The 72,089-nt window shown below is 49.5% G+C and overlaps 1 protein-coding gene across 2 annotated transcripts; it reads left to right on the top strand.

Moving 5' to 3' along the window:
• The first annotated feature begins 22,152 nt into the window (after positions 1-22,152).
• Positions 22,153-64,926, top strand: OTUD7B (OTU deubiquitinase 7B). Of its 2 annotated transcripts, none has more exons than XM_075331044.1 (11): positions 22,153-22,419; positions 45,659-45,823; positions 46,676-46,891; positions 54,096-54,197; positions 54,269-54,396; positions 54,484-54,599; positions 55,318-55,445; positions 60,434-60,583; positions 60,849-60,966; positions 61,407-61,491; positions 61,778-64,926. In XM_075331044.1, the coding sequence occupies exons 1-11, from the start codon at positions 22,407-22,409 to the stop codon at positions 63,065-63,067; spliced, it is 2,511 nt and encodes an 836-aa protein (XP_075187159.1). In that variant the 5' UTR covers positions 22,153-22,406; the 3' UTR covers positions 63,068-64,926. The 2 variants fall into 2 exon arrangements, with proteins under 2 accessions (XP_075187159.1, XP_075187158.1); XM_075331043.1 differs by lacking the exon at positions 22,153-22,419 and adding an exon at positions 33,968-34,191.
• The last annotated feature ends 7,163 nt before the right edge of the window (positions 64,927-72,089 follow it).

Below are 72,089 nucleotides of genomic sequence, written 5' to 3'. Positions count from 1 at the left end.
GAGTGGGCCAAGATAACTCCAGAGACCTGTGCCGGCCTGATCAGGTCTTATAAAAGACGATTATTAGCTGTAATTGCAAACAAGGGTTATTCCACAAAATATTAAACCTAGGGGTTGAATAATAATTGACCCACACTTTTATGTTGAAAATTTATTAAAATTTAACTGAGCAACATAACTTGTTGGTTTGTAAGATTTATGCATCTGTTAATAAATCCTGCTCTTGTTTGAAGTTTGCAGGCTCTAACTTATTTGCATCTTATCAAACCTGCTAAATCTGCAGGGGGTTGAATACTACTTGTAGGCACTGTAAATTGAATACATTCGGAGGTTTGGAACATTTTTGTTCCCATTTTCTCACAGTGTGCAGATCAGTGCCATGTCCTTCCTGTGATTTCCGTTTTTCCAACACTTTTCCTTCCAGTAATTTCCATGTTGAGGGGTGTATAAAGTATATTTGGAGTTTGTGCGAAAAGAAATATCACAAAATGTTATTTTTTTTAATTAACTGACGGGAAGCTCAGGAAGTCCCTCAGTCCCACCCTGGATCATGACTTTCATCACATACCTCTAAGAACCTTTACAGACATTTATACTTTAGATGTGAAGCTCCTGTGAATTACTGTTGATCAGCGCTCATCTCTGCCTCGAGACTGAAACTGCCTACGATCCTCCACGGATTCACAGCTCTTCTGTGTAAAGCACCTTGTGAACTTCAACCCTAGACTACTAGGGAGTTTATAATTAACACCTTCACTGTCCCACTTCATTATTGATTTAACAGCCTTCAGCTCAATTTCGAGCCATAGTGACTTGATGGATGAATGCTCTGTAGGAAGATGGATCTTGTGCAGCCTAGATAGGTCCATCAGGGTCTTCTCTGCCGTTTTCTTGATTGTATCAAGCCATCAGGTTGCTGGTTTTCCTCTTCGCCTTCTTCCTTCTATTCTTTCGGCCATAGTCTGGTCCAGTGAGACCAGACTATGTATGAGTCGTGTCTTCGTCACCAGTGGAATGTTCCTCCATTCGAGGACCTTGTTCAGAGACTTCATTGTTGATTTGCCCACAGCTATGCTCCTATTAACGTCTGCTGCAGAGAAGGAATGAAGGACTCATCACATAATGACAAGATGGAAAGCTCCAACATGGGACTGCTATTCAACACAGAGAAGACAAATATATTGACTACTGCCAGGTACGACCAGGACACATTAGAGATGGACGGCGATGAACTGGAAGCTATTAATGACTTCAACCTACTCGGATCAATGGTCACTCAAGATGCAGGTACCACACCAGAAGTCAAGAGAAGAGCTACGGGGAGATCACTGTCCTAAACCACAACAACACTTACAATATGCTCAGTCTTTCTTGCCCTAACCATTATCATGTTATTCCCCTTACCCACCAGGGATGCTGACACTCACCACTTTAATGCATTAGATTAGACCATTATGGATTGGACTATTAATTCCACCAACCATGTTACCTGACTAGCCCACCAGGGGTAATACTTGAAGCTCTCTGTACAGTAATGTTATGTGGATGCTCTATGGCAGTATTATGTTGGGTCTATACGATAATGGTATGTGGGTACTATTTAGTGGTACTATGTAGGGTCTATATGATAATGTTATGTGGTTACTATATGGTGGCATTATGTTGGTCTATATGGTAATGTTATGTGGATACTATATGGCTGTATTATGTGGGTACTATATGGCGGTATTATGTTGGTTTATATGGTAATGTTATGTGGATACTATATGGCATTATTATGTGGATACTATATAGCGGTATTATGTTTGGTCTATACAATAATGTTATATAGGTACAATATGGCGATATTATGTTGGCTCTATATGGTAATGTATTATGTGGGTCTATATGGCAGTATTATGTAGGTACTATATGGCAGTATTATGTAGGTACTATATGGCAGTATTATGTAGGTACTATATGGCAGTATTATGTAGGTACTATTTGGCAGTATTATGTAGGTACTATATGGCAGTATTATGTGGGTACTATATAGTGGTATAATGTAGGGTCTATTCGATAACATCATGTGGGTACTATATAGCAGTATTACATAGGTACTATATGGCAGTAATATGTAGGTACTATATGGCAGTAATATGAGGCCTCTGAATATGATTTATAGTGAGCTATTTCTGTAGTAATTGTGGCTTCTGTAGAATATTTGTGCTTGTACAGATGACTGAGCCTCCGGCTCCTCTGTGGACTCAGTGTGGACAGCGGCAGCCGAGGGCCCCATAATACTGAGATGCCGCTGACTGGGAGCCTGTGTTTCCTCTCACAGCGGGCCGCCATACTGGGTGTCCTCAGCTCCGCCTCCGAGGAGCCGCCTCCTGCTGCCATCCTCAGGGCTCCTACAGGGGCTCAACAACTCCTGCATAGCATAGGGCTGCCATGTGCTGGGAGTTGTTGGCTATATTATTATAGATTCTGTGTGTCTTTGTTTCCTCTGGCTTCTTGGCAGAGGCGTAACTATCGCGACCGGGCCCGGGAGGTTAGGGGCCTGGCGGCCGCCAGGCAAATCAGCAGCCAGCTCCTGTCAGTGTGAGATCTGTCACAGACCACGCAGCCGCTATTTGACCCGCTGCCGCCGCCGACACCGGGCCCCCCTGCCTGGTGTCAGCAGCGGCACCGGGGCCCCCTACCTGGTGTCAGCGGCTGCGGCTTCTCCCCCGTCGCCGCGCACAGTGATGATGAAGCATAGCGCGGCCGGTGCCGCGCTATGCATCACCATTCTCCCCCTGTGCGGTGACGTCACTTCCGAGCGACTGCTGTGCTGAGTGCACAGAGTGCAGGACGGGAGGACGCCGACCGCAGCACCGGGAGAACGAGCAGCGGGGAGGACAGCAGCGGTGGAAGGAAGAGAGAAGGTGAGTACTTGTTGTTGTTTTTTGTTGTTTTTTTTTTAATATAATTGAGTAAACGGTGGCCAGAGGCTTGGGAAGGCAGTTCTGGGGAAGCTGCATTATTATACATGGAAGCCTGGAGAGGCTGCTTTATACATGGAGGTCTGAGGAGGCTGCATTATATATGGAGGTCTGGGGAAGCTGCATTATTATACATGGAGGCCTGGAGAGGCTGCTTTATACATGGAGGTCTGAGGAGGCTGCATTATATATGGAGGTCTGGGGAAGCTGCATTATTATACATGGAGGCCTGGAGAGGCTGCATTATACATGGAGGTCTGGGGAAGCTGCATTATTATACATGGAGGCCTGGAGAGGCTGCTTTATACATGGAGGTCTGAGGAGGCTGCATTATATATGGAGGTCTGGGGAAGCTGCATTATTATACATGTAAGCCTGGAGAGGCTGCTTTATACATGGAGGTCTGAGGAGGCTGCATTATATATAGAGGTCTGGGGAAGCTGCATTATTATACATGGAAGCCTGGAGAGGCTGCTTTATACATGGAGGTCTGGGGAAGCTGCATTATATATGAAGGTTTGGAGAGGCTGCTTTATACATGGAGGTCTGGGGAAGCTGCATTATATATGAAGGTTTGGAGAGGCTGCTTTATACATGGAGGTCTGGAAAGGCTGCCTTATACATGGAGGCCTGGAGAGGCTTCTTTATACATATAGGCCTGGAGAGGCTGCTTTATACATGGAGGTCTGGGGAGGCTGCATTATATATGGAGGTCTGGGGAGGCTGCATTATTATACATGGAGGCTTGGAGAGGCTGCTTTATACATTGAGGTCTGGGGAAGCTGCATTATTATACATGGAGGCCTGGAGAGGCTGCATTATACATGGAGGTCTGGGGAGGCTGCATTATTATATATGGAGGTCTGGGGAGGCTGCATTATTATACATGGAGGTCTGGGGAGGCTGCATTATTATACATGGAGGTCTGGGGAGGCTGCATTATTATACATGGGGGCCTGGAGAGGCTGCATTATACATGGAGGCCTAGAGAGGCTGCATTATACATGGAGGCCTGGAGATATTGCATTATATATGGAGGCCTGGAGATACTGCATTATACATGGAGGCCTGGAGAGGCTGTATTATACATGGAGGCCTGGAGATACTGAATTATACAGGGAGGCCTGGAGATACTGCATTATACATGGAGGCCTGAGGAGGCTGGGTGCATTGTTATACATGGAGGCCTGGAGAGGCTGGCTGCTACATTATACATGGAGGCCTGAGGAGGCTGGCTGTATTATTATACATGGAGGCGTGGAGAGGCTGGCTGCATTATTATATATGGAGGTCTGGGGGGCTGCATAATACAAAATGAAGGACACCTTATACATGGAATATAGGGGTACATTATGCATGGAGGAAAAAAGGAGGGGAGCCAGCACTGCTTATGAATGGCATGCAACAATGAAGAAATAAAAAGTGTAATTTTCACAAATTCATTCCTACTGTAACAATTCAATGAGATTTTTTGCAAATGATTGATCAATGATTTGAGCCCCCCTGCCCCGTCACGGCAAATCTCCATAGGGGGGTCCCTAACGCTATATTATAAATTATTATTGTACCATAAGGTCTCATATAATGAGCAGGACCATATGAAAATACCACTTACCCGAGACATGTCTGAACCGCTCCCCTGCTGCCAGGACTGACAACCGCGAATAAAAGCAGCGATTTTGATTTTAGCCCCCCTGCCCCGTCACGGCATATCTCTATAGGGGGGTCCCTAACGCTATATTATAAATTATTATTGTTATTTTCATATAGTCCTGCTCATTATATGAGACCTTATGATACATAATAATTTATAATATAGTGTTAGGGACCCCCTGTGAGGCAAATCCCGGGATATGAAGATGAATTATGACTCCAGTCATAATCCCTCATCACTCCCTGGCAGTGCCCCCTCCCTTCTTGTTCTCAGTGTTCCACTTACACCTCCATGGCCATGTCCTGTGATATGGAAATTAGGTGGCTTGGGGACAATGGACACAGGATGACTCCCTGCCGTGACCCTGTAGTGGGGGCTGCTAGCTAGTTAGCAAGGCTATGGAAATAGCCAGACAGAACGACTCCAGTAAAAAATGGTTCATATCTCGCAAGCCATATTTCCGATAAATATGGCAACCATAAAAATGGTGTCTCCGCATGCGGACGATGCCGGCACACCCTTTTTATGGGAGCAGGACATTGGGAAATGCCCCAGGCGTGATATCAGCCAATGGGGAACTGGCAGACAGGTCATGAGTCCCCTCGTTCTGTAGCTAAATTCATAACTGTCACAATGAGAGCATTGGCGTCCGCCTACGACGCTCCCAGGCAAAGATATGGCCCATATTCCATGTTGTGGATTGTCCATAACTCAAGCCAGGGGTGGAGCAGTGCTCCCTCTGAGGTCACTAAGGTAGGAGGGGACCTGGATTTGCCCAGGTTGATAACCCTACTTCGGCCATTTTCCAGCGTTCTTTTCGCTGGGGGCACGTGTAGGAAACATCTGTGGGAAGGATCCTAGAAACCTGGGTACAGCGCCCCCCTGTGGCCAGACGCAACAAGGTAACTGCTGGAACTGTGTATGCCTGTTTGTAACCCATGCTTTGATTGTAACTGTACTCTGACATATGTATATTCTGTAGATTCCCTATTGTATATATTGTAGTTTCTAGTGTGCTTTAGGCTGATTAAATTATATAATTAATCTTGGGCTGTTCTGTTATCTCGATCTTGAATCCCACGTCTGTGTGTTCGGCTAATAGTTACCGTGAAGCGGTTGGTAGCAGCGAGTTTGTGCCAAGGATTATTGTGGGGAGGCCAGTGAGATTCGGGGAGATTTTATATATTCCGCCCGCGGAGGTCGGGGGAATATATACCCTACTCTCACCGGGGACCCTTCAATAATCGGCATAAGTAGTATAGCGGCCTCCTTGCTTATTGTCGGGCAATTCCATAATTGGCCTGACTATAAGAGGGGCGCTAGAGAGCGCGTCACGTGCTCTGTCTGTCGGTCGGGAGGTATAAAGGAGGGTTGACTCCTGCTTGTTACCCCCCCGATCGTGACGTACTGGTAGCCAGCGCGGGGGATTTCTGAGTGACCCCCCCGGTGGTTTGTGACATATTGGTGGCATAGCGGTGGGATCGAGATAATAGTGTGTGTGAGTGTGAGACCCATACTCCCAGACACTAAAGACTGCCTGCAGCAGCTGTGGCTGCTGGGGTCTTCAGACTAGCTCAACACTAGAGTGTCAGAGTGCAGATACTGTAAGGTGTGTGGAGGCATCAGGTGTCAGTTCTGTGTCAGTGACCAAAAGTCTGCAAGAATGGCTGATGGCACCAGGAGCAGAGCTATGCAACTGGCCAATGCTAAGGCAGGAGCCGAAGAGAGGGAGGACGGTGCTGTGGACAGCAATGAGGAGGTTGCCCACGAGTCCTCCAGGAGCTCGACGCCAGAAAATCGTTCTGCCGAGGACATTGCGCAACCTGGCACTGCTGGACAAGATGAGGAGGAGCTCACCCAAGGTTCCTCAACGAGCCAGATGCCAGCCCTCCGCTCTGAAAGGGACAGTGAATCGCCTAGCTCTGCAGCGTGCCGCAGATCACCACGTGCCATTCCACCGAGCCTGGGAGGCTCGGATAGCCTTCTTCAAATGGCTATGGCCCTTCTCCAGGCTGGAGACCAGAAGGGCTACAAGGAACTCCTGGCAGAGCGCAGGGCAGAGCGGCAGGCAGCGCGTGACGCTGAGGCTGCGGAGCGGCACGCAGAGCGTGAGGCTGCGGAGCGAGAGCGGCAGGCAGCGCGTGAAGAGCGAGAGCGACAGGCAGACCGTGACTACCAGCTGCAGCTAGCTCAGCTCCGGCCCTCATCAGCCACATGTGACCTTCGAGACACCAAACTTCCAAAGGTCCGTGTTGAGGACTTCCCAGTGCTGGAGAAGGATGGAGACTTGGACTCTTTCTTGACTGCTTTTGAACGGACTTGCTTGCAGCACCATCTGGACAAGGAGCAGTGGGCCAAATACCTGACCCCCCGTTTAAGGGGTAAGGCCCTGGAAATCCTTGGGGACTTGCCTGCTGAGGCAGATCAGGGCTACGACACCATCAAGCGGGCCCTGATCCAACAGTTCAACCTCACTCCGGAGTCCTACCGCAAGAAGTTCCGGACCCTGCAGAAGGGACCAAAGGACTCCTGGGCTGACCACCGGCGGGCGCTTGCCCGAGCTGCCGACCACTGGACCCAAGGCCTGCAGCTTTCCACCGGACCAGAGATCCTGGACTTGGTCATCACGGAGCAACTCTTGTGGAACTGCCCTGAGGATCTCCGCCAGTTCATCCGAGACCAGAAGCCAAAGGGGTCCACGGCTACAGCTGCCCTGGCCGATGACTACACCAACAATCGGGCTCCTGAAGCCAGGAGAGCAGCCACCAGCAGCACCTGGAGAGGGGGTAAGATGAATTCTGCGACTGCCCCACCTGCCCCTAGACTGCAGGGGGTGTCCCCCTCAACTCCCCTCTCCAGGCCCGTGGCAGAACCAAGACGGTGCCACCAGTGCAACCTACCTGGACACTTCAAGGCCATGTGCCCTCAGCGTCCCAAGGCCCCGGCTCCGTCCCCGTCCCAAGGGCCGCCCAAGGTGTATTGTGTGGGTGGGGGTGGTGGTAGGTCCCTGGACAGCTTCCAACCTGTCACCGTCGGCCGGTCTGTGACCATAGGGCTGCGAGACAGCGCCTCGGAGGTGACTCTGGTGCGGCCTGAGATGGTGTCCCCCCAAGACTTGATCCCTGGAAAAACCCTCGCTGTCTCCGGGATTGGAGGCACTGACCCGGCGCTGCCTGTTGCTGACATTTATGTGGACTGGGGCGCAGGGCGGGGGGTGAGGGAGGTGGGGGTAACTGATCGGATCCCTGCAAACGTGCTACTTGGGACAGATTTGGGGCAGATAACCTCCCAGTTTGGGCCCCAACCAAGGGCTGAACCTTCAGCCAGTACTGACATGCCTCCGGACAATGTTAATGTGTTATCTATGAATGATGTAAGGGAGGAGGGAGTGAACTCTGATATTTCTGCTTGCATAGACACCATAGACACACACGCAGCTGCAGCTGTGACAGGAGGGGAGGGGGTCAGAGAAAGGTGTGACAATGCCTCTACAAGTAACCAGCCTGTGAGCTGGGATCTGTTGCCCTCTGCAGGGATAAGCAGAGAGCAGGGTGCTGCAGGGGGAGGACCAGTGTGTGGGGTGGGGGCTACCACAGCAAATGTGGGGTCCCCAGAGATTTCACAGCGGGGTTCTGTTGCTGCAGGAGGGGAACAGGCAGGTGAGATTGGGGCCGGTCCAGGAGCGGAAGTGCTCCCAGGTAAGATCTCGGTGCATGGTTCCCCCACAACCGGGGTGTCAGGAAGCCAGGTAGGTCTGCCTGAACCGGCGACTTGGTCAGGAACGGAGGAGGAGCAGGCACGACCCACGGTCGCAGCGGCTGTGGCCGCTGTCACCCGCAGTGGGAGTGCTGGAAGCCAAGGGGCCTCCCGGAGGTCCGATAGCTCTTCCCCTTCTGACCAAGTGGCAGCCGAGTCAGGTGGAGGCCAGGACACAGGTCCCGGGGTACTGACTGAAGATGTGACAGTCTCGTCGATTCTGGCCACATCTAGTCAGGGGTTTCAGGCAGCGTTAGAAGCTGACGACAGCCTGAAAGCTCTTAAGGAGCAGGCGGCACAGCCTCCCTCGGACTCGGACCCGGAGCGAGTGGTCTGGGACCAAGGACGGCTGTACCGGGCCACGGTCCAGCAGGGTTCACCGGAGGCGTGGCCCAGGGACCGACAGTTGGTGGTACCCTATCCGTTCCGGACGGAGTTGTTGCGGATCGCACATGAGATTCCGATGGCCGGACACCTAGGGATCGCTAAGACCAAGGCCAGGTTAAACCAGCATTTCTACTGGCCAAAAATGGGGGCCGATGTGGCTGCCTACTGCCGTTCGTGTGAAACCTGTCAGAGAGTGGGGAAGGCGGGGCCACGCCCCAAAGCCCCACTGGTATCTCTGCCAATCATCGATGAGCCTTTCAGGAGGGTGGCTGTGGATCTGGTCGGCCCGCTGGCCATCCCCAGCAGCTCCGGGAAACGCTTCATACTGACGGTAGTGGACTATGCCACCCGGTACCCAGAAGCAGTGGCCTTGTCGTCCATTCGGGCTGACAAGGTGGCCACCGCATTGCTGGAGACTTTCTCCCGAGTGGGTTTTCCCCAGGAAATGCTCACTGACCGGGGGACCCAATTCATGTCCCAGCTGATGGAGGCCCTCTGTAAGCAAGTCCAGGTGCGACATCTGGTGGCCAGCCCGTACCATCCACAGACTAATGGCCTGTGCGAGCGGTTCAATGGCACCTTAAAGCAGATGCTTAAGATGTTGGTCGACTCCCATGGGCGTGACTGGGAGCGGTATCTCCCACACCTGTTATTTGCTTACCGGGAGGTTCCACAGGCCTCAACAGGATTCTCACCGTTTGAGCTCCTGTACGGGCGACGTGTGCGGGGCCCCCTGGCTCTGGTGAAAGAGGCTTGGGAAGGGGATTTGGCCACCCCTGGAGTGTCGGTTATCGAGTATGTCATGCGCTTCCGGGACAAAATGCAGGCCTTGACGCAACTGGTACACGACAATATGGCTCAAGCCCAGGCCGATCAGAAGCGTTGGTACGACCAGAACGCTTGTGAGAGGACCTACCAAGTGGGTCAAAAGGTGTGGGTATTGGTCCCCGTACCACAGGACAAGCTTCAGGCAGCCTGGGAAGGCCCATACCTCGTGTACCAGCAGCTCAACCCTGTAACGTACCTGGTCACCCTGGACCCTGCCCGTGGAAGGCGGAAGCCCTTCCATGTGAACATGATGAAGGCACATCATGAGCGGGAGGCATGTGCGCTCCCCGTGTGCAACCTGCCCGAGGAGGGAGAAGCGGAAACCCTCTTGGATATGCTAGCCCAGGTTAGGGCAGGCGGATCCATTGAGGATGTGGAGGTTGGCCACCAGCTCTTGGAAGACCAACGGTCCCAGCTGTGGGCCACCCTCCTCCCCTTCCGGGGGTTGTTTACCAACCAGCCCGGAAGGACTGACTTGGCTGTCCATCACGTGGACACTGGGGATCATCCCCCGATCCGGCGTTCAGCATATCGGGTCTCCCTGGAGGTGCAGCTACACATGCGCCAGGAGATTGACGAGATGCTGAAGCTGGGGGTGATCCAGGCATCCAACAGCGCTTGGGCCTCGCCTGTAGTCCTCGTCCCTAAGAAGGACCGAACCACTCGGTTCTGCGTGGACTACAGGGGGCTCAATGCGGTCACGGTCGCCGATGCGTACCCAATGCCACGCATCGATGACCTGCTCGATCAGTTGGCCGGGGCTCAGTACCTGACCATCATGGATCTGAGCCGGGGATATTGGCAGATCCCCCTGACTCGCAAGGCCAGGGAACGCTCTGCCTTTATTACCCCATTTGGACTGTACGAGTCCACGGTGATGCCATTCGGGATGAGGAATGCCCCTGCCACTTTCCAGCGGATGGTCAACACCCTGCTCAAGGGACTTGAAGGGTACGCGGCCGCGTACCTGGATGACATTGCCGTCTTCAGTCCCACCTGGGAGGACCACCTAGAGCATCTAGCACAGGTGCTCAGGCGGATCCACCGGGCAGGTTTGACCATCAAGCCGGGAAAGTGTCAGCTGGCCATGAGCGAGGTCCAGTACCTCGGTCACCGGGTAGGTGGGAGAACACTGAAGCCCGAGCCTGAGAAAGTGGAAGCCATCGCATCCTGGCCCACCCCCAGGACCAAGAAGCAGGTGATGTCCTTCTTGGGGACCGCTGGGTACTATAGGAGGTTTGTTCCATGCTATAGTAGCCTGGCAAAGCCCTTGACGGACCTCACCAAGAAGAAGCTGCCCTCTGCAGTCGATTGGACAATGGACTGCGAGACAGCCTTCCGGGCCCTAAAGGACGCCCTGTCCAGCCCGCCCGTGCTACAGGCAGCCGACTTCACGCGGCCGTTTGTAGTACAGACCGACGCCAGTGACTTCGGCCTCGGTGCGGTGCTCAGCCAGGTGGACTCTGCGAGCCAAGAGCACCCAGTCTTGTACCTGAGCAGGAAGCTGTTACCAAGGGAAGTTGCCTATTCCACGATGGAGAAGGAGTGCCTGGCCATAGTGTGGGCCCTGCAGCGTCTGCAACCCTATCTATACGGGCGCCACTTCATCGTGGAGACGGACCACAATCCCCTCAGCTGGTTGCACACCGTCTCTGGGACGAATGGGCGATTGTTGCGATGGAGCCTTGCGCTCCAGCAATACAACTTCACCATTCGCCACAAAAGGGGCCGTGACCACGGTAACGCAGACGGGCTGTCCCGACAAGGAGAGGTCGCGGACGGGCGCACGGGGGAACACCGGAGTGTGCTGCCCCCTAGCGCCCTCAAAAGGGGGAGGTGTGAGGCAAATCCCGGGATATGAAGATGAATTATGACTCCAGTCATAATCCCTCATCACTCCCTGGCAGTGCCCCCTCCCTTCTTGTTCTCAGTGTTCCACTTACACCTCCATGCCCATGTCCTGTGATATGGAGATGAGGTGGTGTGGGAACAATGGACACAGGATGACTCCCTGCCGTCACCCTGTAGTAGGAGCTGCTAGCTAGTTAGCAAGGCTATGGAAATAGCCAGACAGAACGACTCCAGTAAAAAAAATGGTTCATATCTCGCAAGCCATATTTCCGATAAATATGGCAACCATAAAAATGGTGTCTCCGCATGCGGACGATGCCGGCACACCCTTTTTATGGGAGCAGGACATTGGGAAATGCCCCAGGCGTGATATCAGCCAATGGGGAACTGGCAGACAGGTCATGAGTCCCCTCGTTCTGTAGCTAAATTCATAACTGTCACAATGAGAGCATTGGCGTCCGCCTACGACGCTCCCAGGCAAAGTTATGGCCCATATTCCATGTTGGGATATTGTCCATAACCCAAGCCAGGGGTGGAGCAGTGCTCCCTCTGAGGTCACTAAGGTAGGAGGGGACCTGGATTTGCCAGGTTGATAACCCTACTTCGGCCATTTTCCAGGGTTCTTTTCGCTGGGGGCACGTGTAGGAAACATCTGTGGGAAGGATCCTAGAAACCTGGGTACAGCGCCCCCCTGTGGCCAGACGCAACAAGGTAACTGCTGGAACTGTGTATGCCTGTTTGTAACCCATGCTTTGACTGTAACTGTACTCTGACATATGTATATTCTGTAGATTCCCTATTGTATATATTGTAGTTTCTAGTGTGCTTTAGGCTGATTAAATTATATAATTAATCTTGGGCTGTTCTGTTATCTCGATCTTGAATCCCACGTCTGTGTGTTCGGCTAATAGTTACCGTGAAGCGGTTGGTGGCAGCGAGTTTGTGCCAAGGATTATTGTGGGGAGGCCAGTGAGATTCGGGGAGATTTTATATATTCCGCCCGCGGAGGTCGGGGGAATATATACCCTACTCTCACTGGGGACCCTTCAATAATCGGCATAAGTAGTATAGCGGCCTCCTTGCTTATTGTCGGGCAATTCCATAATTGGCCTGACTATAAGAGGGGCGCTAGAGAGCGCGTCACGTGCTCTGTCTGTCGGTCGGGAGGTATAAAGGAGGGGTGACCCCCACTTGTTACCCCCCGATTGTGACGTACTGGTAGCCAGCGCGGGGGATTTCTGAGTGACCCCCCCGGTGGTTTGTGACATATGGCAACCATAAAAATGGTGTCTCCGCATGCGGACGATGCCGGCACACCCTTTTTATGGGAGCAGGACATTGGGAAATGCCCCAGGCGTGATATCAGCCAATGGGGAACTGGCAGACAGGTCATGAGTCCCCTCGTTCTGTAGCTAAATTCATAACTGTCACAATGAGAGCATTGGCGTCCGCCTACGACGCTCCCAGGCAAAGTTATGGCCCATATTCCATGTTGTGGATTGTCCATAACTCAAGCCAGGGGTGGAGCAGTGCTCCCTCTGAGGTCACTAAGGTAGGAGGGGACCTGGATTTGCCCAGGTTGATAACCCTACTTCGGCCATTTTCCAGCGTTCTTTTCGCTGGGGGCACGTGTAGGAAACATCTGTGGGAAGGATCCTAGAAACCTGGGTACAGCGCCCCCCTGTGGCCAGACGCAACAAGGTAACTGCTGGAACTGTGTATGCCTGTTTGTAACCCATGCTTTGATTGTAACTGTACTCTGACATATGTATATTCTGTAGATTCCCTATTGTATATATTGTAGTTTCTAGTGTGCTTTAGGCTGATTAAATTATATAATTAATCTTGGGCTGTTCTGTTATCTCGATCTTGAATCCCACGTCTGTGTGTTCGGCTAATAGTTACCGTGAAGCGGTTGGTGGCAGCGAGTTTGTGCCAAGGATTATTGTGGGGAGGCCAGTGAGATTCGGGGAGATTTTATATATTCCGCCCGCGGAGGTCGGGGGAATATATACCCTACTCTCACCGGGGACCCTTCAATAATCGGCATAAGTAGTATAGCGGCCTCCTTGCTTATTGTCGGGCAATTCCATAATTGGCCTGACTATAAGAGGGGCGCTAGAGAGCGCGTCACGTGCTCTGTCTGTCGGTCGGGAGGTATAAAGGAGGGTTGACTCCTGCTTGTTACCCCCCCGATCGTGACGTACTGGTAGCCAGCGCGGGGGATTTCTGAGTGACCCCCCCGGTGGTTTGTGACACCCCCCTATAGAGATTTGCCGTTACGGGGCAGGGGGGCTCAAATCATTGATCAATCATTTGCAAAAAATCTCATTGAATTGTTACAGTAGGAATGAATTTGTGAATATTACACTTTTTATTTCTTCATTGTGCATGCCATTCATAAGCAGTGCTGGCTCCCCTCCTTTTTTCATTAAGCATGGAGGAGTATGGGGCTGCATAATGCAATATGAAGTTTTATGGGGTTGCGTTATAATACATATAGGACTATGGGGGCTACATTATAATATATGGAGGACGATGGAGCCTACCTTATACATGGACTATGGGGGTGCATTATGTCACGCTCCCCGGGTCCTCACCCCCGTTCCCCGGCTCACCTGCCACGCTCTCCGCTCCCCAGTCACCGGATTCCGTCCGTCCCAGGGCTCCGGGCCCCCGATCCCGGCGCCCGACAGCTTCCCTGGACCTGGCCGGCTCCCCTGCGTCCTCCTCGCAGCCTCCTTCCCTGGCTTCTGGCACCCGGGCGGCGCGCATGCGCATTAGGGCGCGCGCGCGGTCACTGACCCTTTCTTAAAGGGCCAGCGTCCATTAACAGGAAATGAGGTTGCACAGGTACAGGGTATATAGGGGGTCATTGTCCAAGGGGGCGGGGCCTGATCTTCGTGTTCCCTGAGCTAGGAGTCAGGTCTCTTGGTGTTTATGTGCCTGTACTCACCTATCTGTCTTTGTAGAGCCGTACCTGCCTCGCCATCCAGTCTGCCGTGTCCTGATCCCCGCACGCTGTCCGTCTGCCATCTGACAGTCCGTACCATCCCGGATCCCTGCGGTGACCCGTCATCTTGCTCCAGAGGTTCCGGACCCCGCCTGATATCACCTCGGCCTCCGAACCTGAGCTACGTCACCAAGACCACCTTCTGTGACTCCGTGGTCCCTGGGACTCCTCCGCTGCCTTCTCTTGCACGGACTGTTCTACTGCCCATCAGTGCTTCAGCTGCCGGACTCCCTACCACCATCTCAGAGAGTTCGGTCCAGTGGATCCACCTCCTGGGTCTGCCCGACCGCCCGGCCGTGACAGTAAGATCAGGCCATGGATCCCGCTGCAGCACTAATGGCTCTGCAAGAGGAACTCCAACGCCAGCGTGAAGTCCAGACCCGCATGCTGCAATTCATGACCTCCGTGGACACCCGCCTGTACACATTACAAGCATCAATGACGCCTGCGGCACCCAGGTCCCCCGCCAGGCAAGCCATGGCCCCCGCACCAGTGGCAACCTCGTCAGATGCTTCCCGACTCCGTTTGGCGTCACCTCCTCGTTATGCTGGAGATCCCAAGACCTGCAGGGGCTTCATAAATCAATGTTCCCTTCATTTCACGCAGCTGCCACATCTGTTCGCCTCCGACCAAGCCAAGGTCGCCTTTATAATGTCCCACCTAGAGGGCGAGGCGCTGGCGTGGATGAACCCCTTGTGGGAGAAGGAGGACCCCATGACCAAGGATCTTCAACAGTTCCTGCAGGCATTCCGCAGCACCTTTGACGAGCCGGGACGCGCTTCTGCCTCTGCTTCATCACTCCTCCGCCTACGTCAAGGAACACTGACGGTGGGCCAATACGCCATCCGTTTTCGCACTTTGGCTTCAGAACTCGGGTGGAATAATGAGGCCCTAACAGCCGCCTTCTGGGAGGGACTCTCGAGTCGCATCAAGGATGAGTTGGCGGGTCGGGACGTGCCCTCCACCCTAGATGCCCTGATTGCCCTAGCAACTCGTGTGGACATACGTTTTCAGGAGCGCTCCAAAGAGCTATCTCGTGAGAGACGCCCGTTACGGCATTCATCTCCTCCTCAGAAGCCCTCCGTACCTCAGTCATCAACAGCTGGGAGTCCCGTCCACGAGCCCATGCAGATTGACCGAGTGCGTCAGTCTGCACAACGTAGAGCAGAGCGGCTTGCCCAGGGTCTCTGCTTTTACTGCGGTGAGGGCACACACCTCCTCCGTTCCTGTCCGGAAAGGCCGGGAAACTCCAAAGCCTAGGGTTGGTAGGAGAGGCCACCCTAGGTGCTGGGACTCTCTCTGATCCGGTCACATGGACCGTGCAAGTGACAACGGGAGAGACGCGGTTCACGGCTGAGGCCTATCTTGATTCCGGGGCAGCAGGCAATTTCATCCAGCAAGCCACCGTGGACAAATACCAGGTGCCTGTTATCCCACTCAACAAGCCCCTGGTGATTGCCTCTGTGGATGGGAGACCCCTTTCTGACACCATCTCCTGGACCACCAGGCCGGTTGAACTGCGCATCGGTGCTCTTCACACCGAGAACATCGCCTTCTACGTCCTTCCGCACATGTCCCATCAGATCCTGCTGGGCCTTCCATGGTTACGGACTCACGAACCATCAGTCAGCTGGGGCACTGGCGAAATCACCCGCTGGGGTGCTTCGTGTCATGAGAGATGCCTAAAATCCACACAACCCATCCGACGACCTCCGGTTCCTGAGAACCTACCGGGGCTGCCCTCGGCTTATTGGTCCTTTGCTGATGTCTTTGATAAAAAAGAATCCGAGGTACTGCCGCCACATCGCCCCTACGATTGTGCCATCGACCTGCTCCCTGGAACAACGCCACCACGAGGACGGATATATCCTTTATCTCCAGCCGAAACAAGGGCTATGTCGACTTACATCTCAGAGAGCCTGGCTAGGGGATTCATTCGGAGATCCTCCTCTCCTGCTGGAGCAGGTTTCTTCTTTGTCAAGAAAAAAGAGGGCGATTTACGTCCCTGCATCGACTACCGGGGTCTGAATCAGATCACTGTTAAGAACAAGTACCCTCTGCCGCTCATCCCCGAATTGTTTGACCGGCTTAGAGGAGCTCGTCTGTTCACCAAGCTGGATCTTCGGGGTGCTTACAATCTGGTGCGCATCCGCTCTGGTGACGAATGGAAGACCGCGTTTAATACGCGCGATGGACATTATGAGTACTGCGTGATGCCCTTCGGCCTGTGTAACGCCCCTGCCGTCTTCCAAGAACTGGTGAACGACGTGTTCCGAGACCTCCTCTACACCTGTGTGGTAGTATATCTAGATGACATCCTTGTCTTCTCTCCGGACCTCCCAACCCACAGAGAGCACGTACAGCTGGTTCTACGACGACTAAGAGAGAACCGTCTGTACGCAAAGTATGAGAAGTGTGTCTTTGAGCAGTCTTCTCTCCCCTTTCTGGGGTACATCATCTCTGAGACTGGACTGCAGATGGATCCCAAGAAGGTCTCCGCCATTCTCAACTGGCCTCCCCCTTCTGGACTGAAGGCAATCCAACGCTTCCTGGGATTCGCCAACTACTACCGCCAATTCGTCCCTCACTTCTCTGCTCTGACTGCTCCACTTTCCGCTTTGACTAAGAAAGAGGCAAATCCAAAGGACTGGTCGCCTGCGGCCGACGCCGCGTTTGGCTCTTTGAAGCGGGCTTTTGCTTCCTCGCCTGTACTTCACCGTCCGGAGTTGAACCGCCAGTTCACCTTGGAGGTGGATGCCTCCTCCTCAGGAGCCGGAGCAGTGCTCATGCAGAAGTCCTCCTCCGGGAAGATGGTGACTTGCGGATTCTTCTCCAAGGGCTTCTCAGCGCCTGAACGCAACTATACCATCGGGGACCGAGAGCTCTTGGCAGTCAAACTGGCACTGGAGGAATGGCGCTACCTCCTGGAAGGTGCAGTGTATCCCGTGATCATCTACACGGACCACAAGAACCTAGAATACCTGCGGTCCGCTCAGCGACTGAACCCACGGCAAGCCAGGTGGTCCTTATTCTTTGCCAGGTTCGACTTTCAGCTTCACTTCCGACCCGCGGACAAGAATGTACGCGCTGATGCCTTGTCCAGGTCTTTCATGCCCATGGAGCAGGAGGAAGAGACTACCCAACCCATCATCTGTCCTAGCAACATCATTCCGGTGGCCCCTGTTACCCTAGCCCAGATACCGCCCGGGAAGACCTATGTCTCCGATACCGACAGGCAAAAAGTGTTACACTGGGGTCATGCCTCAAAAACAGCCGGGCATGCTGGTCAGAAGAGAACATGGGGTGCGATTGTACGCCATTACTGGTGGCCATCCCTTCGCACGGACGTCGCTGCTTTTGTCTCTGCCTGCTCCTCCTGTGCCAGGAACAAGACGCCCAAACACTTGCCCCATGGCCGTCTTCTGCCTTTACCGATACCCTCAGTCCCGTGGCAACACATAGCAATGGACTTTATTACGGACTTGCCATTATCCTCCGGGCACACAGTCATATGGGTCGTGGTTGATCGATTCTCCAAAATGGCCCACTTCGTTCCTATGGCCGGACTGCCCTCTGCTCAGGAACTCGCGGAAGCCTATATACATCACATCTTCCGCTTGCATGGCTTTCCATCCCACATAGTGTCCGACAGAGGAACTCAGTTCACCTCCCGCTTCTGGAGGGCTCTATGCAAACATCTGGGAGTGACTCTGGACTTTTCTTCTTCTTACCATCCTCAGTCTAACGGCCAAGTGGAGAGGGTCAATCAAATCGTGACCTCATACCTACGTCACTATGTCAACGCCCATCACGACGACTGGTCCTCGCTTCTGCCTTGGGCTGAATTCTCCCATAACCACCACGTCAGTGAGTCATCCTCCGAATCTCCCTTCCATGTTGTTTATGGACTCCAGCCCGCCGTCCCATTGCCTATATCCCCTTCATCGGATGTCCCGGCTGCTGATACTGCAGTTCGTGACTTTGCTACCATTTGGGACTCTGTCAAAGCGTCCCTTGGGCGCGCTTCCCAGCGGATGAAGAAACACGCTGACAAGAGACGTCTGGATCCTCCGTGTTTCTCTCCTGGTGACCTGGTCTGGCTTGCTTCCCAGTACATCCGATTGAAGATACCTTCCTACAAGCTGGGTCCTCGCTACATCGGGCCGTTTAAGGTCCTCAGCAAGATCAATGAGGTATCCTACAAGCTACAGCTCCCGGCCACGATGAGGATACCCAACTCCTTCCACGTCTCTCTGCTCAAGCCGGTTGTCCTTGGTCCCTTCTCCGCTGCTGCCAGTCCGGCCCCTCCTCCTATTGCCGATGATGACATCTATGCGGTAAGGGATATCGTGGCCATGAAGACCGTACGAGGTCGACAGTTCTTCCTGGTGGACTGGGAAGGGTATGGTCCTGAGGATAGGTCTTGGGAGCCCAGGGAGAACGTGGGCACTCCTCTTATCCGTGCCTTCATGTCCCGGTTGCGGGGAGGGGGGCGTGGGGGGGGGGGGTACTGTCACGCTCCCCGGGTCCTCACCCCCGTTCCCCGGCTCACCTGCCACGCTCTCCGCTCCCCAGTCACCGGATTCCGTCCGTCCCAGGGCTCCGGGCCCCCGATCCCGGCGCCCGACAGCTTCCCTGGACCTGGCCGGCTCCCCTGCGTCCTCCTCGCAGCCTCCTTCCCTGGCTTCTGGCACCCGGGCGGCGCGCATGCGCATTAGGGCGCGCGCGCGGTCACTGACCCTTTCTTAAAGGGCCAGCGTCCATTAACAGGAAATGAGGTTGCACAGGTACAGGGTATATAGGGGGTCATTGTCCAAGGGGGCGGGGCCTGATCTTCGTGTTCCCTGAGCTAGGAGTCAGGTCTCTTGGTGTTTATGTGCCTGTACTCACCTATCTGTCTTTGTAGAGCCGTACCTGCCTCGCCATCCAGTCTGCCGTGTCCTGATCCCCGCACGCTGTCCGTCTGCCATCTGACAGTCCGTACCATCCCGGATCCCTGCGGTGACCCGTCATCTTGCTCCAGAGGTTCCGGACCCCGCCTGATATCACCTCGGCCTCCGAACCTGAGCTACGTCACCAAGACCACCTTCTGTGACTCCGTGGTCCCTGGGACTCCTCCGCTGCCTTCTCTTGCACGGACTGTTCTACTGCCCATCAGTGCTTCAGCTGCCGGACTCCCTACCACCATCTCAGAGAGTTCGGTCCAGTGGATCCACCTCCTGGGTCTGCCCGACCGCCCGGCCGTGACACATTATAAAACATCGGGGACTATGTGGTGCAGTATAATACATGGAGAACTATGGGGTGAATTATAATATATGGAGAATTATGAGAAATTCATGATAATAATTGAAGGGCTACTTTATACATGGAGGATTATGGGGGTGCATTATAATATATGGAGGACTATGTGGTGCAGTATTATATATTGAGTACTATCGGGTGATTTATAATACATGGAGGACTATGGAAGTGTATTCTAATATATGAAGGATTATGTGGGACCCTTTATACTATTTGCAAGGCTATGTGGGGGCTATTATTGTATTTGGAGAACTATTTACAAGGGGAGACAAAGATACAAGCATGGGATGGGAACGTCTTGTGCTGAGGGAAAAAGGCTCTTTCCCTCAGCACCCAGCTTTCCCATGCTCTGCTATACATCTCTCAGCACCCAGCTTTCCCATGCTCTGCTATACATCTCTCAGCACCCAGCTTTCCCATGCTCTGCTATACATCATTTCTCAGCACCCAGCTTTCCCATGCTCTGCTGTACATCTCTCAGCACCCAGCTTCCCCATGCTCTGCTGTACATCTCTCAGCACCCAGCTTTCCCATGCTCTGCTGTACATCTCTCAGCACCCAGCTTCCCCATGCTCTGCTGTACATCTCTCAGCACCCAGCTTTCCCATGCTCTGCTATACATCATTCCCTCAGCATCCAGCTTCCCCATGCTCTGCTGTACATCTCTCAGCACCCAGCTTTCCCATGCTCTGCTGTACATCTCTCAGCACCCAGCTTTCCCATGCTCTGCTGTACATCTCTCAGCACCCAGCTTTCCCATGCTCTGCTATACATCATTCCCTCAGCATCCAGCTTCCCCATGCTCTGCTGTACATCTCTCAGCACCCAGCTTTCCCATGCTCTGCTGTACATCTCTCAGCACCCAGCTTTCCCATGCTCTGCTGTACATCTCTCAGCACCCAGCTTTCCCATGCTCTGCTATACATCATTTCTCAGCACCCAGCTTTCCCATGCTCTGCTGTACATCTCTCAGCACCCAGCTTTCCCATGCTCTGCTATACATCATTTCTCAGTACCCAGCTTTCCCATGCTCTGCTGTACATCTCTCAGCACCCAGCTTTCCCATGCTCTGCTGTACATCTCTCAGCACCCAGCTTTCCCATGCTCTGCTGTACATCTCTCAGCACCCAGCTTTCCCATGCTCTGCTGTACATCTCTCAGCACCCAGCTTTCCCATGCTCTGCTGTACATCTCTCAGCACCCAGCTTTCCCATGCTCTGCTATACATCATTTCTCAGCACCCAGGTTTCTCATGCTCTGATATGGGAGAGCTGGGTGCTGAGGGAAAGATGTATAGCAGAGCATGGGAAAGCTGTTTGCCAAGGACAAGATGGATATCAGAAAATAGGAAAGCAGGGTGCTGATAGAGGGATTTCAGATCATGGGAAATCTGGGTGCTGTGGGTAAGAGCCAAGTGTCAGCATTATTATCCTGTACCCCGAGTGTCAGCATCATTATCCTGTACCCCGAGTGTCAGTGTCATTATCCTGTACCCCGAGTGTCAGCATCATTATCCTGTACCCCGAGTGTCAGTGTCATTATCCTGTACCCAGAGTGTCAGCATCATTATCCTGTACCCCGAGTGTCAGCATCATTATCCTGTACCCCGAGTGTCAGCATCATTATCCTGTACCCCGAGTGTCAGTGTCATTATCCTGTACCCAGAGTGTCATTATCCTGTACCCCCAGTGTCAGTGTCATTATCCTGTACCCCGAGTGTCAGTGTCATTATCCTGTACCCCCAGTGTCAGTGTCATTATCCTGTACCCCCAGTGTCAGTGTCATTATCCTGTACCCCCAGTGTCAGTGTCATTATCCTGTACCCCCAGTGTCAGTGTCATTATCCTGTACCCCCAGTGTCAGTGTCATTATCCTGTACCCCCAGTGTCAGTGTCATTATCCTGTACCTCCAGTGTCAGTGTCATTATCCTGTACCCCGAGTGTCAGTGTCATTATCCCGTACCCTAAGTGTCGGTGTAGGTAGAGGGGGGCCCAGGTCTGAACTTTGCACCGGGGCCCATCAAACTCTAGTCCCGCCACTGCTTCTTGACTATGCGTTTTCTGGCTGGCAGTAGTTGCTGTGTGGGGGATGACGCTGCTTTTCTTTTTTTTGCAGCGTTCTTTTCTTCTTTGCAGTGTTTTTTTTCTTTTTGCGCCTTTTTATTTTTTTTTCCTTGGACAGCGGGTGACGCAGGTTTTGTTATGACTTTGCTGAAGAAACCATATTTAAAAAAAATAAATAATATAAATGATAAAATAATAAAAAAAATCAGCCCTCCATGCTGGGACTTGTGGTGCTCGCAGCTTCAGGCTGCAGGGACTGAGCGGAGCTCGTGTGGGGGCGTGGCTCCGGTCACGTGACGGCGCACAGACTACAGCTCCCGGCATGCGGTGCGGCAGCCGCTGAGTACTTGGCCAGAGCGGAGCGGGGCAGCTCCGGAGTCAGGAGGGTCCGTGCTGAAGTCACAAGGAGACCCCGGGGGAGGAGCGGCGGGAGGACCCGGGGGATGAGCGCGGAGCCCCGGCCGCAGGAGGCCGCTCCAGGACATGCTGCTGCGGGAACACTGCCCTACTCCAGCAGCCGGCTCCGGCCTGGACTGAGCGTGGCGCGGCGGCCGGCAGCACAGTGACCGACAGCGAGCGCAACATGACTTCCAGGGGTGAGTGCGGAGCGCGGCCAGGGAGGGCGCTGTGCGGGCCCTGAGAGGGACTGTGTGTGGCCCCCAGGACTAAGGAGGGCACCACCTGCTACATACGGGGTCTGAGGACAAATATGGGGGGGCCTGAGCTGCAAAGATAGGGGTCTGAGGCCAAATATGGGGGGGCCTGAGCTGCAAAGATAGGGGGCTGAGGCCAAATATGGGGGGGCCTGAGCTGCAAAGATAGGGGCTTGAGGCCAAATATGGGGTCGTGTCTGAGCTGCAAAGATAGGGGGTCGGAGACCAAATATGTGGGGGCCTGAGGTGCAAAGACAGGAGGGCTGAGGCTAAATATGGGGTGTTTGAGGCGCAAAGACGGCGGGGGGGTGTCTGAGGCGCAAAGACGGCGGGGGGGGTGTCTGAGGCGCAAAGACGGCGGGGGGGGGTCTGAGGCGCAAAGACGGCGGGGGGGGGGGTCTGAGGCGCAAAGACGGCGGGGGGGGGGGTCGCAAGGTGCCTGGAACATAGTCGGGCAATCATCATGGCACACTCCTTGTTGGCGGCTCCAGGGTGCGGTCACTTTTGTGTGGCCAGCCTACGTGTAGCTGTGTGCTCCCGCTTACACTCTGGGGCTCAGCCGCCCCTTTGTGTCTGGCTCTGCACTGTCCAATCTAGTAGGCTGTAACTCCCAGCATGTCCTGACAGCCCGCTCCAGAGCAGCCCTGTACCATTTCCTCGGTCATCTACTGCTTTGTGTATGCAGCGCCTCTGCCGATGTATGCGTCTCCATGGTTGCAGACTAGATGCTAGAGGGTGGTGTCTATTGCCCCTTTGATTTTCTGTGTGACCTGACTAGGCTCGGTCGGGGGGGCACACACTGCCTTCCTGACATGTGAGTGATGGAGGGCCGGGACCAGGAGGCCCCATCTGAGGAGCGGCATTAGCCGAGGCAACCAATGAAATTTGTGGGAATTTCCTTTTGAGCAGTTGTCTGTCGTGTGAGCCGAGGATCAGTGCATCAGATGGAGCCTGTGTGTGACTATGGGTACAACGTTAGGATCTACAGGCGGAGCAGGTGACCCCGGCCATGACACCCGTCTTCCTACCTCTTGTTTCCTCCGCGGCCGCACCTTTTCCTGGTCCTGGACTCTGCTCAGGGTTGTGTAACGCCGTCTAATCTCGGCCGCTCATCTTTACCGTTCCTGGAAGTCGGCACCGCTTATCACGTATTGCGAGAGAGGTTTTGTTGTCTGCTCTCCAGACTCTGATCCTTATGGGGTTAATGAGCCGGCAGGGTCCCATTCCGTGATACAGACATCGAGGTGTCGCTGAGCGTTGGCGGATAATTCAATCAACACATTCAGAAAATTATTTATAATCTGCTATTTGCGTCCCCGGGATCATCGCCGGGCCGAGAGATGAACCTGCCATACAGTGCAGTGTTCATCCTGAGCTGTCTGCTTCATTTGTTTTGTGCAGTGCAGAATGGGATGTCGCATCTCGTCATTGGCATGAAGTTTACTACACCCTGACCTCTTATTACTGTGACTTTCCACATTACATCAGTCCTATTTCCAGAGACCCAACGTGTAGGGTGGAAACCATCAGCATGGCAATTTACAAGTTGGGACATCATGCACTCAAATCTATCATTCAGGAGCTTTGGAAAGCTGTGTGACCACCCGGTGAGGAGCACTTCCAGCAGCCCTATTGGTTTTCACACCTTCAGTGTCAGTGCAGGGTTCTCTGAATACATCTGGATCTGGTTGTGAACAGGACTGATACTGACAACAAGCCGAGAGCATAACGAGGAGGTAACCCAAGTGTCAGGGAGGGGCAGAGCTGCTTTTGATACGATGACTAATGTCAGCGGTGCTGGGGGGCTGTAGACTTTGGGACCCTCAACTGTTCAGTGTGAAAGGAGGCCGTCAATGGCCTGAATGTGTATTTATACGTCCTCTCATTATTTCCATCAGTGTGGGTCTGAACTCACAGACCCCCCCCCCCCCCCTCTCCCCTACATCCGTGTATCCAGGAGATGATATCCAGATTAAATAAACCTCAGGGGTCCTCAGAGAATCTGCCAGACAAAGTAACAAGTATAAAGCGCAGATTTTGGCAAGATGAGGTGTGCGGATTGGGTGCTGCGCGTTCAGGATCGGGTGCTCTTGTGTGTTGCGCATTTAAGATCGGGTGTGCAGTATGCTGCCCTTTTAGGATCAGGTGCGCTGTGTGCTGCTGATGCTGCGCGCCCAGGGTTAGATACGCGCGCTGTGCTGCTGCACGCCCAGGGTTAGATACGCGCGCTGTGCCGCTGCACACCCAGGGTCAGGTACGTGTCCTGTGCTGCTGCCGCTGCACGCCCAGGGTCAGGTGCGCACGCTGTGCCGCTACACGCCCAGGATCAGGTGCGCGCGCTGTGCTGCTGCACGCCCAGGGTCAGGTACGTGCACGCTGTGCTGCTGCATGCCCAGGGTCAGGTGCGCTGCTGCAGGTACAGGTGTGCACTGTGCTGCAGGTACCTGTAGTTGACACCCATCATTCAGCCTCTGCTGCGGGGTTGGGTACATCTGTGCAACAGAAAACACGGTGTACGGCGCGGGTTGCTGTGTTACGTTTCCGGTGGTTGAATAGCCGCCATCTGCTGCAGGCAGGGCCAGTTATGGTCACTTGCAGGCTAAGCTGATTTCCTGCCACCCCCCTCATGGCCAAAGCTGCAGCCCGAGCCCTGCTCATTCAGCGGCGTGAATAGGGATGAGTCTTACCTATTCATGTGCCAGAGATGGGGAGGGGGGATGGCCTGCGGGGGAAGGCTGATTCTGGACAATGGTGGACACGGCCATCTGCTGCCTGGACTGACCCCTCTTGGCATGGACATCTGCAGGATGTAATCCTGGGAGCATCATGGGTCGCAGGCATGACGCTCATCACCTTGAATGAGCCCTTTTTGGTGATTATCAGCACCCCTTTCCCTCCTGTTCCTTTTGAAACTGTCTCTGGCATTTGTGTTTCCCTCTGATAACACTTCTGGTCTTCCTAGCTCCGGGACATTTCTGCCTCATGTCAACCATAAGATCTGGGCTTTTAATTTCTTATGTGTTGTATAAATGACTACTGCATGGCGGGGGGGGGGTTGTCAGAAGTGTAATGGGGATGTCATCAGTCACTGATAGCGGAGGGCTGGCCTGTGGGACTGTCACTGATAGCGGAGGGCTGGTCTGTGGGACTGTCACTGATGGCGAAGGGCTGGCCTGTGGGGGTGACACTGGATGTCATCAGCAGGGCTGTGGAGTCGGTAAGCCAAACCTGCGACTCCGACTCCTAAATCTCCCTTGCACCGATTCCGACTCCCACATATATTGCTTATATTTAAGTGGAAATGTATTGTAGTACAATGTGAACATCAGACATTTAATCATTTTTATGATACAATAATCAAGATAATTAGAACATAAAATATATTTATTGGAATACAACTGTAGAACCCGTCCTCTTGCGCCTGGCAGTCCTGTAGCCACTCATCCTAACTGCTACCTCACTCAGAGCTTCTTTTCCTTTAGTAAGCTGTTGATCATCAAGCAGTATACTATGACTTGGGTCCATATAAACAGCTGCCAGAAGAATTTTATTTTCCAATAGCTGTGTCTGTCTCATTGAAGCAGAAATGCCATCTGCGATTAAACCTCCTCTTTGGGACAGGCAAAATAGCAAGTTCTTCCACTCCTTTATGAAAATGCCAGGAGTTTAAATCCTCAGCTTGTAATTTTTTAGTCACGGTAAATGGGTGATTAAGCAATTCCTTCAATTCAGCCACCTGTGTCCATTCACCTTTATTTAGGGTTACCTGAGGGTTCACCATATCTATAAGAAACGGTTTTAGTTCAATCCATTAAATAAGTGCTGCCCCACAGAGTAGCTTGATCGACAATTGCCCCTTTCCCACTTTCCCAGCACGTCTCTTAAAGATGGAATCAATTTTATGGGTTCTGGCGGCAATAACCAATTTCCTCACTTTTCCAATCAGATTTCCAGCATGTCCCTCTTGCAGACTACCGTATTTTTCGGACCATAAGACGCACTTTTTTTCCCCCAAATGTTGGGGGAAAGTTGGGGGTGCGTCTTATGGTCTGACTATAGGGCTGCGGCCGGGAATGAGGGTGCTGCAGGTCATCGGGGGCACGAGCAGGCAGCAGCAGCGCCTGCTGTGACCACGTGGGCCCGCTCATTACATATGCACGCCCATCATCCCGCCCATTTCTCAGCGCTGAAGCCGGCACTGACAGGTGGGCGGGAGGACGAGCGGGGATGCGCGCATAGCAAAGAGCCGGCCGCATGATCACCCCTGGCAATTACAGCCTGGAGTGATCATGTGCGGCTGCATTCACTGCCCCCCGCGCGTCATTATCAGCGCGGGGTGCAGTGAATCAGTATACTCACCCGTCCCCGTGTGTGGAGCCGTCCCCCTGCTGCACGCGATGTCTTCCGATCTGTGCCGTCAGCTGATCTGTGCCGAGCTGGTCAGCTGATCTGTGCCGAGCTGGTCAGCTGATCTGTGCCGAGCTGGTCAGCTGATCTGTGCCGAGCTGGTCAGCTGATCTGTGCCGAGCTGGTCAGCTGATCTGTGCCGAGCTGGTCAGCTGATCTGTGCCGAGCTGGTCAGCTGATCTGTGCCGAGCTGGTCAGCTGATCTGTGCCGAGCTGGTCAGCTGATCTGTGCCGAGCTGGTCAGCTGATCTGTGCCGAGCTGGTCAGCTGATCTGTGCCGAGCTGGTCAGCTGATCTGTGCCGAGCTGGTCAGCTGATCTGTGCCGAGCTGGTCAGCTGATCTGTGCCGAGCTGGTCAGCTGATCTGTGCCGAGCTGGTCAGCTGATCGGCACAGACAGGAAGACATCGCGTGCTGCAGGGGAACGGCTCCACACACACAGGTCAGCGTGCCAGAGAGGAAGATATGATCGGTGCTGCAGGGAGTGAGGAAAAGGTGAGTATAAACGTTTATTTTTTTTTTTCTCTGTGCTATAGGATACAGGCCATATACCAGGATGGTATATGAGCACGATGGGGGCATATAGCAGGATGGGAGTATGTGAACAGGCTGGATGGGGGGGTATGTGAACAGGCTGGATGGGGGGGGTATGTGAACAGGCTGGATGGGGGGGGGGGGGGGGGAGGAAGTATGTGAACAGGCTGGATGGGGGGGGGAAGTATGTGAACAGGCTGGATGGGGGGGGGGGGGGGGGGGGGGGGGAAGTATGTGAACAGGCTGGATGGGGGGGGGGGGGTGTATGTGAACAGGCTGGATGGGGGGGGGTATGTGAACAGGCTGGATGGGGGGGGTATGTGAACAAGCTGGATGGGGGGGTATGTGAACAGGCTGGATGGGGGGGGGGGGTTCTGGTTTATGTGAACAGGCTGGATGGGGGGGGGTATGTGAACAGGCTGGATGGGGGGGGTATGTGAACAGGCTGGATGGGGGGGGTATGTGAACAGGCTGGATGGGGGGGGGTATGTGAACAGGCTGGATGGGGGGGGGTATGTGAACAGGCTGGATGGGGGGGGGTATGTGAACAGGCTGGATGGGGGGGGGGGTATGTGAACAGGCTGGATGGGGGGGGGTATGTGAACAGGCTGGATGGGGGGGGGGTATGTGAACAGGCTGGATGGGGGGGTTATGTGAACAGGCTGGATGGGGGGGGTTATGTGAACAGGCTGGATGGGGGGGGTTATGTGAACAGGCTGGATGGGGGGGGGTATGTGAACAGGCTGGATGGGGGGGGGGTATGTGAACAGGCTGGATGGGGGGGGGGTATGTGAACAGGCTGGATGGGGGGGGGGTATGTGAACAGGCTGGATGGGGGGGGGGGTATGTGAACAGGCTGGATGGGGGGGGTATGTGAACAGGCTGGATGGGGGGGGGGTATGTGAACAGGCTGGATGGGGGGGGGGGTTATGTGAACAGGCTGGATGGGGGGGGGTTATGTGAACAGGCTGGATGGGGGGGTTATGTGAACAGGCTGGATGGGGGGGTATGTGAACAGGCTGGATGGGGGGGTATGTGAACAGGCTGGATGGGGGGGGTATGTGAACAGGCTGGATGGGGGGGGGTATGTGAACAGGCTGGATGGGGGGTTTATAGCAGGATCATATACAAGGCAGGAGGATCGTTACCAGGATGGGGTACCTTAGTAGAGAATTTGGGGACGTTACCCCCATAACAGTGTCAGCAGCAGATCCTCGCCCCATAAGTGTGTCATGACCACATTTTTTGCTTAAAGTTTTATTTTCCCATTTTCCTCCTCTAAAACCAGGGTGCGTCTTATAGTCCGGTGCGTCTTATAGTCCGAAAAATACGGTATCTGTTATTGCCAGCTGCAGCGTGTGCACAACACTGCTCATGGGATGAATATGAAAGTGTTTTGAAGCAGCTTCAACAAGATCATCTAATTCTAAAGTATCATTTTGCTTTTCTTCTGTTTGTAATATCTGTTTGTTCCTCAGTTAGGCTAGGTTCACATTTTTGTCTTTTTGCATCAGTCACATGCGTTGCTTGACGCTTGTGACTGATGCGTTGTACAACGGATGACAAGAATAATAATTCATTGTCGGACTCCGTTGTAAAAGAGAGAATGATCAGCTGATCGTTCACAATAGCCGTCCGGCTTTTCAGAGCGAACAGATGATCTCCCGGCGGCTGGCTAATGAGCGATCAGCTGAAGGCTCTCAGCAGCCGGCCGCTGGGTGATCAGCTGATTGCTCACGGCAGCCGGGTGATCAGCTGATTGCTCACGGCAGCCGGCCGGATCAGCTGATTGCTCACGGCAGCCGGCCGGAGCAGCTGATTGCTCACGGCAGCTGGCCACCGGGGGATCAGTTGATCGTTTGGCCGCTGAGAATGTGTGCGGGGGCGGAGTGCAGGGTGGGTGGAGCAAAGTGGCTCCCTGCACACGTAACGAAGGGTAAATATCAGGTAACTAAGCAAACCGCTTTGCTTAGTAACCTTATGTGTGCAGGGAGCCAGAGAGAGCATGTGCAGCGAAAGCCTACGGATTGCACTGCCCAAAAAACGTTAAAAGCTGCGTTCCTGACGGTCAGTCATTCCACAACTGATCAGTCGGGCGGAGGATGCAACGCAGGGTTATCAGTCACAATCCGCCACTCGTACAAGTCTATCGGAACAACGGAAATCGCCAAACAGATTCTGTTGTTTACCAGAGCTGCAGATTGTGACTGATGCAATTGAACGGAAATGTGAACCTAGCCTTACATGAGCAGCGCTGTGGCTCCATCTCACACATACTGAATCCTACATTTTCTTCTAGCTGTTGTTCATTACTCTCATTAATCAGTGTAATTGTACTTATCATGTTTGGAGCATTGTCTGTTACAATGGCAAGAACCTGTTCTTTTTTGAGTTCGCAATCTTGCAGAACTTTTTCCACTGGAGAAACTGGAGGCTTCAAAAATGGATCCTCACAAAGAATGAGCAGGCAGTTTGTGGCGTTTCTCTAATCTGCTTTTGCTATTGAAAACATTATCTATGAGCTCAAAAATCTTTCAGGTGATGGTTTTTATAAAAAGCTGATCTGCTTTTGCAGCTGAAAAACGTATCCTCAAAAAACGCAGCAAAAACACTGTGTGTGAATGTAGCCTTAGATCAGGAATAGAACAGACATTTATAGGACATTTCATAACTTTCCCAAATACCTATGAAAAAATATTCAGCACATTCTGCATTGCACGCTGTACCCAATTTATTATATATTTTAGGAGTCGATCCATTTTATACCGACTCCACCAAAATGAACACAGACTCCACAGCCCTGGTCATCAGTCGCTGATCGTAGAGGGCTGACCTGTGAGACTGTCGCTGATCGTAGAGGGCTGACCTGTGAGACTGTCGCTGATCGTAGAGGGCTGACCTGTGAGACTGTCGCTGATCGTAGAGGGCTGACCTGTGGGACTGTCGCTGATCGTAGAGGGCTGACCTGTGGGACTGTCGCTGATCGTAGAGGGCTGGCCTGTGGGACTGTCGCTGATCGTAGAGGGCTGGCCTGTGGGACTGTCGCTGATCGTAGAGGGCTGGCCTGTGGGACTGTCGCTGATCGTAGAGGGCTGACCTGTGGGACTGTCGCTGATCGTAGAGGCTGGCCTGTGGGACTGTCGCTGATCGTAGAGGGCTGACCTGTGGGACTGTCGCTGATCGTAGAGGGCTGACCTGTGGGACTGTCGCTGATCGTAGAGGGCTGACCTGTGGGACTGTCGCTGATCGTAGAGGGCTGACCTGTGGGACTGTCGCTGATCGTAGAGGGCTGACCTGTGGGACTGTCGCTGATCGGAGAGGGCTGACCTGTGGGACTGTCGCTGATCGGAGAGGGCTGACCTGTGGGACTGTCGCTGATCGGAGAGGGCTGACCTGTGGGACTGTCGCTGATCGTAGAGGGCTGGCCTGTGGGACTGTCGCTGATCGTAGAGGGCTGGCCTGTGGGACTGTCGCTGATCGTAGAGGGCTGGCCTGTGGGACTGTCGCTGATCGTAGAGGGCTGACCTGTGGGACTGTCGCTGATCGTAGAGGGCTGGCCTGTGGGACTGTCGCTGATCGTAGAGGGCTGACCTGTGGGACTGTCGCTGATCGTAGAGGGCTGACCTGTGGGACTGTCGCTGATCGTAGAGGGCTGACCTGTGAGACTGTCGCTGATCGTAGAGGGCTGACCTGTGGGACTGTCGCTGATCGTAGAGGGCTGACCTGTGGGACTGTCGCTGATCGGAGAGGGCTGACCTGTGGGACTGTCGCTGATCGGAGAGGGCTGACCTGTGGGACTGTCGCTGATCGTAGAGGGCTGACCTGTGAGACTGTCGCTGATCGTAGAGGGCTGACCTGTGGGACTGTCGCTGATCGGAGAGGGCTGGCCTGTGGGACTGTCGCTGATCGGAGAGGGCTGACCTGTGGGACTGTCGCTGATCGGAGAGGGCTGACCTGTGGGACTGTCGCTGATCGGAGAGGGCTGACCTGTGGGACTGTCGCTGATCGGAGAGGGCTGACCTGTGGGACTGTCGCTGATCGGAGAGGGCTGACCTGTGGGACTGTCGCTGATCGGAGAGGGCTGACCTGTGGGACTGTCGCTGATCGGAGAGGGCTGACCTGTGGGACTGTCGCTGATCGGAGAGGGCTGACCTGTGGGACTGTCGCTGATCGGAGAGGGCTGACCTGTGGGACTGTCGCTGATCGGAGAGGGCTGACCTGTGGGACTGTCGCTGATCGGAGAGGGCTGACCTGTGGGACTGTCGCTGATCGGGGAGGGCTGACCTGTGGGACTGTCGCTGATCGGGGAGGGCTGACCTGTGGGACTGTCGCTGATCGGAGAGGGCTGACCTGTGGGACTGTCGCTGATCGGAGAGGGCTGACCTGTGGGACTGTCGCTGATCGGAGAGGGCTGACCTGTGGGACTGTCGCTGATCGGAGAGGGCTGACCTGTGGGACTGTCGCTGATTGCAGAGGGCTGACCTGTGGGACTGTCGCTGATTGCAGAGGGCTGACCTGTGGGACTGTCGCTGATTGCAGAGGGCTGACCTGTGGGACTGTCGCTGATTGCAGAGGGCTGACCTGTGGGACTGTCGCTGATTGCAGAGGGCTGACCTGTGGGACTGTCGCTGATCGGAGAGGGCTGACCTGTGGGACTGTCGCTGATCGGAGAGGGCTGACCTGTGGGACTGTCGCTGATCGGAGAGGGCTGACCTGTGGGACTGTCGCTGATCGGAGAGGGCTGACCTGTGGGACTGTCGCTGATCGGAGAGGGCTGACCTGTGGGACTGTCGCTGATCGGAGAGGGCTGACCTGTGGGACTGTCGCTGATCGGAGAGGGCTGACCTGTGGGACTGTCGCTGATCGGAGAGGGCTGACCTGTGGGACTGTCGCTGATCGGGGAGGGCTGACCTGTGGGACTGTCGCTGATCGGGGAGGGCTGACCTGTGGGACTGTCGCTGATCGGGGAGGGCTGACCTGTGGGACTGTCGCTGATCGGGGAGGGCTGACCTGTGGGACTGTCGCTGATCGGGGAGGGCTGACCTGTGGGACTGTCGCTGATCGGAGAGGGCTGACCTGTGGGACTGTCGCTGATCGGAGAGGGCTGACCTGTGGGACTGTCGCTGATCGGAGAGGGCTGACCTGTGGGACTGTCGCTGATCGGAGAGGGCTGACCTGTGGGACTGTCGCTGATCGTAGAGGGCTGACCTGTGGGACTGTCGCTGATCGGAGAGGGCTGACCTGTGGGACTGTCGCTGATCGGAGAGGGCTGACCTGTGGGACTGTCGCTGATCGGAGAGGGCTGACCTGTGGGACTGTCGCTGATCGGAGAGGGCTGACCTGTGGGACTGTCGCTGATCGGAGAGGGCTGACCTGTGGGACTGTCGCTGATCGGAGAGGGCTGACCTGTGGGACTGTCGCTGATCGGAGAGGGCTGACCTGTGGGACTGTCGCTGATCGGAGAGGGCTGACCTGTGGGACTGTCGCTGATCGGAGAGGGCTGACCTGTGGGACTGTCGCTGATCGGAGAGGGCTGACCTGTGGGACTGTCGCTGATCGGAGAGGGCTGACCTGTGGGACTGTCGCTGATCGGAGAGGGCTGACCTGTGGGACTGTCGCTGATCGGAGAGGGCTGACCTCTGGATGTCATCTGTTTTGTTTTTTTGTTTTTTTTTGCAGCGGGCTGACCTGTGGGACAAACATGTATGGAATCTCTGGATTCTGGGCGGAGTTCCCCTTTAAATATCCCGGCTGTTTCCTCGCTGGGTGTTATCACTCGGACTCATCGGTGTTGTTCCCAGCTGCGTGGTTTGTGCCCAGCACAATAGCTGTCATGTGCTTGCCTAAGATATGCCCAAGAACAGGGATTTGTTTGTCTGCCCCGTGGGCCCGGCCCGGCCCATTGTAAACACGGGTTGTAGAATGCACGAGGCGGCCTGAACCTCGTGGCTCTGACATCCAGATCCTCACCATTCCTGATCCTGACATTCCTCAGTAAGAGGGAGGTAGCCCAATATGAGGGGTGGGCTGCACCCTCCCATCTACTGCTGGGTACAACTCCAGTCTTAAAGCGATGGCTACATTTACGCTTAGCTCAGTGACCAGTAACCCCCTTCACCCTGACATAAAAGCGCTTTATAGGGCTCCATTAATGAGTGTTTGATGGGTCCTCGTCCAATTCTAGATTTTGTGGAAACAGCGGCACTCTTTCACAGTGGCTATTTCTGGTACTATACATGATTACTGCAATACCTGATGTGACCTGTTGGATCAGGGAGGCGCTGTGCAGTTGCAGGTACCCAGTTGGTGAGATGGAGGTACGATGGAGGGTCATCTCCTTTTACTTCCTGTCAGTTTGCTGGGCGTAGCGCCCCTTTAAGTGGCCCTTTTTGTTTTGTGGCTGGCAGCACCTGTAGGAGTCAGAACAATGTGCCCCTTCTGAACAGGGAGGCGGGGGCACATTACAAAGAAAAAAAAAATGTGAACAAAGGGAAACCAGAGAGCGTCTTGATCCAGACGATGGGGGTTATTTATATCCGCGGCCGCGCTCCTGCTTTGTGGGCCGGTGACACGGAGCCTCGCGCCACTGCCGGCCGTGTAACACGAGCTTCTGTGCATTCTTCCAGCCGTAGACGGAAGAGCTGGATTATGATCTATGACCGGCCCGCGATCCCAGTCTGCCCGATCACATGACCTGCGGACATGGATCTCGTCCTGTCAGACTTCGTGCGCTCCACTGGGGCGGAGCCCGGGCTGGCGAGGGATCTGCTCGAAGGTAAGGCCGGAGGGAGCGTTGATGTGTTGTGGTTTGCCGAGGGGCATGGCGGGTAAGATAAAAAAAAAAAAAATAACAATTCCTAGTAAGTAGAAATCCAAAACTTTCCATTGCTTTGAATTTTTTTTTTTTCGTTCCTCTGTTACTCTTCCTGGAAGTGTCTAAATACATTGAAATAGGAGTGTTGCCCTTCTCCTTGTGAAAGGTTTGTGTGGGGTCTGATTGGACAGTGTAAGTCTATGTAATTGTTAACATGCAGGTTTCTGTTTGATTTCCAGGAGGAATAACTGAGGAACTGAAAAAAGTACAGTTGTGAAAAATAAAATGCTATAAATAAATAAAATGGCAAATGCAGGTATAAACTAAATCTCAGGGGAGTCGACAGGTCCCCCCTAAACACACTACCGCTGTATACCCTGAGAGAAGGGACAGGATGCTAAAAAATCTGGGGGTGGCCAGCGATGCATCCTACTACATATGTATCCTACATACTTGCACACCCCATCAAATAATTAAAATCTTGTGTTGTGCAGTTCCTCTGTTGCTCTTCCTGGAAATTTATGAATAATAAGAAACACGAGGGCTACTATTTTCCTTATTCCCGCAGGGTCTTATAGATCAGCATGGATTGGACAGTGCCTGTTTGTAGGGACACACCACCCAAGTGGAAAGAGATAATTTACTATTAGATTTACAGGAGGAATAACAGAAGTATACATTGTGCTGTACCTCCAAGGAAAGAGGCTCCAGAATTGTCATGGTGAATTCAGACATTTACTATAAGGCTGGGTACACACATATCCAGCTTTTCGCCGGTTTGACGGATGCAGCGCACGCCAGTACAGTATGATACAGTACAGTGGCAGCGCCGCAGCTTCCAGGTCACATGCTCCAGTCACATGACAGCATGTGACCGGCGCTTGCTGTGCTGCCAGTGTACTGTATACACTGTACTGGCGTGCGCCGCATCCGTCAAACCGGCGAAAAGCTGGATATGTGTGTACCCAGCCTAATTCTGCACGCTGTGCTGTGTACTTAGGAGGCTTGCTGGTTTTGGATTCCTAAGAAATTGGGTGAGTCCTTTGAAAAGATCCCTCCGTAGCAGGAAGCACTCCAGCCATAAGAATATACTCAGAAACATTACCCTTAAGGCTGGTTTCACACTACGTCTTTTTAACATCCGCTGAAAACGTTTTTTTAGCGGAAGTACGGATCCTGCTTTTACAGCAAATAACGTATGCAAACGCATCTGTTATTTTGCAGGATCCTGCACTGGATGTTTAGGGGCGGGCATTGGAGTCATGTGATCGGGAGTGAGGGGAACTAGACTGGGAGGAGGCTTCTGACAGCTGCAGACGCTGGTAACCAAGGTAAACATCGGCCTTGGATACCCGATATTTATCTTGGTTACGAGTGTCTGCAGCTGCTAGGAGCCGGGCTGCCTGCACGCGTAACCAACGTAAACATCGGGTAACTAAGAGAAGTGGTTACCCGATATTTACCTTGGTTACGAGTGTCCGCAGCTCTCAGGTGGGGGAGAGAGGAAGGGGAGGAAGGGGGAAAGACAGAGAGAGAGAGAGAGGGTGAGGGAGGGAGTAGAGAGAGAGACAGATCACGCGAGACTGGTTCTGGGCATGCTCAGTACAAAAGCAGGATCCTGTCTATCAGCACGCCAGCGTTCACCTGCGTTTGCGTGCGTTATAGTGCGGATCCGGTGACTTGCAGTATTTAGACACAGCTCAAAAACGCTACAAGTAGCGTTTTTGAAACATGTTAAAAAACTGCAAGTCACCGGATCCGCACTATAACGCACGCAAACGCAGGTGAACGCAGGTGGACGCGAGTCCATTGCAAATGCATTGAAATGAAAACGCATTTGCACTGGATCCGTACTTCTGCTAAAATAACGTTTTCAACGGATGTTAAAAAGACGTAGTGTGAAACCAGCCTAACACTGGCAGCACGCCCAGCCTAATGGCTGCCTGTCCAGAAAGCAGCATATCTGTCTGTTACCTCACCTTATAAGAAACCTACTGAATAGTGAGTGCAGCTCTGGAGTATAATACAGGAGGTAACTCAGGATCAGTAATGTATGTACACAGTGACTGCAGCAGCAGAATAGTGAGTGCAGCTCTGCAGTATAAGGCTATGTCCGCACGCTGCATCTTTTTCTGACCACAAAGATGCAGTGTTTTTGCCCCCACAAAAATGCATCCATAGGAAAAACACATGGAAAAAAAAAACATGGGTTTTTGCGTGTTTTTCTGATGCGGTTTTGTCCATTGCATGCAATGTATAAAAAACGCAAAAAGAATTGACATGCTGCAGTGGTCACCACAAAGACGCAGCTAAAAAAAAAACTGCACTGTGCGGACAGCAAAAATACAATCTCATAGACTTTGCGGGGGAAGGAAATTCATGCAGTTTTGAGAACAAAACTGCACTCAAAATGCGGCAAAAAAACGCAGCATGCGCACATAGGCTAAGAACGCACTTTGCGTTTCCACCTGTGTTTCAGCTGCTTTTTTAGGTCCGTTTTGAACTGCACCTTTTTCATGCCAAAATGCATGCGTTTTGATTTTTCAGCAGTGTCTATGGAAAATGTGGATTTCTTGTCAGCACTTAGTTTCCAAACGCAGCGTTTAATTTGCATATTTTGTGGCAAAAACCATGCATTCAAAGAAGCAGGAGGTCAATTGTTTTTGCCATTTTGGCGGCATTCTACACCCATTGAAATCAATGGGTTGTAGCAAATCGCTGCCAAAATGTGAAGCAGTGTGCTTGCATTGTTGCGATCCACATGTTTTTTTTTTTTTTTACATAACAAACGCAGTTCTTTCGTCTCTCTCTCTCTGTTGCTCGGTGTCTCTCTCTCTCTCTCTCTCTCTCTCTCTGTCCATGTCTGTCTCTCCCTCTAATCCCTCCCCCCCCCTCATGCTCACTGATACACAATCACCAGCGCTGCACGGTGTTCACACTGTGGCGGCTTCTCTTTTGAAAAAGCCGGCCGCTCATTAACCCATCACGTATTCCTTGCTTTCCCCGCCCACCGGCACCTATGATTGGTTGCAGTCAGACACGCCCCCACGCTGAGTGACAGCTGTCTCACTACAACAAATCACATTCGCCGGTGGGCGTGTCTATATCGAGCAGTAAAAAAATAAATGGGAAAAAAAACGACGTGCGGTTTCCCCCCCCCCCCATTTGGATACCAGCCAGGGTAACGCCATACAGCTGGAGGCTGGTATTTTCAGGATGGGGAGCTCTCCAGCCTAACAATATCAGCCAGCAGCCGCCCGGAATTCCCGCATCCATTAGATGCGAAAGTCCCGGGTTTTTATCGGCTCATCCCGACTTGCCCTGGTGCGGTGGCAAACGGAGTAATAAGGAGTTAATGGCAGCAGCCCATAGCTGCCCCTAAGTCCTAGGTTAATCATGGCAGGCGTCTCCCCGAGATACCTTCCATGATGAACCTGTAAGTTAAAGTAAATAAACACACACAACCAAAAAATCATTTATTTGTAATGAAAGACAAAAAAACACCCTCTTTCACCACTTTATTAATCCCTTAAAAACACCTCCATGTCCGAGGTAATCCACGCAAGGTTCCACGATTCTTCCAGCTCTGCTACATCGAAAGCTGACAGGATCGGCAGTAGAACACCACCGCTCCTGTGAGCTCCATGTAGCAACTGAAGTGAGTCGCGCGATCAGCTGTGCTGTCACTGAGGTTACTTGCGGCCACCGCTCTCCGGTGGAGGACTGCAGATGTGACCGCGGGTAACCTGAGTGAAGGCACAGCTGATTGCACGGCTCACTGCAGTCACTCAAGGGATTTGCGATCACAGGGGAGTCCTTCACAAGTGACCGCAAATCAAGCCGCGGCACATGCACAGAGCTGCGCGATCACAATGAAGTCGGGTGAAGTTCATCCGAGTTCATTCTGATCGTGCGGCACTGACCCGCAGCCAGCCATGACAGTGACAGTGCGGTCCCACTCGGCTCTGCTGCAAGTCTATGGGGATGCTGCAGAGCAGAGTGGGTGAGTACTGTGAAAAACATGCATTCTGGATTCTTTTCCCACTCTATGGCAGAGAAAGCATCCAGAACGCATGAATTCTCACCAGGAATGACCGCACTTTGCGTTCTGCAGAATGCGTTTCAGAACGCAGCTTTTTTAGCTGCATTCTGAGACGCACACGCAGTGACTTACACGCTGCAGAATTGAACTGCAAAGTGTGCACATAGCCTAAGGCAGGCTGTAACTCAGGATCAGTTATGTAATATATGTACACAGTGACTGCACTGGCAGAACAGTGAGCTCAGCTCTGGAGTAAGTCAGGATGAGTAATGTTACCAGCTCTCTTGTTTCCTTGTCCGTTGTCACACTGTAGCAATCAGTTTTTCTTACTGCTGTAGACTTTCACCTTTGAGCCTTTGCTCCTTTGGATCCAGCCTGATAAGTGTCCTGCACTTTGGCCCTGGGAGCTGCAGGAATGCTGGGTATGTGCTGCTCTGTCACTTTTCCATACTTTATGGGAAGTGTTTCCATTTTTGTGGCTCAACCTTCATATGGCTACAAATGTTCAGTGATTGCTGCGATGTCTTGCAAGGATTTATCAGGTCTAGTATGGATCTGTATAGCCACTCTCTTTATTTCACAGAGGTATGTAGGCAAATCAAGCGGATACTTTTGTATCAGTGTAAGCTATAATACACTATACGTGGTAAACAGGACTGCTTGTTCTGCGCTGGCTGCAGGAGCCAATACATGACGCTCCAGGGGCACAACCATGAACAAATACTACCACCGATCACCAAATACCATAGTGCAGCAACTAAATAACTCATAGCTGATGGTAACTTTCTACCACCGCTCCTCCACTTGTAGCATTCTGCCACCCTACCCTCCTGTTCCTGATTGAGAGGCGCACAGGTGATACTGGAGGTGGAAGGAAGAGTTCAGAGCCTAATTTGCCCCTGTATTATTTCTTCTATTAAATGTTTTTGCAGTACTTCCTGGAAATAGGACTTGTGCATGTCCCTGCTGGATACTAGAGAGGTAATGGGTGAGGGTCTGTGCACATTCTGCATTCCTTATATGGGTAGAGGTATAATAGGGGAGGGGCTGTGCATATTCTGTATGCCTTATATAGATCAAGGGATAATAGGGGAGGAGCTGTGCATATTCTGTATGCCTTATATGGATAGAGGGATAATGGGGGAGGGGCTGTGCATATTCTGTATGCCTTATATAGATCAAGGGATAATAGGGGAGGAGCTGTGCATATTCTGTATGCCTTATATGGATAGAGGGATAATGGGGGAGGGGCTGTGCACATTCTGTATGCCTTATATGGATAGAGGGATAATGGGGGAGGGGCTGTGCATATTCTGTATGCCTTATATAGATCAAGGGATAATAGGGGAGGAGCTGTGCATATTCTGTATGCCTTATATGGATAGAGGGATAATGGGGGAGGGGCTGTGCACATTCTGCATTCCTTATATGGGTAGAGGGATAATAGGGGAGGGGCTGTGCATATTCTGTATGCCTTATATGGATAAAGGGATAATAGGGGAGGAGCTGCACATTCTGTATGCCTTAGGCTGCTTTCACACTACGTTTATTTAACATGTGTCCTGAACGTTTTTTTAACGCAAAAGCGGATCCAGTGCAAATGCGTTTTCATTTCAATGCATTTGCAATGGACTTGCATTAACATGCGTTCACCTGCGTTTGCGTGCGTTATAGTGAGGATCCAGCGACTTGCAGTTTTTTAACATCTTTCAAAAACGCTACATGTAGCGTTTTTGAGCTGCGTCCAAATACTACAAATCGCTGGATCCTGACTAAACAGCATGCAAACGCAGGTGAACGCTGGCATGCTGATAGACAGGATCCTGCTTGCTCTACTGAGCATGCCCAGAACCAGTCTCGCGTGATCAGTCCCTCTCTCTCCTACCTCTCTGTCTCTCTCCTCCCTCTCTGTCTCTCCCCCTCCCTCTCCCCCACCTGAGAGCTGCGGACACTCGTAAATATCGGGTAACCACTTCTCTTAGTTACCCGATGTTTACGTTGGTAACGTGTGCAGGGAGCCCGGCTCCTAGCAGCTGCAGACGCTTGTAACCAAAGTAAATATCGGGTATCCAAGCAAGTATACCCGAAGTTTACCTTGGTTACGAGCCTCGCAGCTGTCAGATGCCGGCTCCCAGTCTGGCACGTTTAGTTCCCCTCACTCCCGATCACATGACTCCAATGCCCGCCCCTAAACATCCAGTGACAGGATCCTGCAAAGTAAACATGCGTTTGCATGCGTTTTTTGCTGTAAAAGCAGGATCCGCTTTTGCAGCAAAAAAACGTTCAGGACGCATGTTAAAAAGACGTAGTGTGAAAGCAGCTTAATAAGGATTGAGTAATTATGTGGAGGAGCTTTATTGTTCTATGTATTTTATGGACAGAGAAATAGGTAGAGGATTTGACTTGCACTTGTACACTTCTCAGGAAGCTTTTATTGCATTGGTGTTCCAGTACTCGGACGCCCCAGCTTGATTATTTCACCTTTTTAACATAGTAGTGTATCCAAACAGCTGAACTATCCAGTTCAAAGGCTACGGGCCTAGTACGGATAACCAGTGTATCTATGGGCAGGGGCCTCACAACTTCCCGTAGTCCAGTTTTTAACTCTTTATTTAGTGCTGGGGTTGGTGAAGAGACCCCCTCACACCCTGGCACAGTATCTACAACCATTTTCAGTCTGAGACCAAAAAGGAAAGCTGGTATAAATATAAGGGGTCATCATAAGGAGGAGGAGGTCATAGGGATTAACCTGGTCTCACCGGCCGCTCATCCCGCTTCTGTAGTGCGGACTGATAATTGTGCAATTAGACACTTGACAGACTGTGTGTGTGTGTGTGTGTGTGTGCGTGCCCCCCTGTGTGTGTGTGTGTGTGTGTGTGTGTGTGTGTGTGTGTGTATATATATGTGTATATATATGTGTATATATATATATATATATATATATATATATATATGCCCCCCCCTCCCTGTGTGCGTGTGTGTGTGTGTGTGTGTGTGTATATATATGCCCCCCCCCCTCCCTCTTCGTCATGGGAAACCTTATACACTTGGTTGTGTGAGAGGTTCTGGTACACAATAGTAGCAGGTGCTGCTTCCTCCATCTTTCTGCAGAACATTTCAGATCAGACTGCTGTACTCAGTGTGGGAGAAGAGGGCAGTGGCTGCGCGTCTGTGCAGCCTGGGTGACCCTGTGACTGTGTGAGATCGCCGTAACTGATAGAAATGGCAGCTGTAATGTGGCTTTTTTGGAGAATGAGATGAGACTGATTTCTTGCTTTTTCTTCTTCCCCCCCCCCCCCCCCCTTCCTTGTCCCGTTAGTTTTCACGCTATAGTTTCTTCAAAATTGCAGCAAGACTTCTTTTGACTGTTTGGAAAAATGTTTTTAAGAAACAGCTCTTTTTCTAACCTTTATGAATTACATTAATTATATGTTTTTCCTGAATCCAAGAATTATTTACAGTATTTTTTAAAACTCCAGCTGTTGAATTTTTTTGCAGCCTTGTGGGGTTTTTTTTTTCTTGGTTTGTTTTTTTTTAGCATTTTTCAACATCTATTTTTTTTCCCATATGTAAGCTGCTTTTTTTTTTTTTTTTTTTTTTTTTTTTTTCTTTCAGCGTTTTGTATTTTTTTGCATTTTTTTCAGCTGTTGAATTTTCCGATTTTGTGTTTGTTTTTTTTTTTGTGGGGGGTCAGAGTACTGGTGTTGCATTTATTTAGTAGTTTTCAGTAAATCCTGGTAGTCTGCAGTGACTAGAGCTTTCCTTGCAGCACAGGGTCTGTGTTGTGCTCCATCTCAGGGAACGGTCTGTTGCCGCCCTCATTACTGTTCCTTTTATTTGCCGGGCTGCGGTGACCTCATCTCTTGGCGGACGCTCAGGGTGCGGGGACTTTCCAGCAAGTCCAGATGGGAGGTGAGAGTAAAGTCAGCGTTCTGGGTAAGGAGCCAGACATGGGCGCTCGTGGGACCCGTCCGACACATTCAGTACGGTGGACCTCTTCAACTGTGTAGGTGGTGGGTCTGCTGTGCAATATGAGATGATCCTGGGGGGTGGAGTGGTTACCAGAAACCAAAATACTCAAAATTACCCACAAACAATTTTTTTATTACGTATATGCCACAAACAAGGTACACATGTTAAAATAATGATGAGAAGAAAGGTGAGAATCAATACAATCTACTCCTCACCCTTCCTGTCATACAGGGGTCGGCGTCCTAAAGTTTACTGACACCCCCGTTCTTCGTCGGCTTGAGCCCTATATAGGCCCTCCACTCACACTAAGAGAACACCGTGTGCCCTAATTTAGAAGTGGGTAAGGTGAAACACCCAAGAAAAGACCCATATGGACAGTAGGTGACATTCACTTATAGTCAACAATAACTTTCTGTCAATAGATGTCATAAATTTATGTATGGGGGAGGCTCTGACTCAGTCGACTATTCGTCAAGAGGAAAAAACAAAGGATCATAAAAACAATTGTTGCATTTGTCCAGGATGCACCCTATGCGTTTCACCCTTTAAGTCAAATAGGGCTCATCAGGGGTATGGCAGCATAGATCCTTGACATTTATAGCACAGCTACAACCTAGAACAAAAACATAATATAAAATAAAATAAAACACTGTTACCAACTCAAAAGGTCCATATTTACATAGAAAGAGTATGGACAGAAAGCACAGACAATACTGACCAGTAGTAGTGGATCAATACCAAAGGATTTTCACTGTCAGTAAAAAAACCTCCTCCAGGAATAAGACCAGAATGGAATATCTAGTAATACAAGCAGTGCAGAAAATATATAGATACAAACAGGGGGAATCAAAAAAACAACCCCACAGGGCATACCCAGCCAGGCATATTCAAATAGACATATCTACCTGTTTTAATTAGGACCGAAGGTATATATATATCCCTCAACGTATCTGAGGGCAATCCAAAGGTCCAAGCGCAGTCGTCTATGCAGCTAAAGTCTGCAGAGAAAAAGTTCAGCAAGATGCATATATCAGGGTTCCATGTCCATATAAAGGAGCAAAGACAATGCATCCCCAAAACAGATACCTGGTCCAAATCAGGGCGGATATCTTCACGCCTGTATAAGAGATGGAGGGGTCAGGGCAACTGGAGAAGGGGGAGGTACCAAGGATACCAAAATCAAGGGTACAATACCTATGTGGAGACAGATACCCCAAAATCCTCAGCATCATCATCAGCCTCATCTACCTCTTCCTCTTTTTTAGAACAAACAAATATGAATACATACAATCTGAGAAGTGGGGGAGAGCATCGAGTAAAAGAGAGATTAACAACACAGTAGACTATGATATGCAAATTATTAATTTATCTAAATACCAACTGTCTAAGATTGAGGAAAAGGTATTAAGAACAGGCCTGTCCTTTGTCCCTACGACAAAATTTGATGCTTTCAGTTGGGTTAAAGACGTTAATTTATTTGTTAGGAAGTTAAAATGGAGGAAGTATTTTTCTATATCTGATAAGAAGAGATGTTCTGAACTCGGGGTCACACCTGATATGTTGGAAGATCTGGACATATTAGTGGAGCTTGAAAACGAGGGGACTAGAACTCAAGGCGAAGGCCCTTTTACGGACTTGAGAAGTAAAAGTAAAAAATTCCCCCCCATTGGAGATTATACGGCCATTGATATTTTTTGCAAAATGGTGACGGACAAGATCAGGAATATCCATCCTAAGAGAAATGCTTCCTTACCTAACCTGACTGAACATGAGAAGAGCTTTACAGTCCCTTGAATCAAACAAATCAGTGATAATTAAACCCTCCGACAAAGGAGGAAACGTGGTACTTATGGACCACGACACGTATATTATGTTTTTGTTCTAGGTTGTAGCTGTGCTATAAATGTCAAGGATCTATGCTGCCATACCCCTGATGAGCCCTATTTGACTTAAAGGGTGAAACGCGTAGGGTGCATCCTGGACAAATGCAACAATTGTTTTTATGATCCTTTGTTTTTTCCTCTTGACGAATAGTCGACTGAGTCAGAGCCTCCCCCATACATAAATTTATGACATCTATTGACAAAGTTATTGTTGACTATAAGTGAATGTCACCTACTGTCCATATGGGTCTATTCTTGGGTGTTTCACCTTACCCACTTCTAAATTGGGGCACACGGTGTTCTCTTAGTGTGAGTGGAGGGCCTATATAGGGCTCAAGCCGACGAGGAACGGGGGCGTCAGGTAACTTTAGGACGCCGACCCCTGTATGACAGGAAGGGTGAGGAGTAGAGTGTCTTGATTCTCACCTTTCTTCTCATCATTATTTTAACATGTGTACCTTGTTTGTGGCATATATGTAATAAAAAAATTGTTTGTGGGTAATTTTGAGTATTTTGGTTTCTGGTTTAATGCAATTACCTTGATATCGGTTTCGGTGTTTGGGGGTGGAGTGGTTACACATGTGTTCATCTTGAGCTTCCTGGTTCATAACAAGAATACAGGTCTGTGGAAAGGTGGGTGACGGCCAGTAGTCACCTTTTCAATGATGGTAATATGTGCAGCTTTTCTGTAAGAGTGCTGCGGTTGGAACAGCCGGCTCCTGCCCAATGACACCAGGCTGATGGGAGACGGCAAAGTAAATCAGGTGGCGGATATCGCTGTAAATAGAAGATTAAGTTATCCACCATCAGCGTGTAATTCATCAGTGTCTGATGGCGGCTCTGACGGCCGGTAACAAGAAGGAAACTGCTGCCAAAACACTTCACCCGTGGTCTGATAGAAACATAATGCATGGGATGGAAATGGGTATAATGTGACTGATCGTACAGTGACTGCACCAGCAGAATAGTGAGTGCAGCTCTGGAGTATAATACAGGATAAGTAATGTAATGTATACACAGTGACTGCAGAAGCAGAATAGTGAGTGCAGCTCTGGAGAAAATAACACAAGATGTAACTCAGAATCAGTAATGTATGTACTCAGTGACTGCACCAGCAGAATAGTGAGTACAGCTTAGGCGTATAATACAGGATAAGTAATGTATACATAGTGACTGCACCCACAGAATAGTGAGTGCAGCTCTGGAGTATAATACCGGAGGTAACTCAGAATCAGTAATGTATGTACTCAGTGACTGCACCAGCAGAATAGTGAGTACAGCTTAGGCGTATAATACAGGATAAGTAATGTATACATAGTGACTGCACCAGCAGAATAGTGAGTGCAGCTCTGGAGTATAATACGGGATAAGTAATGTGAAAGTGCGTTTGTATGTTTGGCGTAGCCTGTACCTTTTGGCCACCGGGGCTGTACAATTTGCAGGCCTCTTCCTGTGCGTCTTGTCAGTTCGGTAGATACGGTAGTGAGTGAACTGATATGTCATTAATCCAGGATACATATTTATCTTCCAGGCAAGCAATGGGACGTGAACGCGGCACTCAGTGACTATGACCAGCTACGACAAGCCCCTGCAGGCGGGCTGGCGCACAACTTCAACGACACTAGAAGCTTCAAACCTCCAGACGTGGCTCGCCCCATGAGACCGGCACTGCAGAGGCAGGATGACATCGTGCAAGGTGATGACTGCTGCCTGTCACACGGCGCGCTCTTGTTTTGTGCACATCCGTTACAGCAGGGGGCGCTCCGGCACCTGTAACTACAGAATGTTCCTGTACACAGACACCACTGTAAATTGTAGGAAGCCCAAGTGAAAAATTACCTTTTTAGTTGGCTATCAGTCATGTGCGGCCATTTTGAGTTCCATGGAGCGCGCTGTATTGTCACCCAGTCACTCTGGAACACTGACCTCTCCTGTCTGTGAATCTTGTGCCTGGAACTCCTTTGGTTATTTGGGTTTGTACTTCTAAAAGGGCAATTATCTACTAAGCTAGGAATGTCCGCAGTCAGCCCACCGCCCCTTCACAGTGAAAGAGATTGCGAAGTGTTAACCCATTAATACCCACCACTCTCATTTGGTCTTTGCTAACCTGGATAAAGTTTACAGATTCTTGCCTTGTTGTGGTCATATTGTCACGGCTGGGATCCGCTCTTCACACCTGCCTTCCTCCACCGTGACGGCCTCGTGCCGCCCTGATTGCTGCGTAACTCCTGAATAAACAGGTCCCCGCACCCGTCGCCTTCCTACCTGACTGCTGACATGACAGGCCATAGACAACACTTGTAGCTGCAGGTATCCCCAACAGCAATGTGTGTCATTTGTAACCCGCACCACCGCGCCCGCCGATGTCACTGCCCTCCAGGCACCGGGTAAAATCAAAAGGGTTATTCCCTTCTCATACAGGAACAAGTTGCAGAAACTCACATCTAGTGCTGACATCATCGCTATGTTCTACATCCTCTGTTATCAGCCAGTTTGTCCTGTAGTTACCGAATTAAACATTTTTTTTATTTTTTATTTTTTTTTGCAGAGAAGCGCCTGTCCCGTGGCATCTCTCACGCCAGCTCCTCCATCGTGTCCTTGGCCCGCTCCCACGTCTCCAGTAATGGTAGCAGCGATCACCCACTGGAGCCCCCCGTCTGCACCTTCCAGCTGCCTGACCTAACCGTGTACAGTGATGATTTCCGGAGCTTCATTGAGCGGGACCTCATCGAGCAGTCCATGCTGGTGGCCCTGGAGCACGCCGGTGAGTGCCCTTATCCACATCAGCACACCCTAGAAGTATAACTCTACTGTCAGCTGATAATGCCATCCGGCTGATTACTAAACATCACTAGTGATTCAGACCTCCAGAGATGGCAGGACCTCCCTTTGAACACATGGATAGAGCACAATTAATTAAGATTATGTCTAAGTTGATGTATCCTATCCAAACTCTACCTTTGCTCTTGAGACATAAGGATGTTGAACTTCTCAATAGAAGTTTCTCGAGGTTTGTGTGGAGGGGGAAACGAGCTTGCATTGGTATAAGGAAGCTGACTGCATCAAAGGATAATGGGGGATATAACCTACCAAATGTTAGGGGGTACAATCTGGCCTGTTTGTCCAGGTATTGGATGGATTGGATTCATGGCTCACAGTAACCAGTGTCCCTTGGAGTTGAGAGATTATGCGTTACCATGGTATTTAAAGGTCCTTTTACACCCCAATCAAGCTAATCTACCCCAAAAAATTAAGCAGTCTTCTCTGTTTAAGGATACGATAGCGGCCTGGAGGGCAGTGAGGAAGCATTACAACTTGGCATATAAAATTTCTAAATATCTACCCCTATGGGATAATCCAGGGTTCAGCCAGGGAATTAGCAATAAACTATTTGAAGAATGGAGGCAGAAAGGTATACAGAGGGTCTCCCATCTTTTTCATCCTTCTGAGCCAAGATGGTTGGGGAGGGAGGTATTGGTAGGTAATTATGGGTTGAATCCTAACCAAATAATCCAGTATGATCAGGTGAAGCATAAGGTTATGGCTCAAGTGCAAGACATATCGTCGGAGGTGTCACTTAATACATTTGACACCCTGGTCAAGTTGGCACAAACGTCTTCGTCAATTCCATCGCTATATGGGGCAATGCGAGACCAGTTGACTGGCTATCAGCCAGAGAGTTTCTTTAAGTCATGGGAAAAGCAACTAGGGGACCCTGACATTAGAACACAGATCAGGGAGGGGTGGAGGGCTCTACGAAAGCCAATACTGAATGAGCCGTGGCGGGAGACTCAGTATAAAGTGATGCATCAAGCGATCTATGCATTCAATTTGCCCAGAAAGCCTGAGAGGATTACTCGTCCGAAATGTAATTTAGAAGCAACGGATCTCTACCATGGATTGTGGCTGTATCCCCACCTTGAGCCACTGTGGGCCCAAGTATCAAAGTGTGTTGCTAAACTTTGGGACATCAAACTCCTTCTCTCCCCTACTCTGGTTCTGTTCCATGCGTGGGAGGAGGTGAGCGTCGAGGGGAGGAGGAGTAAACATCCTCCTTCACTATTACATGTAATCATGCTCGCAACAAAGAGGATGATACTGAAATATTGGTTGGAGTCAAAAGTACCCTCGTTCTAAGAAGTAATAATCCACATAAAACGGCTGATGGAGTTAGAGATGTCACCATTTAAGGAGACGGCGTGGTATCACTCTGAGAAGTTAGGTGGTACACTCGGAGGATTGGAGGTGGGAGTTGAAGGTGACTAGGTGGGAGTGGGTTTGAGGGGAGGGGGGGTAGGAGAGTTTAACAAGATGGTTGCAAATTCATTCATATAGTTAGTTTATAAAAGTTTCCGTGAAGTATTAATGATTCTGAGTCTTACTGAGAATACTGATGAGATGTTGTAGTACTGCATTGTAAAAGAAGTGATATACAATTTTCTAGTCATTTTGCTGATATTGTTGTTATTATTATTTGTTTCTAGGTAATGATTTGTTTTGCTTTTGAAAATCAATAAAACTTATAATTTATAAACATCACTAGTGATAAATCTCAGATAGTCAGACTATTACTACCACCATGCGGCTGTGTAGCACCGACAGGCTTTTCTACATGGGGAGGAGCTTTCTCTTGTGCTCAGTGGCGCCACCTACCGTCTTCAGGAAGAAGACGTACATTATGTGCTATAGCTCTTAATATTATCCACTGCCCCTCCGTAAAGAATGGGTACAATTTCCCCCCCACTCTAAAGTATGTGTGCATCTTTTCCCCCCTGTACAGTGTGTGGCTGCATCCCCCCCCCCCCCCCCCCCCTGTACAGTGTGTGGCTGCATCCTTCCCCCCCCCCCTTGTACGGTGTGTGTGTGTGTGGCTGCATCTCCCCCCCCCCCCCCCCTTGTACGGTGTGTGTGGCTGCATCTCCCCCCCCCCCCCCCCCCCTTGTACGGTGTGTGTGTGGCTGCATCTTTCCCCCCCTTGTACAGTATTGCTGGCGGCGGCGGCTCCCCCCCTCCCCCCACCCTGTACAAAAGAAGAAGAACCTGAGAGTGGCATGCATCATATAAAAGTGCACATTTACGGATTTTTTCCAACTGTACTATAATAAAAAAATGAGATTTTTAGCAAATAATTGATCAATTCTTTGAGCCACCCCTGCCACTTCACGGCAAATCTTGACAGGGAAGTCCTACTCTATATTATGTATTTCATGTGTCATGTGGCCTCCTGGATAAAAATAAAAAAAACTTTTATGGTGACCACCACCATTACCATCCACACCTGACTTTGGTTTGCAATATATTCTTTCTGTTGGTAGCTGTTCACATTCAGCTGCTTCACCCTTTTCCACAGACATTGCTAATTAAGCACCATACCTGGGTCTGGTCCGCATTTATTTATGGTTGCTGGTCTGGCACTGTGAAGGTCAGTTCTGATATTGATCTCGGGTGTGTGGTGTCTGCTGCACATGCTGGGACCTGGGCTGCCTTTTATCCGCAGTTGCCTCTGTTTGCGACATGTAAGTGGTTATATATAGGGTTACAGGTATGTGTGTTTCAGTATATGGTCCTGCTTTTTAAATTTATTTTTTTTTATATCTAGTAGGCCGCATGGCACAGGAAATACATAATATAGAGTAGGACCTCCCTGTTAAGATTTGCCGTGAAGTGGCAGGGGTGGCTCAAAAAATTGATAAATTTGCTAAAAATCTTTTTTTTTTTTTTTTTTTTTTTTTTTTTATTATAGTACAGTTGGAATACATCCGTGAACTTGCACTTTTATATGATGCATGCTATTCTGAGATTGTGCTGGCTGTTTTTCCCCTCCTTGTACAGTATGGCTGCATAATCTTCTCCCCCCCCCCCCCCCTCCCCTTTGTACTGTATGGCTGCATCTTCTCTCCCCCTCATACTGTATGCCTGCGTCTTCTCCCCCTCCCCCCTTGCACAGTATGGGATGCATCTTGTACAATATCAGTGCATCCTTCCCTTCCCCTCTTGTACGGTATGGGGGCGTCCTTCCCTCCCCCTCTTGTACGGTATTGGGGGCGTCCTTCCCTCCCCCTCTTGTACGGTATTGGGGGCGTCCTTCCCTCCCCCTCTTGTACGGTATAGCTTCCCATCTATGGGGTAGTAATACCCATGTGCGTCCATAACAATATGTGCTGGTTGCCCCTTCCCTGTGAATGTTCATACACATTAGGGGTCTGTGAGCCGCACGTCAAGGACCCCTGTGTTAGGTGGGTCTTTGACGTGCATGGCGTTGTACTCTCCCTCCTGGTGAATGTGGCGGTCACTGAGTTAAATAAACAAAGCTTTATTGACTGGTGTGGGAGCGACACAACCTGTGGATTCCTCCGGGCTGATGTCACTTGTGTGGTGAGTGGATCGCCAGACACTGGGGAGGGGGGGGTGTATAATTACATGTGGCAATGCATTGTGGGAATTACACCCAGTGCTTATTACAGGGCTTCACCCTGCCTGACCCCATTATTAGCCCTCATGACGGGGTGCTGTGCTCATACTGTGCTATGGATTATGTACAGGATGAGTAGGGTGAGGGCGGCCCCCCAGAAAGGGCTCTATACGATTGTAGCAAACCCTCCGCTGTGTTACACTACATGTTTTCATTCACTGACAGTAATCAGAGCTGCATATACATGGCACACTGGGCTGGTCTGAGCTTATGCCCCAGTCACTGTAAAACCCTGATATCTGTCATCACCAAACCAATAAAAATAAATGTAGCTGTCACCTCGCCACATTCCCAGGATGCCTGCGGGGGTCACGTGTCTGGGAGGACGGGGTCTGCAATACAGCTCTTCATGCTGCTTCATGTCAGAGTCTACACCGGAGGCCGGGGCTCCTGCAGGACGGCTCCGGTTACAGGAGCACATAGCACCGCTGTCTGACACGTCCCTCTGCAAACTGCTGCCCCCCACTAACCAGGAGCCGTTCCCCAACCCCCCACCTCCAGGCCAAAATATGTAGTGCACGTGGGGAGGAAAGGCTCTATTGTCTTCACTTCTGACAAGTTGCAGATGATTTGACAGATGTTTACAACGAACATCCCCAACCAACTCTAGTGTATTCCTAATGTGACGGGTCTGAGTACAGGAGATTATATATAGTTAGATACATCCTGTATTATACCCCAGAGCTGCACTCACTATTCTGCTGGTGCAGTCACTGTGTACATACATTACATTACATTACATGTCCTGAATTACATGTTGTATTATACTCCAGAGCTGCACTCACTATTCTGCTGCAGTCACTGTTTACATACATAACTTGTACTGCCATTTCATTGTTGTTTTTATTATACTGGTCTTCAGAAAAAACAAAATTAAGACCATGAAAAAGCAGGGAATTTGGGGAGATTTCAGCTCTGAAGCCAACAGATATATTTATTGTAATATTGAGATCCAGAGGTGAATCTCTACCCACATAGTAAAATGGTCTTTTTGTGTAAGTGTTTGCCTCTGTTATATGTGAGCTTTGTTCTTCAGGGCTGCGCTCTCTTGTGTGTCTGAGAACAGGAGACTGTAGACATTTTGGAGCTTTCTGATGGAGGAGTACATACAGGCACGTCCCCTGCTCTCCTCGCAGGGTCCGCACTGACTGGTCTGATGGTCAGTGCTAGGCCTATATTGGGGTTTGAGGAAGGGGATATTTTAGGTATTTGAAGTGACAGAACGGGCTCATGTACGTGTCTGGGTGCATGTACGTCTTGTCCTCTCTGGCTGGATCCCGTCCATTTGGCTGCTGTTGTATGGGCTGTTTGCTGTGTGAAGCTATTGTCTCGTGTCTTCTGGCTCCTGCACCTGCTCTGCTGCGCCCAGTACACATTATATGAAGGGCTCTGTCTACACTTCGCAGACTGCAGCAGGGTCCTGTGAAACAAGGAAAAATGTGAAAATAGATTTTATGAGCTCATTTTACATAGTCCTTATCATTAACACTCCTTACATTGCTGGTCTCCTTTAACCCCTTCAGTCCCCGGGCACTTTCCGTTTTTGTTTTTTGCTCCCCCTTCTTCCGAGAGCTGTAACTTTTGTATTTTTCCATCAATCTTTCCATATAAGGGCTTGTTTTTTGCTGGACAATTTGTACTTTTAAATGAAACTATAGGTTTTACCATATGGTGTACTGGAAAACCGCAAAAACTATTGTCATCACACTTTTTTGCAATGTTTTATTCACGGTGTTCACTATATGGTAAAACTGATGAGTCATTGTGATGCCTGAGGTCAATGCGAGTTTGTAGACACCAAACATGTATAGGTTTACTTATAGCTAAGGGGTTAAAAAAAATCACAAGGCTGTCCAATAAGTGCCGTATGTTTTGCGCCATTTTCAGAAACCTGTAGCGTTCTCATTTTTTGGGACCTATGGCTCAGTGGCGGCTTATTTTTTGTGTCTCGAGCTGACGTTTCTAATGGTACCATTTTTGCGCAGATGCTACGTTTTGATCCTGTTATTGCATTTCACGTAAAACTTGCGGCGACCAAAAAAACGTAATTTTGGCGGTTTGAATTTTTTTGCCACTACGCCATTTACCAATCAGATTAATTGATTTTGATCGGGCATTTCTGAACGTGGCGATACCAAATGTGTGTATTTTATTTTTGGTAACCCTTTAATTTTCAAAGGGGTGAAAGGGGGGTGATTTGAACTTTTTTAGGTTTTGGTTTTTTTTTAACTTTTTTTTTTTTTTTACACTTGTCCCCCTAGGGGGCTATAGGGTAGAGCGATCGGATTGCTGATCGCTATCTGCTGATCACAGCTATACAGCTGTAAACAGATACGGTCACTTCCTGATTCATTGGGCTCCGGCCCAAGTGAAAACCAAAGTGACTCGTCATAGCTACAGGCATCATCACATGACCCTGTGCTACCATGGCAACCACCGAAAGTCACGTGATCATTCACGTGACTTCCGGTGGGGGCGGCGGTAAGTGAAAATCATGGCGGCGCGTATATACATCTCGCTGCCAGACTTTGGCTGAGAGATGTAAGGGGGTTAATGTTACGGGTGGAATGCGATTCCACCCGGCACACGTCAGCTGTTAAAAACAGCTGATATGTGCGCGGATTGCCGCATCCTCCCCGCGGCAGGGGTCGGGGCTTAACGTCATACGCTCCATGACGGATATATCCGTCAAAGGTCGTGAAGGGGTTAAAGGGGACCTGTCACTTGATATCAATATGTAATTTTTGTATATCCTGTAAACGCCGCTGTTCTCCTGAATCCAGCAATGTTTTTCTTTTTGTTCCTGCGCCTCTCCATTCCTGAGATATGGCCCCTTTTTTCCTGCAGTTAAATCTAGTCTCTCCAAATGGGTGTGGTTATCAACTCCTCTGCCGGAGTGTTCTTGTATACCACGCCCACTTGGCTATCAATACTAGAGATATGTACAGGGAAGAGAGAATCCTATCTCAGGAATGGAGAGGGGCAGGAACAAAAGAAAGACATCTCAAGATTCTGGAGAACAGCGACTTTAAGGCTATGTGCGCACGTTGCGTACTAGCCCTGCAGATATTTCTGCAGCGATCTGAAGAGCACATGTGCGCTTTAGATCGCTGCAGAAATGTCCGTAGTGAGCGCCGATTCCATGCGCTCTGCCTGCAGCTCCTGCCATAGACAGAGCAGGAGCTGCCGGCAAAGCGCAGGAAAGAAGTGACATGTCACTTCTTTTTGCGCAGCGCTTCGGCAGTAGCCGAAGCGCTGCGCTCTTAGACGCCACGTGCGCACGGCCCCTGCACAATCTCCATAGACTGTGCAGGGGACGCTGGACGCATGCAGTTACGCTGCGCTACAAAGCGCAGCGTAACTGCATGTTTTTACGCAACGTGCGCACATAGCCTTACACAAGTTAAGGCATAGTTTTCGGTTTTGTGTGGTTTGTTTGTTTGTTGTTTTTGTTTACCACCACAAGCATTACATGTCTTTCTTTGTGTTTTCATAGGTCGCCTCAATTGGTGGACACAGCTTGACCCGTCCTACCAGAGGCTTCTCCCGTTGGCGACGACTGGTGACGGAAACTGCTTGCTGCACGCGGCCTCTCTGGGTAAGGCACTGAAAAGTAGTAAGGGGCACATATTGCCCTGTGGAAATGTCTAACAGGCCGTGTGGTTTCAGGGATGTGGGGCTTCCACGACCGGGACCTGATGCTCCGCAAGTCTCTGTATACGCTGATGGAGAAGGGCGCGGAGAAGGAGGCGCTGAAACGGCGGTGGCGATTCCAACAGACTATGCAGAATAAAGAGGTACAAGGGGGAGCTGCTGCAGAACCTCAAAGCACAAAGGAGAGCATGTTGAGGGAGGGTTCCCCTTTAAAAACTCTCTTCTTTCAGTCCGGCTTGGTGTATACAGAAGAGGAATGGCAGAGGGAGTGGAACGAGTTAATAAAACTCGCATCCAGCGAGCCCCGGATGCATTACGGAACCAATAATGGGGCAAACTGCGGAGGGTAAGTAATTACGACCACGTGGAAAGGATAGGGTTACTAGCACACCAGTGACCTATCCCTTTAGGCCGCTCCTGCTGGGGCATTCCCAATGTTTTTGTAACACTGTGCCACTCCTGGCCTGGTTAGGAGGGGCGCTAATTTTGCTGCTGAGAGCTGTAAACGAAAAGGTCAATAGTGTCTGCAGCCTCTACAAAGTAAAGTATGATGGGGCTAATTGCCACCCCCCCTCCCCTTCTCGTTTTATCCTTGGAAAATAATGGGTTAATCCATTTCCTCTCTCCGCTTTGTCCCGGGCCGGAGACACAATCCAGGCACGGATAATCCGAAGCGAAAAGCTGTGGTGACCGCGAGTGTTTACTTTGTGGCTGGGAGTGACTTCCTTCCTCCCCGGGGCGTCGCGGGTCATTCCCAGAGCTTTCACCCGGCCATGTTGTGTTCTGCACCTCAACATCCTCCTCATAAGAAACTTTGTCATGCACGATCACCACCACCTCGTTCTTAGGACCCCGGAACTGATTTATGATTTTAGAAATACTCTCCTAATTAGCAATTAAAAGGCATTTGGACTTCACAATTAGCGCTGCTCTTGTCCAGTGGCCATTTCCGGTATTACAGCTCATTCTCATCAGACACAAGCTGATCCTTTTTCTAAACTGAAGACCCCTTTATGTCTTCAACACTTGGTGGTCATCTGAGCTGATTTTTGCTTGTCCTGCAGGGTGGAGGGCTCGGAGGAGCCGGTGTACGAGAGCCTGGAGGAATTTCATGTCTTCGTACTCGCTCATGTACTCAAGAGACCGATCGTGGTGGTGGCAGACACAATGCTCCGCGACTCGGGAGGAGAGGGTAAGCCCCATATGTCTAAGTGTTTGCTGCTCTCTCCGTCTTATCCCATTGTACTTAGTTAGAAAGTTTATTGATGTCATGCATGAAAATTAGATCTTAAAGGGAACCTGTCATCAGAAATTTAGCTTGAAACCTAAAAGTTTCCCCCTCTGCAGCTCCTGGGCTGCATTCTAGCAAGGTTCCTGTATTTTTTGTGGCCCCTTTTAAACCAAATTAAATACTTTATAAACTTGTACCTTTTGCTATGTAAATTTTGTAAATCGTCCATGGGGTCGGGCTCTCTGCTGACCGTTGCTGTTCCTCAGCACATTGACGCCGTCCCCCCACACTCCATTTCATCCATCAGGACGCCGCCCACTGCGCCCGAGGTGCCGCCCACGCCAGGATCGCTGGTGACGTGTGTCACAAGCACGAGATTATGGGCGGCGCTGTGATTGCATCGGAAGTGCCCGCCCATAATCTCGTGGACGCGCTTTCCCCCACTGCCTCCAGTGTTCTGCGTAAGCGCTCGCCGGCCAAATGACCCAAAGTCACCTCCTTCCCATCTTACCCTGCAGCAGGGCAAGATGGGAAAGAGGTGACGTCGGGTCATCTGGCCAGCAAGCGCTTGCGCAGAACGCTGGAGGAAGAGGGGAAAGTGCGGTCACAAGGTTATGGGCGGCACTTGCTGATGACACTCACAGCGCCGCCCATAACCTCGTGCCTGCGCAAAACGTCACCAGCGGTCACACGTGCACACAGTGCACAGTCCCGCTACAGTTGCACAGCGCATGCGCGGGACCACGGGCGCCCAGGGGCGGCGTCCTGAGATATGAAATTCAGCGTTGGGGGGGCGGTGTAAATCTGCTGGAGGAACAGAAACTGTCAGCAGAGAGCCCGCCCCCATGGACGATTTACAAAATTTACATAGCAAAAGGTACAAGTTTATAAAGTATTTAATTTGGTTTAAAAGGGGCCACAAAAAGTAAAGGAACCTGCTAGAATGCAGCCCAGGAGCTGCAGAGGGGGAAACTTTTAGGTTTTAAAGCAAAATTTCTGATGACAGGTTCCCTTTTAATATTGATGTTCTATCCTTCTGATTAGCGGTAAGGGAAGTCAGAGGTTCTGAAAACTGGCAGAAATTGCAGTGATATGGCAGTCCTGAATAATCGGTGCAATTGTTAAGTGCAGCCAAACCTTTGGTGATATCAGTCATGTGTACAAAGTTGCTGTACATAGCGGGAGTCCAGACTGATAAATGTGCATGTGTTTTGTATGTATGTGTTGTATGTATACACGACTGTGCGCGTATGCTCTGTATTGTGCTTTGTATGTGTGTGTGTGTGTGCGTGCGCATGCTGTGTATATCTGGGTATGTTCTCTATGCATGTATGTATGCATGTATGTGTGCATGTGTTTTGTGTGTGCTGTATGTATACATGTCTGTATGTGCTCTGTGTATGTGTGCGCGGTCTGCATGTATGTGCTGCATGTACACATGTATGTGCTCTGTGTGTCATGCTAGGTATGGGGAAGTACCAAACGAAAGTGAAGGGAAACACTGTGTCTAGGGAAGGGACAGATGGTGACCCCTGACCAAGCCTACCGCTGGGCCCACCTCCCCACCCTAGATAGGTTCCACAGCTATGCGCCGAGCTGGATACCTGACCCTATGCTGACCCTGATTTGGGCCCTACGTAGGGAGTGGATGGGATGAGTTCTTCGTAAACCCCACTAGGCACTAAAGAACACACAGGGATAACAAACAAGGGAAAAACAACCAACAACTAATCTCTAGTCATCTCAGGGAGAGAAGCTGCAACAACCACCAAGATTCTCCTGTTGTATGCCAGCTGCCTGTTTGCACTGAAGACTTGATAAAGATGTATCAGATATCACCAGCACCGAGTAATAGGAAGTGAAGGTTTATATACACTGTGTGCAGAATTATTAGGCAAATGAGTATTTTGATCACATGATACTTTTTATACGTGTTGTCCTACTCCAAGCTGTATAGGCTTGAGAGCCAACTACCAATTAAGTAAATCAGGTGATGTGCATCTCTGTAATGAGGAGGGGTGCGGTGTAATGACATCAACACCCTATATAATGGGTGCTTATTAGTCAACTTCCTTTCTTTTGGCAAAATGGGTCAGAAGAGAGATTTGACGGGGTCTGAAAAGTCCAAAATTGTGAGATGTCTTGCAGAGGGATGCAGCAGTCTTGAAATTTGCAAACTTTTGAATCGTGATCACCGAACAAGCAAGAGTTTCATGGCAAATGGCCAACAGGGTCGCAAGAAGTGTGTTGGGCAAAAAAAGGCGCAAAATAACTGCCCATGAATTGAGGAAAATCAAGCGTGAAGCTGCCAAGATGCCATTTGCCACCAGTTTGGCCATATTTCAGAGCTGCAACGTTAATGGAGTATCAAAAAGCACAAGGTGTGCCATACTCGGGGACATGGCCAAGGTAAAAAAAGGCTGAAAAACCACCACCTTTGAACAAGAAACATAAGATAAAACATCAAGACTGGGCCAAGAAATATGATTTTTCAAAGGTTTTATGGATGAAATGAGAGTGACTCTTGATGGGCCAGATGGATGGGCCAGAGGCTGGATCAGTAAAGGGCAGAGAGCTCCACTCCGACTCAGACGCCAGCAAGGTGGAAGAGGGTTCTGGTATGAGCTGGTATCATCAAAGATGAACTTGTGGGACCTTTTCGGGTTGAGGATGGAGTGAAGCTCAACTCCCAGACCTACTGCCAGTTTCTGGAAGACAACTTCTTCAAGCAATGGTACAGGAAGAAGTCGGTATCGTTAACGAAAAATGTGATTTTCATGCAGGACAATGCTCCATCACATGCATCCAACTACTCCACAGCGTGGCTGGCCAGTAAAGGTCTAAAAGATGAAAAAATAATGACATGGCCCCCTTGTTCACCTGATCTGAACCCCATAGAGAACCTGTGGTTCCTCATAAAATGTGAGATCTACATGGAGGGGGAACAGTGTCTGGAGGCTGTGGTGGCTGCTGCATGCAATGTTGATCGTAAACAGATCAAGCAATGACAGAATCTATTGTGCTGGCACACGTTTCCCATTGATGCCACATGTCCCCCTATGGCTGGCACACGTCCCCCTGTGTTTGATATGGCCTCCTATGGATGGCACATGTCCCCCCTGTGCTGCCCATGGCCCCCTGTGTCCAGCGCTGTCCTCCCTCGTCTCTCCCTCCGTGCTGCTGAGCTCCTGCACTTCCTGGTTCTCGATGCCGGTCATGTGATCGGCACAGCAGAGTGACATCATCTCTGCGTGCCTTATCACAGCGGCAGCAGGGAGACTGGGGAGACACGCTGGAGGGGGTAAGTAAAGAGTATTTTATTTTACTATGGGCATCAGCATGGGGGCCATATCCAACACAGGGGGAGGCACGTGCCATCAAAGGGCGGCGCAGGCAGATAAAATATGTGCCTCTGCCCCAGCCCATTACCACGGTGATTGACAGTGGCAGTGCATATTATATGAGCAGGAGGTCTCCCGCTGCCTCCTGCAGCCTTCACCAGCCTCCAGCACCACTCCAGAGCTGCCCCCACCTCCCCTGGACCCTGCAGTATATAATCCGTATATTCGGATTATAAGACGCACCCCCTACTTTCCCCCAAAATTTGGGGGAACAAAAGTGCGTCTTATAAAGGGAAAAATATGGTAGTTGTTGATCAATAATAAAAAAAAAAAAATCCTCTAAAATACAACTAGCCTAATAATTCTGCACACTGTCTAAAAACCAGGAAAGTACTGATAAACAGCAGCTGACAGGCTGAACACCCCAGGTTCCTAAAAGAAAAGGGATGAAAACCAAGCGGAAATGCTAGGTGAGGGAGCAGTTTGTGCAGCCAAACACTGTGACCTTCTACAGCAGGACACCACAGGACTGTCTGTCACCTGTGACAGTACCTCACTCAGGTCTTTGACCTTTTCTCGCTCCCCTCCACCACATGGTGAAAAATATCATTCACAAAAAGCTAGAAAACGGTGGGGGCATTAGTGAGGCCAAATGGCATGACCAGGTTTTCAAATTGACTGATTCTAACCAGATTGTAGACACCCTTAATGTCCAACTTGGAGAACCATTTAGCTCCCAGAATCTGGTTGTATAAATCCGGAATCAGAGGGAGAGAATAAGGGTCAAGGATTGGAATCTGATTCCATTCTTAAAAATCTAAACGAGGGTGGAGAAACCCCCCCCCCATATTTCTTCTTAATGAAGAAGAACTCCATGTTCTGTGTATGATCTCTGTGTATTTGTGCGGCATGTGTGTGCTTTGTCTATTTATGTGCTGTGTATAAGTGTGTGTTCTTAGAATGTATATGCTGTATGTATGTGCCTTGTGTAATGTATATGATGGATGTAGTGTATGTATGTGCTGCATTGGTATATGTGCTTTGTATACATGTGTACTTTGTCTATGTATGCGCTGTGTGTATGTATGTATAATGTTCCCTGTGTATGTTTGTGCTGTATGATGTGCTGTGTATATGTATGATGTTCTGTGTATGTATGAGCGCTCCTAAACGTTTTCAGCAGCACATTGTCCGGTGTATCTACTGATAACAGGACACTAGATGGGGACAATTGTTCTTTTCTGTTTGCGTTATTTTTTGGCTGTCTGTGTAAAGAGGCCGATAAGCATATGTGTGTGCCAGGTTCCATGTCACTTTAAGTGAGAGGGCCCAGATGTCAGATTGGTTGGACCAGAGGCGCTGCATGTGCCTCCTGTGTGGGGCGTCCAAGTAATGAACATTTCAGTATCAGATTGGTCAGAAATTTGTGTGAACTCTCAGAAATGGCCAAAAAGTGTATACTACTACAATTACTATACTTATCGACCTATATTGAGCTGGTAGCTCTGGTCTGGAGACCTGACAGTAGGAGCGTGTCTGTGTGTTATGGATGTGCAAAATGGGGTGCTGCTGGGCAACATTTACCTTTTTTGTTCTCTCTCCTTCCAGCGTTTGCCCCCATACCATTTGGAGGAATCTACCTCCCCCTGGAGGTTCCACCTAACAAGTGCCACAGTTCTCCGCTGGTCCTGGCATACGACCAAGCCCACTTCTCTGCCCTCGTGTCCATGGAGCAGGGGGACCAGAGCAAGGATCAAGGTACAGGCCTCATGTCCTATTTCGGTATAAAAAAAATGAAATCCATGTTCTTTGTAGATCTCAACCCCTAGATGTTGTTTGGCCTCCATCACAAGACTGTACGTGACAGAGCGTTTCTCCGTAGTGCAGCCTCAGGCGGTGGAGCTTATAATCTCCATTTACAGTTCCTGTGCTGTGGGATTTATAAACGTCCTTTTTCTGAACATAATTTTATTTGAGGCTTTGAATTTGCGTCTGACTTTCTCCCTGCGTTCCTTGTACATAGCGCCTTTCATCCCGCTGACGGACTCGCAGCACAAATTACTGCCAGTGCACTTTGCAGTGGATCCTGGAAAAGACTGGGAGTGGGGCAAGAACGACTCTGACAATGTCCGCCTGGCGGGGTAAGTGACACAGGCCAAGGCTAAACACCAGGGGTGCACCTGTGATTGGTCGCATGTCTGTACCTTCATAAAAAGATGTACAAAGACTGTCACTTTGCTGACATGACTGCTGCCGACAGTCCAGAAACAGAAGTGGGGGGGGCCCTGGCTAGTAGTACCCTTCCTGATTAGGGTCCCTCATACTGCAGCTCCCTTGAAAAAGCCGTGTGCATGCATTACTAAGGAGGGATGTCTAGGGGATGTATTTTGGCAGCAGACATCGGGCCTCTGGCCAGGAAGATGCGTCCTCCCTTCCTATCACACGTGCCTATAAATGTTTCATGAGCAGCTCTGTGTGGAGGCTGTAATATAATCTGTGATTCTCCATCTGTCCATGAAGCTGCGGCTTCTGTATACAGTACTATAGACCTACAGTATATAACACAATGTTTTGTTTCCAGGGTCACGTTATCGTTGGAAGCAAAGTTGAACCTGCTGCACAGTTACATGACGGTGACTTGGCTATCGCTGCCGTGCGAGATGCAGGTGAGTGACTTCTCCTGATGATGACTTCTAACCAGTGAACATTACCATGCTCTGGTGCTCGGTACTCGTAATGAGCAGTTGGACACTCGGGTGCTCGGTCACGTTTGTCTGAGTATAATGGAAGTCTAGGTGGAATTTGAAAATTTTTCCAGAAGATCTTCGCCATTGACTTCCATTATACTCGGGTTCTTGAGTCGCACTCATCCAAGCGTCTATCTGCTCCTTACAAGTACCGAGCATAGTAGTACTCACTCCTCATGTCTGATATTCTTGTGTATGTGTGCAGGCCCCTCTCGCCCAGCCGGAGTCCCCGACTGCATCAGCCGGAGATGACGCAAGATCCGCTGCAGAATCCGGAGAGTCCGATAAAGAGTCCGTGTGCAGCAGCTCAGCGAGCAACGGAGGCAGCAAAACTGGGAAGGAGAAGGAGAAAGAGAAGGAGAAGTCAAAGAAGGAGAAGGACAAGGAGAAAGAAAAAAAGCGGACGGACTCTGTGGCCAACAAGCTGGGCAGCTTCGGGAAGAGCTTGGGCAGTAAGCTGAAGAAAAACATGGGTGGCCTGATGCACGGGAAGAGCGGGAAGTCTGGGATCAGCAACGGACAAGGGGACACGCTGGAGAAGAAGAAGAAAGGGTCTTTAAAGGGTCGAAAGGGCAGCAAGGAGGATTCCTCACAAGGCGACGTCTCCACGTCCTCAGAGAAGTCCTCCAGCAAGTCTGCCACGGACAAGGCTCAGGGCGACCCCTACAAGTACAGTCATGACGTCAAGCTGAGTCTGAGCATCCTGCGAGCGGCCATGCAAGGGGAACGCAAGTTTATCTTCGCCTGCCTGCTTAAGACCAGCGACCGCCATCCTTACCAGAAGCAGATGATCCAGCGGTACCTGGCCGATGCCCACGACCGATTCATAGCCGAGCAGAAGCAGAGGGAGGCCGAGAAGAAGGCCTTGATGAACTGCGGCGCCACAAAGAGACTAGAGCAGGACATGCTGCCACCTAAAGTCGATGAGCTCCTGCCACTACCAACATATTCCCAAGTGACTACTAATTATGGGATGGAATACGGCGTGAAAGGAGCGCTGCCTTCCAGTTATTCTGGGGGCTTCACTATCCCGAGACCTTCCATGGTCAATACGTCAGACGGTTCCCACCCACATAGCTACCAGGACAGTAGGCGGCAGGTAGCAGGCGGCTCTTGCAATAATCTGCCCTCCTATGCCACCCTCCCTCGGCACTGCATGCAGACCCGGCCTCACCCATACCAGTCCAGCCCTCCGCACATGGGTAGGCTTTCTCCTTCCGAGTCCGAACTTCCCCCAGTCTATCCTGAGGGGGACCAGACTGTTTGCATTCTGCACAGCAATGGCTACCAGGAATACACAGACCCCAGCACCATGCCCAGAGTGGCGGACAGCAGCAAGGTGCGGACGCACCATAACGTCCAGCAGACCAAGTGTAAGCAGACACACTGCAATTTTTACGGACACCCCGAAACGGGCAACTACTGTTCGTGCTGTTACAAGGAGGAACTGAGGCGGAAAGAGCGTGAAAAACAGGCTTTAATACACAGGTTCTGAGGGACTCCAGTAGGGGGCAGCATTGGGGAGGATGCAATATGTTTCTACAGACTTTTCCTTTTAAGTGTTTTTATGGTTGTTTTTGGGGCTGTACAAATTCTAGAGATACTAAAAATGGCTTTTTGTTTTCTTTTTCTTGTAATTTTGTACATGACACCTCATTAGCACTTTAGGTAATTTTTCCCTTCCTGTTATTTAGTTGTGTTTTTGTTTTTGTTTTTTTTGTGTTTTTTTTTTAAATTCTGATTGATTCCTTAATCCTACGCCATGTGAATCTACAGGTTGTGTGTGGTATTGCAGGTCTGAGCTGTAATACCAGACACAACCTGTACGTCTGGGTGGTGCTGTTTTGGAAAGACTGCAGCCATGTTTTTGTAATCCCAAATATCCCTTGTGCTGGGAGGGCTCTGTAATGTAAAAAATGGAATATATGCAATTTCCTATACTGTAAAAAAAGAGAGAAAAAATTGTCACGCCCCCCTAAGCATGAACACTAATAATTATTATTTTTATTTTTTTATATAAAGCTGCTAACCATAATCCACCTGGCCCCACAATTTCTACACTACCCTCTGACCTGGTAGATAAATAAGAAAAAAAAAAAACCCTAACCTTTTATGTTCTATAGACACATGTACGTCCGTCGATGCTCTATATATACAGATCTACCACTATCGCTCTGTTTTCAAGAGTGGAGAATGTTGGAGCTAATCTCTGGGGGTGAGGGGAGACCAAAATTCTATTTTTTATATCTTCACATTTTAAGATGAACCAATGGAAAGAAATGTAAACTAAAATTTTCCAAAAAAAAAAAAAAGTTTTCCTTGAAATGCCTTTAAGTGACAACTTGGCTCATCTCATGGGGGGGGGGATTTGCTGCCATATTTGCCCCTATTATTTTGCTTTTGGGGACAGCTCAGCCATTGGAGACTCTTTGTAAATAGGACTGCGGCATAAATGGGTATTTTATGCAACGCTTTTGAATGTTATTTTGCAAAAAAAGTTGTTTTGGGTTTTTTGTTTTTTTTTAGTTTGTTTGTTTCTGAGGCACTTTCTCAAGACATTTACTGATTCTTACTAACTTGTATACCTGGAAAAGTAATGCTTAACCCTGTACGAGGTACTGGCGCCACTAAACCAACATAACACATTTTTTAATTGATTTTTTTTTTTTCTCCCCTTTTATGTCTATACTAAATCAATTATCGATTTTTGGTTACAGCTAATTATTAATGCTGTAATATATTTTTTTTTTTTTGATCTTTTCTTTTTGCATTTCTGAATGTTTTTATATATGCAAAATCTTCCAGTGTACAGATTTCTAATCCAGGAAGGTAGAAATGATCACACTGGTTTCTGTTTGCACATTGACCTAACTGTAAAGTATGTGTATATGTGTGTGCGTGTACATATGTGTGTGTGTAAATATTTGTGTATATATAATCGAATGGTCCTGTGTCCTGAACTGACGACACAATTGGCGAAGACGCCTGCGGTGAAACTTAGCAGTATTTGCACAAACCTTTCTAACTGTAGAGCACAATGTGGCAGCGCGAGGTTATCATGACGACATGTATTATATCGGTGTTTTACGTGTGTATTTTTTTTTTTTTTATTAACACCCCCCCCCCCCCCCCCTCCCTTTTTAACAAAAGCTTTAATAACAAGACGTGTGTTGGGAGCAGTGGCGCCTCATACAATGGATTGCAATAAAGGAAGGTTTTACAATTTGGCAGAATTTCATTGGTTCTTTTCTTGTCGGGATTTGTCTTCTGCCCCCCTGTGGGAAGAACTGATCATTACATGGAAAAGTTGGTCATTAGTTAAAGTGCCTTCAATAAAGTATATTACGCAGCAGATGGTTGTGCTTCCATGTCCTCTTCATTTGTGGCTCAGCTCCTTATTAATAAACAATGGTTTTGTGTTTGACGGCTTCTGTATTGTCTGATATGTGCTGTTTTAGTTCCTTTTCCACCTGATATAGAAAAGTTTAAAAAATATATATCTGTCACTTTAAAAGGAGCATATTTTTTTAATAAGTTAGCTGAGACTCTGTCAGTGAGCTTGTAACATTATCTTTCGTTTTCTGAACTCTCCTTGGCCAATTTATGACCACATCAAAGTTCAGATCAACTTTTCATGTGCTCTGGGGTCATAAAATAGCAGAAAATAAGACTGCAGGAGATCCGTTACTAAGAGCAAAAAACAATGGGCAAGGGATCCAGTGTAAACCAAAAATACATCATTGGGATTATTTTGTTGTTAATAAATTAAATTGCAAATCATCAGCTATAATCGTGGAGGAAACATTAAGCCTTACAAATTCTCTCCCATAGCACGTTTACAGGGACAGTCACAATGTACTGCAGAAAACCTTGTCCCCCCAACTACTGAATGGCTCTGCATAGTGAAAAATATTACACAACACTTCTAAATACCCTCAGCCCTGTCTGATTAGTGATGTTTTCTGGACTGTACACACTTATTACCACAAGGTGGCGATGTTTGGTCCCAAAATAATGAGCTTCATCCCACTGCCAATAGATCTATGTGACTACAGCTCTAAAGACTGTGGCTAGAAGGTCCAACCAAAGGAAGAAGTGACTCAGAGCAGTAAATAAGACATCACTGCAAATATTTATTATACAGCCATGCTGTATGTTGTGTAGTGTATAATACCCTCCCTTTTCTATCTGTCCATTAGTTACCACTAAATAATGCCAGTGTTTAACATTTAGCACAATCCCTGAGCAACAAAAACACTGGTATTTCAGAAGCTCATCATATACGGCAGGTACGGAAAGTATTCAGATACCTTTTAAATTTTTCACTTTTTTATTACAGCTATTGAGTAAAAAATTAACTTTATTTTTATTTACTAATTAATGTACACTCTGAACTGCATCCCCAATCTTGACAGAAAAAAAAATTCATTTTGCAAAAAATTCTTTAACAAGAAAAATTGAAATATCATGGTCATAAGTATTCAGACCCTTTCCTCAGATACTCATATTTAAGTCACATGCTGTCCATTTCCTTGTGATCCTCCTTGAGATGGTTCTGCTCCTTCATTGGAGTCCAGCTGTGTGTAATTAAACAGGACTTTATTTAGAGAGGTGCACACCTGTCTATATAACACCTCAGAGCTCACAGTGCATGTCACACCAAAGGAGAATCCTGAGGTCAAAGGATTTGCCCAAGGAGCTCAGACCGAATTGTGACAAGGCACAGCTCTTCCTAGACATGGCCGTCCACCCAATCTGAGCATTACTTACAGTAAGATGGGCTGCAGTGTGTACATCGCCCTGGCCAAAAACTAGTACTCCACCAGGATACAGCTAAACCCCCACTAAAGTGCAAGCGTCACAGGTGCAGGAGAAGCAAATCACACACACCTCCATGGAATGGAGGAGGGTGATTGCTAATGATAAAACTGCATACTAGTGGCTTGCATAGAGCGCTGTTCACATATGCAGATAACAGTCACAAACCCACAGCCTATTAGGTGACGCCCATACTATTAGATTAGGCGGGCTGCCAAGCCGTACCCCACTGTGTATCATGCACGGACAGACACTCTACAGTGCAAGGCCCAACAGAAAGAGGCCTGGCTGTATCCTGTCCAAAAAAATAAATGAGGTTTTTGTTGGTATTTATGGCCATAAAAACGTAAGGCTACAACCCGCGTCACGGAACCTCATGCTTGTAGGTCCCTACACTAAATATAAACATAGCAACAAAAAGAGGAAAATATCCTCCAGCCAAGCTGAGCAATCATGGGAGAAGAGCCTTGGTGAGAGAGGTAAAGAAGAACCCCAAGATCACTGTTGCTGAGCTCCAGAGATGCAGTAGGGAGATGGGAGAAAGTTCCATAAAGTCAACTATCACTGCAGCCTCTACCAGTCGGGTCTTTATGGCAGAGTGGCCCGATGGAAGACTCTCCTCAGTGCAAGACATATGAAAGCCTGCATAGAGTTACAAAAAAAACACAAGAAGGACTCCCAGACTATGAGAAATAAGATTTTCTGGTCTGATGAGAAGAAGAGACAATTATCACCAAAAAGTTCTATGCGTTATGTGTGGCGAAAACCAGGCACTGCTCATCACCTGCCCAATACAATCCCCCACAGTGAAACATGGTGGCAGCATGGGGTATTTTTTAGCTACAGGGACAGGACAACTGGCTGCAATTGAAGGAAAGATGAATGCGGCCAAGTACAGAGATATCCTGGAAGAAAACCTCTTCCAGAGTGCTCTGGACCTCAGACTTCGGCTACATTCACATAACCGTTCCGTTTTTGCAGTCTGCAAAAAAAAAAAAAAGGTCCGTTTTTTTCATGCATCCGTATGACATCCGTTCTGTATACGGTCCATGTACCTTCTGTTTTTTTTTTTTTTGCAGATGGCAAAAAACTGAAGCAGCTACAAAAATAAATAGATGGGTGGGTAGATATAGAGACAAAGAGAGGGATGGATGGATGGATGGATGAATAGAGAGATAATAGATGAGAAAGACATATAATGTCCTATCCACCTGCATATTCTAAGCTGGCACCCTTTTGTGACTTTCATGTGGCACTAAGGGGTGCTTAGCCTTGTATTTGCCCAAAAAATAAAAAAGAAGGGGGACCTCCCCCCCTTCCCCTATCTTTTGTAGCCAGCTAGGGTAAAGCAGACTACAGCTGGCAGCTTCACCTTGGCTGGTAATCCAAAGCAGAAAGCACCCCACGCTGTTATTTTACATTAAATAAATAATTTAAAACAAAAAAACGTGCGGTCCCCCCCAAATTGGATCACCAGCCAAGGTAAGGCGGACAGCTGTGGTCTGGTAATCTCAGACTAGGGAGGTCCACCATTATTGGACACTCCCCAGCCTAAAAATAGGCCACAGCCGCCTCAGAAGTGGCGCATCCATTATATGTGCCAATTCTGGCACTTTTCCCCAACTCATCCCATTGCCCTGGTGCGGTGGCAAACGGGGTAATATATGGGGTTGATGCCAGATGTGTAATGTCACCTGGCATCAAGCCTTGGGGTTAGTGATGTCACGCGTCTATCAGATACGCGACATCACAAACCCAGTTAGTAATAAATAAAACAAAAAAAGTTTTATTTGAAAAAACTCTCCCCAAAACATTCCCTCTTTCACCAATTTATTGAAAAGAACAATCAAATCTAGGTCTGGCGTAATCCAATAAGGAGGTTCCACAACAATCCATACCATAGTCACTGTCCCAGTCACTTAAGAACAGAATGTTCCCCATTGGCTGGGAGAGCAATGCAGTGACCTGAGCTAACAATCATTAGGTCAGCCCAGGTCACGACGAGCGCTGCCATTAGGAGGTTAGATGAGATCATGACTTGCTGTGACGATCTCCCGACGTCAGCGCTGTCACTGACTTCTACGTCCGTCGCGTTTTAAGCAGTATCACAGCAGCCCGTGACGTCACCGCCAGTGACAGTCTCGAGCCGCCCGCCAGACGTAAGAACGCAGCAGGCATAGAAGGCAGTGACAGCGCTGACGTCAGGAGTGCAGGAGATCGTTACAGTAGGTAATGATCTCATCTAACCTGACAGCAGCACTCGTCATCACCGCGGCTGCCCGCACTGTAGTGTGAGAAGCTGCTGCTACTGCAGTGCGGGCAGCCGCGGGGCTGGCAGGGAGCGGGCACAGACTGCACGTGCACCTGACGGAGGTCAGATGCAAGTGCTTGCGTGCGACTTCCAGGGATTTTGCGGGCCCATTGACTTGTATTGAGTCACGGTCCATTATTATGGAACAGACATATGGCATCCGATGTGGTTTTTTTTGTAGGATCGGATGTATACGGAAGTGCTACCGTGTGCCATCCAATGCTACACAACAGACATTGCAAACATGGTCCTAATCAGTAGGTTTGCAAAAAAAAAAAACAGGAACTGACCAGGACAGATGGAACGGTCCTGTGAATGAGCCCTTAGCTGAAGGTTCACCTTCCAACAAGACAATGACCCTAAGCACACAGCTAAAATAACGAAGGAATGGTTTCAAAACAACTCTGTGACCATTCTTGACTGGCCCAGCCAGAGCCCTGACCTAAACCCAATTGAGCATCTCTGGAGAGACCTGATAATGGCGTCTACCAACATCCAACCTGATGGAACTGAAGAGGATCCCCAAATCCAGGGGTGAAGAACTTTGTTTCATTCCCAAGAAGACTCATGGTTGTACTAGCTTAAAAGGTGCTTTTAGGCTATGACAGCACTTTGCGTCGTCCTACTTGCAATTCTAAACGCATGTTTTTGCTAAAGTTGCCTTTTCCAAGAATTTAGCGCTAAAAACGCATGCGTCTTTACACCATCAAGACACTGCAATTTACATTGCATGCATTCTAGTCTTACAGTAGATAGATATCTTGTAATATGTGTCGCTGCCGCCTTTAAATGCCTCTCTCTATACTGTACTATGTTCTACATACAGTATATGTAATCTGTGCTCTTCAAGTTATAGCTCTTAATTAGCAAAACCCCCTAGTGTGGGGTGTGTATCACTAGCTAACCGTTTAGACGCTGCTGTCGAAAAGAGACAGCAGCATCTAAACGGAACCCACTGCTGGATCCTTAACAGCACGGTCAGGAAGCGCAGTGGGTCCCTCTCTCCCTACCTGTGTATGTCTTTGGAGTGTGGGGGAAACCGGAGATCCCGGAGGAAACCCACGCAGACACAGGGAGAACATACAAACTCCTTGCAGATGTTGTCCTTGGTTGGATTTGAACCCAGGATTTCAACTCCACAAAGCTCAGTGCTGACCACTAAGCTACCGTGCCGCCCTAAGTAGATGCTGTTTGTTTCTTCTATACAACATCAAACTAAGAATAATGGGATTTGGACCCTGAACCTCAATTGCAGCAAAAAAATCTTTACATAACCATAGACAACCCACACAGAGAGAACATACAAAGTCATATCACATTCTTGGTGGGATTGAAACATAGAAAGCCAACTCTACCATAGCCCTAACCACTGAGCTACTGGGTTTTGTTTCCTCCATAAAATGTGAAAGATTGTACCACACTTGTTAGTAGATTTGAACCGAGGACTTCAGTTCTCCAAAATGTCGGTATTAACCACTGAGCCACTTATAGATCAGCATGTTATTTCTTTTGGATTGAACAAGTGATAAAGCCGCTGACAGTCAAAAAGTCAATCCTTTTAGCGAGATTTGAACCTGCCAATCGCCACTGAGCCACCTATGCTCCTACATAACCAAAAACACAGAGTGTAAACAGAGCCTAAGAAAGCTGTAAGGACAGAGGGCCAGACTAGACCCAGGCGGCTTCTCAGGGAGGGTAGACTAGTTGTAGACTAATTAATAAGGTCTCCTGGGCTGTAGGTTAGTGTTGAGGCCTCCATTCTAGTACTGAAGACTCAGGAGGCAACAAAAAATTGTCAGTGAGTTCTAGGTAACTGTAAGCACATCAGTTATGGATGATGATGATGATGTCAGAGCGGCTGAGTTTCATGAATCGGATAAATTATATGTCACATCGGACATTGTGGAAACCAGTATCACAAGCAGCAAATAACATGAAGAAGGTATGTGATGGCTCCTGGATTTTTTGGTTTGCAATGTTTACATAAAGCTTCTTTGCTTTTGATACAGATATGAGCGTATCATATACAGGTTTTACCAGCATCTACTGCAAATTTATGGGTAAAATCTGCTGGTGAAGCTCAGGTAGCTACAGAGAGATGGATGTAAATTTCAGGCCCCCGCAGCTCAGGATACTCTGTGGAGGATGGAGGCTCAGAGGACAGAGGTTTCTACACCTCCATCCACTGTGTGGTGCAAATGTAACCTGAAATGTGATTTTAAGATAATTTCATAAAAAATCTGATATCTGACATTTCCCTCATATTAACACAGTAGTTTTAAGGGACTATCTGCTTCATATTAATCACTTCTATAAATTTAGATTCTTGTATTAAGTTGTATATCCTCTTTTAAAGCAAAGGTGGGCAATTAATTTTCCCATGGGGCCACATGAGAAATTGGGATGGTTTTAGAGAACTGGACTAATCTAATTAACTTGGTTATTTATATTTATATATATATATATATACACATACAATCACTACACCCCTATATACACGCCTGTATTATACTAAACCACTATATACACCACTACATACTATACCCATATATACACCTGTATTATACTACACCACTACATACTACACCCCTATATACACCTGTATTATATTACACCCCTATATACACACCTGTATTATACTACACCCCTACATACTACACCCCTATATACACCTGTATTATACTACACCACTACGTACTACACCCCTATATACACCTGTATTATACTACACCCCTATATACACACCTGTATTATACTAAACCACTATATACACCACTACATACTATACCCATATATACACCTGTATTATACTACACCCCTATACACACCTGTATTACACTACACCACTATATACACTACACCACTACATACTACACCCCTATATACACCTGTATTATACTACACAACTACATACTACACCCCTATATACACCTATATTACACTACACCCCTATGTACACACCTGTATTATACTACACCACTACACCCCTATATACACCTGTATTATACTACACCCCTATATACACACCTGTATTATACTAAACCACTATATACACCACTACATACTATACCCATATATACACCTGTATTATACTACACCATTACATACTACACCCCTACATACACCTGTATTATACTACACCCCTATATACACACCTGTATTATACTACACCACTACATACTACACCCCTATATACACCTGTATTATACTACACCACTACATACTACACCCCTATATACACCTGTATTATACTACACCCCTATATACACACACCTGTATTATACTACACCACTACATACACCTGTATTATACTACACCACTACATACTACACCCCTACATACACCTGTATTATACTACACCCCTATATACACCTGTATTATACTACAC

Source organism: Anomaloglossus baeobatrachus, chromosome 12 (genome assembly GCF_048569485.1).
Source record: "Anomaloglossus baeobatrachus isolate aAnoBae1 chromosome 12, aAnoBae1.hap1, whole genome shotgun sequence".
NCBI lineage: Eukaryota > Metazoa > Chordata > Amphibia > Anura > Aromobatidae > Anomaloglossus > Anomaloglossus baeobatrachus.
Note: the sequence above shows the minus strand (reverse complement) of the source record. Positions and strands in the feature narration are given on the sequence as shown.

What these genes read in the sequence shown, in the direction of transcription:
- OTUD7B (XM_075331043.1), top strand. Translation starts at nt 34,119, where the DNA reads ATGGATCTCGTCCTGTCAGACTTCGTGCGCTCCACTGGGGCGGAGCCC. An exon ending in GACAATGTCCGCCTGGCGGG is followed by an intron (nt 60,967 to 61,406) that starts GTAAGTGACACA and finishes TTTTGTTTCCAG; the next exon opens with GGTCACGTTATCGTTGGAAG. An exon ending in CGCTGCCGTGCGAGATGCAG is followed by an intron (nt 61,492 to 61,777) that starts GTGAGTGACTTC and finishes GTATGTGTGCAG; the next exon opens with GCCCCTCTCGCCCAGCCGGA.